The sequence below is a fragment of the Topomyia yanbarensis genome, chromosome 2, assembly GCF_030247195.1.
Source record: "Topomyia yanbarensis strain Yona2022 chromosome 2, ASM3024719v1, whole genome shotgun sequence".
Classification (NCBI taxonomy): domain Eukaryota; kingdom Metazoa; phylum Arthropoda; class Insecta; order Diptera; family Culicidae; genus Topomyia; species Topomyia yanbarensis.
Genome location: NC_080671.1, coordinates 130,057,856 through 130,118,601, shown reverse-complemented (window position 1 = coordinate 130,118,601; position 60,746 = coordinate 130,057,856). Strand labels below are relative to the sequence as shown.

Genomic DNA, 60,746 nt, shown 5'->3' with positions numbered 1-60,746 from the left:
ACCAAATCAAGAAATAAAACTACTACACTTTTTGTCTATTTGCTTGCAGTCAGAGAAATTAGATAATATTAAATTAATTCGATTTCAGTCGTATAGATGAATGAAAATCTATTCCCACAACACCGAATCGACGGGGCTCGCCGGTTTTGAATTATTGCATGCATTGCCATTACAAAGTTCATTCTTGCCACTTACCAGATGTCTTGTGCGCGGATCTTAGATTCGAAACTTAAAAATTACAACTTGATGAAAGTATTTGTCATTTTTAATATATTTCAAAATAAGAACATAAGTCATTATGCATTGTCGATATAACGTTGTAATAACTGATAACTGCAACCTTATTCCAGCTTAAGCATGATCTGAATGTTACCGAAAATTTACATTTATATACTGAGACCCTACAGCTTTCTGCTGTAGCTTCCAAATCAGTTCGGCTCTAACATCCATCGCTGCTTTGTTGTGTGATTTTCGAACTTCTTAGTGTTGTTCTCGATCCGCCAGTTCGTGATGGAGCATATGCCTTCACCATTTCATTCTCAACCGTTATCAGGTAATCCGGACATTCTTTAATGTGGGCGGTCATATCCATCTTGTTGACCAGGTGAGTCGCGTTGAAGGGACACGGCTCGAGCTGTTTGCCGATGTGTTGTTTCTTGCACTTTATGATGTGGTACGGCAATCTGTAGCGGATAATACGGTGATCCTTGTTGTACGGGCAGCTAATCAGTTCCTCATCCATGATGATGATGTTCCGAGGTAGGTAGGTTTTTGTTCACAAATATATAAACCTACAAACCTAACCAAACAAGAAGCTATAAAACATTTGTAACAGATATCTAAAAAGTATGCCAATCGTACCAAAAATCAAATTGCACGCTCCTAGACCTAAATGGTTGAACCAACAGGTTACCGCTCGATTTATAAAATCACAATAATATGATGCGCTTTCAAGTATGAGCTACTAGAAATTACTAATGAGGACCGAATCAGAAATTAGGAGAAAGACGCTCTTCACTTTATAGCTGTACCACGGTGAACTTGACACCATACCGATCAACTTATAAAACAAAGCCGCACCGCAAGCACAAAATTATGTTGTGTTTTTTGTTATGTTCACGAAAAATGGTAAAAAGTACACACATCAAAACTGCGACAAGATGTAGAAATCAAAGGCGGGAACAATTTTATCGTTTTTGTCAAAGACGATTGAATAAAATATATATAGATACGCGGAGAGAATAAAACCAACTCTCACACGGTTTCTTAATTTTGTCTGTTTTTCGACAACCATCAGGAGTTTGATGGTGTATAAACTTCGAGTGGCTTTCAATTTGATTAAAAGTCTTTCGAATGAGCCCTTTCGTTGATCTTTACGTAAATTCAACGCTTTTTCTCGGGGCGATACTAGCAGTGACAGTATTCGAACACTCAAAAAAAAGTAAACGTTATGCCTATTGATTTTACACATAGATGTTTGCAATTAACGGAGGCATTTAGACACTATTTGCTGGCACATAAACCTAATGTGTGTATTTACAAGAAATATTAATCTTACGTTCACAATTCATAACTATTAGGCACATAAAACCCCATTCTATAACAATATGCACATATAACTTATGTGTGTGCATACATAGTTTATAAAGTTGACAGATAGAAGGTGTGCGCGTGATAACAATTGCATTTCTTCTTCATATGAATTTTAAGCGGTTTGAAGCAAATAGAATTAACGTTTGGATTTTTTTCTGTGAAGAAAAGCAAGGCTAATATTTGCGGAATTTCTTTTAATATCTATTCGAAAACTATTTGAACCCAGGGGCAGAGTTTTTTAGTTTGTTTCCTTTTAGGACAATAACACATCCAAATTCATGCGACTTGCACGACTCTATTGGTTGCCTTATCAGATCTACCATAGTTTGCAGATGAAACTTGGGATGCCAGGCTGCTAGCGGATTGCAAAAGTACCAGATCATGCTCGTAGGAACACCCGCCATCAATACATATGAAAAACTGACACAATTTTTCCAAATTAAAGATCCCTATTATTCTGAAGTGGAGTTCCCCTCGCACACACCCGAAAACCCTAGGATGCGAATGTGATTTATTCTGATATTGGCGAGGAGATTTTGGGAGTTGCGCCCCCGCGATCTAGATTCACAGTTGAATAAATGTGATGGAAAAATTTTCACGGTTGCCAAGAGGGAGATGTGATGCATTTTCGAATTGGATTTAAGTGTACACGCAGAATTTTATTTACCATCGATAGCATACTTTTCTATCTGCCTCTCGTTTCTTCTGCTGTAAATTTTATGCATTGGACATATTCGGTCTATCCACTCATTGAATGCTTACTGGAAGTATTTGCATGAAAATGCATACAAATCACAGCAGAAGAAAAGAGACGGGAATAGAAGTATACTAACTATGCATATTTTTGTTTCTCAGTGTACAATTAAATTATTTTTAATGGTCCAATAATTTTGTCTCGGGCTGGATTATTCATGTTATGTATTTGAAATGTTTTGTTGATAAAGTTTCAGTTGGAAGTATAAAATAAATGGTGTCTAAAATATATCGTAGAGAACGTAGTGCCGCTTATATTTTCGTTTAAAACAATCTGTTATGTATATATAAGACCTACGTACACAAAAGCAACTGCACTGTCAATTTAGCTCACGGAATGTTGGAAATATAACAGTAGGGCCTTGAGTAGGGCACGTTGCCATGAAAAAAGTAGTATATGTTTTTGTTTTAGCTTAAAAGCATCTGATCTCGATCTGATTGCCAAAATCTCATGTGAAATTCACTTTGACTAGGTGCTGTGGCCCATCCAATAAATCATGACTGTAACAAAAAACACTCCATTCAAATAATCAGGTTGAAACTTTTTTTTGCTATCGTAGGTTTAGGGACAAAACTTTTTTTTTCGAATTTTTCGACGATTAGTGTAACCAGGGCCGTGATACTAGCGATTAATTTTTGGTTCATCATGGATTCGCCAATAAGTAACTCACTGTCCCTAGAAATGTCAAATCGAACCATCACGTTTCATTGACATCAAAACACGGGCTCTCATGTTTCTTTCGACGAATGGTATCTAAGGAAAAAATAACAAACTAAATTGTATCTATGGAAAAAACAGTTGTTCAGAAATAAACAAACCATAATCAAAAACAGTGGTTTGCGTTGCGCAAAGCTGTAAAATATTAACAAAAATTAATGGTGACGAAAACAACCGGCGTGGAAAAATCTCAATTAAAAAGTATTCTTAAACTGCGGTTAGTGCTGAACAGACGCAGCAAATGACCTGAAATTTTGTTACTAAAAAGTGAACAGTGGAACATGATATAGAACGACAAAAGCCTATAGCTTCATTTACTAAGATCTCTAATTGGAACCGCCTTGAAGCCCGCATTGTTGGTCACCGTTGCTGAAGCGGAGCATATTACGACACTACATTTTTCTGTTTCTGTTTGTCGTCCAGAACCTAATCTGAGCGTAGCTTCGTTCATCTCAATACGATAATAACAGCTAATCCGACAAATTGGCGGTTAATTGCAATAGTACCTGCGGTGTTTCTGAGGAACAGTCAAATATGGGCATGAGTATCATAGAGGAAAGTCGAATAATATTCCACCAACGCAATGCAGAACTACGCACTTGACCGAGTTCGATTTCCAGCGGTGTACCGATTCACAATCGGATTACCCCTTCGGGTCGGACTAAATCCATTTTTGGTTCGGAGGTCACATGGAATATTTTATGGTACCTGCATAAAAAATTACAGAAAAAAACTTCTCGGCACATAAATTAATAAATCCTTAATTGATGTATTTCGAATGACATTTTTTTTAAATTTCCAATCAAATAGTGAACATGGTCAAGCTGGGGGATTTAATTTGACAAGTACTTCGCAGCATACTATCGCGCCTGGATGCCGTACGAACTACGGACGAGTGGAATGCAAGAGAAATTTTCACTATTGCTACATTAAGCGAACGGAAGATTTTGACATCATCAAATAATAAATCAGTGTCGTTATGGGAAACTCCAAGAATTACATGATTTCCAACAGTGTTATTTGACCGCAATTAATGATTGTAAGCTTGAATACGATGAACGAGTGCAACTCGCACAAATGTGACGTCTGCCCTACGTCCAAGTTCGACCTGACAGATTCATATTTTGCTATATTATGATCGAGACACTGATAAAGTGTAACCTGTTGCGCTGATTTGTCGCAGCGGACTAATCGTTTATCAATGAATTCAAATTGACCGAAGAAAACTAAGTCCAAAATAATGAATTACTTCGGGATTTGACAACTGCCCAAGCTGAACGAGAGCGAAGCCAACGATACGATCGAGACCAACGTGTCCTATCGGATCTATTTTGAGAACCAACTAACTCGACGATAGTCCAACGACAACAGCCAAATCAGGAACGATAATGCCTACCCGAACAGAGAGCAATATCGAAACTGGTTGTAGAAACTTTGAATTTACAACAATTTTATTTGTCAACAACGACTTTTACTGTATCATCGATGTATTTAAAGTTTAGCCATTCATGATTTTACCCAAAAATAGGATTCTTCATTTTTTTCGTGCATTGAATTTACTACACACGTCTTTGCAACATGCTGGCTCGTTTGTTTGGTTCGGAAATGTTTTTCGGTTTTGAATACTCGGGTAAGTGATTTTTTTTGGTTATCTGTTTTAGAATAATGAATATTTTTGTTTTGCAGGCTGTTAATTGTACTAGCTAAACTGTTCTGAGTCAGTTACTACACTGCGTGATCATTCACCAGGATTTGTTGGAGTTGGAGATTGTTGAAACTTTGAAACTACCCAAATAAAATCAGGATCTATGTACTGGAAAAGTTTATTATAAATATGTAAGGTGAGATTATATTTCCGGTGACAACAGGAAGATATACTCCAACATTTTATTTTATTATCTTTAGCTTGCTACAAGACATTCCGTAGGGTTGTCTACATGGTTTAACGGGGTTGAAAACTCCTATACATTATGATTGCAACTAGTAGGATTAATGCAACCTTTGAGCACTTCATGTCCATTAGCTGGAAACAAAACCAAATACTCTCTTCGTCAATAGTTTTTGGATGTTTTCTTTAGGATGACAAGTTACGTCAATTTCGAGAAAAAAATGCATGAAAGAAAAAATAAATTGAATTGAGACAAAATAAATGAAAATAAGAAATACAATAGTAAATCCTCTGCAAAAAAACTGAAATTGCAGTGAAAACAATGTAAAACAAAGTTTGGGCCCCCAAAATCTACAACGAAACAACAATGTAAATCGTTTTCGATTTCAAAATGTATGGGAAAAGATCAATTTTTTCATTGTTACATCGCTTAACGACCCCCCTTTTTCAATGTAAAAATTGGGTTTACAATGAAATTGGATGTAGAAACAACAAATGTGATTATATTTTCATTGTAAGTTTTGCAGCATTTCTAATTACTAAACATCGTTTTACGTTGTAATGTAACAATAAAAAATGCCGTAATAGTGCTGTGCATTTCTATTCGGGTAGGAACCGGTGGAATGTGAGTTCAAAATCGAACAACAAAACTGACTAGAGATTATTGTGTTTACAATAATCTTATATTTATTTATATAAAGTCGTTTTAATGCAGATTTAACTACTTTTTATTATCTATGTTACCTGTTTAAAATGTATAAAAAATATGTCTAAAGAAATATTTACTCTGCCCTTGGATGCCAATCTTTATCAATCCATTCATAATTTTAAATTATAAGCTAATTTCATTAATAAATCACGGAGTGTCGTTCCCGTCGAGTGCGTACGGAAACGAAGTGACGTATTTGGCTATGTGTCAAAATCGCTTTACTAGCGCCACACTCGGTGCGATGGTGCATTTTTTCATAATTTAAATCGACCATTTTTTTCTATGCGTGTTACGTATGTTTGTCTGTGGTAAAACGTGAACGTAATTTGCCCGCCTGTTTTGACAGTTAAACGAAGCAACTATTTTCCTCATCGCGTGTCTTTATATTTAAAAGTTGTCTTTGGTTTATTGCCTTGAATTTCATTTACATAATTTTTCATTATTATTTTGTAATTGCAAGGAAATCTTTTCGGTTACGCTTTATACAATTTGTATACATCGAAGCATACGTTTCATAAATTAGCGATTTTATTAGTGTTAACGAGAATCGGGTAGTGAAAACTATTTTTCAGGTCAATAATATTGTACACAACACTTGGAGCAATGGCTTGCGGCATACTGTCCTTGTTACAAGCCGACCAGTCCGTGAAGGTGAGAAACCAAAAAATAAATTATCTAAAATTATACCGAATTCTTTATACAGGAAATTTATCGCGCCTGGCGGAATCGATATCGCGATGATACTGAAGATGGCACTTTAGAAATTCTCCAGTTTTGTGTTGATTTTGCCGGATATGGATATATTTTAAAGCTAGAGGAAATAGAAAATGCTGGGAATATGCGCGACTTTGTGCGGAAAAACATAGTAAAATCTGTAAGTTTTCGAATGACGTAAACGTTTGCGGGCAATGTAACTACTTTTTATATTTTACAGAGTTATCGCGAATTGAATATATTCAGCCAACCTACTATGTTGAAGCGTATATTTCAACTGTTCGAAATGATGATTGCTCACGATCGCCAGGAGCTACTGCAAAACAATATCTGGTTGAACAAAACCATTCGACTGTTGGTAGCTTTCTGCGAGGTGAATGACGACGAGTGTAAAATGGTAGCGGGCTACCTGAGTACAATTATTCTTGTAAACTTGTCGGTAGTTCATGATTATGTACTCCAAGAATTGGGAAAAGTTCAGCACGAAGGCGAACGTGAGCAGATACTGGAAGCAGAAAAACGGGAGCGCTACGTATCCAAAGTCAGTAAATTGTTAGGAAAAAATATTGAGGGAAGCTGCGGGTACGCAATAACACTACCAATGATTTCTGAATGGTTCTGCAAGTTGCTGGAAACTTACCCAGCAATCCACGTTTTGTCAGGTAACTTGCTAGAGGTGCTAGCAACGCTTCTACAACATCGTCATTGTAAGATGTTTTCAACGGTGGCAAACTGTTTCAAAAAATTGCTTAATCCCGATATACAAACGCCGGAAGTAGTAGATGCGGTTGCAGACTTTTTTGTGCAAACTGCTGGAAAGCGATTCGTACAATACATGTTGGATTTCAAGTCAAGCGAAAAGTTGGCGTTGGAGGTTATTGTGTACGTTCAGAGGTAAGTTTAGTGTTGTATTTATGAGGTCAATAAGTGGTTTAATCTATTTTCAACAGACGTAGCTGTGGTCGACCTATTTTCAATGACGATATCAGCACAAAGGTTCGTCAATACATGTTTCACAGTGACGAAACTGTACGGGGATACGCAATCGATTTCCACGTTAGCGCATTGTGCCACCCTGACCAAGAAAACAATAATGTTTCTATTCTATTTGGTATTCTCAAACTGTTCGAACGCTACGAACAAACTTCCAAGTCGTTGGACGATCTGGTAGCCGATCTGTGGCATTTGGAATTTTTTGACGATTGGAGTATGGTCTTTAATCTGCTTGAGGAACAATTGAATCGTAACGAAAATCTTTTTATGGTCATCTCCGTCGTGCATGTCATAAACCAATGTCATGCGCTAATGATGCGTGACCTGGAGAAAGCACAGCAACCGGAGCGTACCACCGTAGACCGTGCACGGCTGCGAATTCTGTTGAAAGATTTCCTGGCCAATTATCCGCAAGCTCTTCGCAAATGTATCCTACATGAGGAGGCTTACATTGCACTATTACAGCCGGCTCAGTCGACTTACCATGGTATTCTGCAGATATGTAACGTAAACGTGGAACAATATTATGAAGCTCTATTTGCTGTGCTCTCCACGGTGGCGTACAGTGCCTCCAGCTTTTATGTATTGCTGCGAAATCTATCGGCGATTCGAAGTTATTGGGGGATCATCATAGACGTGGAACAAATGTGGTCTGAACTTCTGAATCAATATGCGAGTGAATTCGTAGAAACGAGGACTAAATTCACCAGTCGGAATATTGTGAGTACTGATTCGCTACCGTCTATTATAAAAGGCCTTTCATTTGTAACAATACGTGCATAATTTTATCTCGTTTTTTTGTTAACTCGGAATAATCTATGGTTATAGCTAAAACGGAAATTCTATAGTAAAATTCAAACCTAGTGTACATAAATCAATTTGTATTTGTATATTTAAGATTTAATCTAATTAACAAATTTCTTTTCTACAGGGCCGCGACCATACCATAACATCAAAGTATGTGACCGCTCAGACTAAGCTAACCGCGCTACTTGAGCTAGACCAAAATCTAGATATCCATCTGCCGAACATTATGAAAATTCTCATCAATGACATTCGTCTGTTAGACAAGATGAAGCTGAATAATCACCAAACAAGTATTTTTTACCGACTGTACAAATGTGCATTCTACACCATAGTCAACGGGTATAGCAATGGTACAGTCGTTGAGCTGTTGGACAGTTCCAGTCAGTACAACTATACCGGTCAACGATTGAAGAAGCGTGTACTGGAACTGCTGCGTCTAATGTTGAAAAAATTGACCAAGTTTGACGAATCCCTCGAAACAAGCGTACACGTGTTCGCTACTTTGTGCGATTTGCTACTGATGACACAGAGCGGCATCGACGTTGATGTTGGTGAGCGGCAGCATATCGGCTACGCAGTAGAGACCGTCGACCTGGAAAAGATGGCAAAGTATTTGCTAAACTATCTTTTTTCCAAGCAGTATGGTAAGTTGTAGTTGAAATACGATTGTTTATTGTGATTATATAGTAATTGTACTTGTAATTTGTTTATTGAGGATTTCAACCAGATAGTCATTCGCCCGATTGTATAATCCATCTAAAGTTTAAATTGTAACTGATAAAGGTTTGCAGCGATTGTATATTGACGTCATGTACCCTCCTTAGCTTATAGTGAATCTACAAAAGGCTCCAATCAACTGGATTGATCCTTATGGATGCTTCCAAATAATTGCAAAACGTTACTACTTGGTATATGAGATTCAAATCCCATAGCTCGCTTATGCTTGTAATTTATACAATTCAAGAAAACCATCTAAATGTTTCATCGATTTTGAAAATCTGGCTTGAAGCCAGTTTGTAAAGGAAATATTAAGTTAAGAAACTTTATTTACTGATTTATTTTAGATTTATAGTTCTACGCAGATGAGCGTTTTTTTCTTTAAAATATTGAAAACTAAATTTCATTTGCATTAGGCACGAACAGTAGGCCTTTTAAAAAGCGGAAGAAATGGTTTTACCTTCCCGTTCTTACTACAGGGATTGATTTTTACAAAGTTTTAGTAAACGGCATCCGCTTTGTACAAAACTTTGACCGATGGCTTTCGCGATTTCGACAGCTCTGAATATTTGAAAATTCAATTCAGTGAATAAATTGGAATATTTTCTCAATAACCACAGACTTACCAGAACTGACACTCGAGATATCCATAGTATGGTATAAACTTAACCCTCCGGAAGTCGCGCGAATGGCTCACTGAACGAGCATCCGCTGGTGCTCTAAGACAATTTCGCTAGATTTTCAGAGCAGCGTGCACTCAGTGCACTAGCCCAACTGCAGGAAGGTTAAAGACCTTTTCAAAAGTTAATTTATCATGCTCATTACTTGCGGGATTTGTGAGTGAATGGAGAACAGTGAGTCTGAGTCTAGTAAGGTATACAAACTAGGCTGGATGGAACTATTCAAGTCAGTCTTGGATATCACATACATTTGGACCAGCATCAGATGTTGCTTCAAGCTGTTCTCAACTCCTATTCGGCAGTTTTGACGCCGCCACCGGCGTTACGGCTTGGTAATGCCAAACTGGTGTCGAAGGGGGTCAATTGAGGTTGTCTGACGTATTCTTGATGGTCACATCATTACCGTTTCTGCGCTAGAAACGACAGACAGTCGTAGTTGATTTTAAGATTAGGGACTTACATTTAATGTGGTAAATAATGTCTTTTTCGCTTCAGATAGTGGATATTCGAGCCAGTAGAACTCCTTGAGCGTCTGACATACAAGTTCCGACGCAAATTGAGGATCCGGTAGAGATCCTTTCTATGCGACGGTCGACCGACGGCGTCGATATGCCGGAAGAGATAAAGCAGCGGCAAGAGAGTTTAGCATGAGAGAATGAAACTACCATTGAAATGAAATCTGTAAGTAGAATCAACAAAAATTTTAATTTCAGGAAATGTACGAGATGGCGCTGGGCCTGCGGCCTTCGACTGGCATGGTCCATTCTCATTGATTCGGAAGTCCTCTTGGCTGGTTGGTAGATACTAGTTGTCGACTCTTTTGATCGTGGTTATGAGGCTAGTTCAGGAAAGGAATGCAGGACTGGCACCTAAGAGATAGTTAATTATTCAGGACTTGTTCTTATGATTATTAAACTCGACCAAGCGCACCGGCTCTCAGAAATGATAAGCAACCCTTTCGGGTCGGTGTGGTCTATTCGAGTCGAACCAGGCGGACATTCGGTTCGAGCAAACTTTATGTGGATAAATATTACTTACGCCGTTATTGGCAGAGATCCTAAAATCCCTTCACTGGTATAGCTACTCAGGATAATAATAATAATAGAAAAATTAAGGGTTTGCCTGGTCCATAATGTAATGAATACGTATGTTGACTAGAACAGGGATAATCGAATTATGTTATAAAATAGAGATGAAACAGGAAAGTTGCAGGAAAAGTATTCGCAAGTAAGGACAAATGCTGCTAGTATGTTTACCGTTTCAATTAATAATCGATTGATCCGTTCCAGACCTAGGAGACAAAAAGGAGATTGGGAAGAGACAGAAGCGGATTCAATGCGAAATTTGCCAATATGACGTTGACCCCAAGGCGATGGTAGGATGATTTTCCATAGGATGACAGACTAGACGACACGACGTTACACGCTCTAAACTTGTGCCAAATAGTTTGTACGTATGTATGAATGTAAGCCCGTATGTATGCATGGATGTGTGTAGGAGTAATATATCCTTGAGCATCATGGAAGGACAGCCTCTGAGCCGCCAAAACACTCATGGGAAGTCGGGTGCGCGGTCGTAGGTGTGCCCATAAAGCACTGCACACACTGTCAAGTGCAACGAAGAGACGGTAGGTGTACAGTTAATGCACATAGGTTGCAGAAAACGGTTGTTGAGACAGCCCGATTGCACATTGATAAATAACAATAACAATTACTTTTTGGATTTATTACGAGAGGCGCAAAGATGAAGTTGAATAAATAAATTAGGGTCTTGACTTAAAGTCATTTAGCATAACGGGCCTTTGGAATAATTTTGAAAACTGAGGAGGTCATTTCCATTTTTTATCAACAGGGAAATAGACACAATTGTAGGGGGGGAAGGGGAGGAGTTGCTTCTCTAATCTTCCGGTCATCACATCGCATGCTTTGGTATACTTAGTATGTATAACAAACATGAAGATGTGACACAAGGTGCCAAGAGCGCACTAAAATCCTGTCAATCCTATTTCTCATTGGATTGTCTGCTCTAAATATATCACCAGGGGATCATTCATAAATGATGTTGGATATTGACAATAGGGAAGAGCGTCACGTAACGAGATAAAAAAAAAACTAAAAATGAATTTTAGACGTATCAGCGGATCAGGGATAAAAAAACGTACAACATTGTTTATGAATGGCCCCCAAACAAAGAATATTCCATAACGAATATCACGTAACATCGGTGACAGAGCATTGGGATCAAGGCCAAGTCCCCCCTGGGTCGTGCAAAACTGAGAAGCAACATCAATTTAGGCACAGATAGCAGACTTCCATTTATTTTCATTTTGTTTTGTTTTGTCTTTTCATTTGTTTCTCATACTACGATGTGTGCGGGAGAGCGGGACGGCCAAGGAAACGGAAAGCCAGTGGCCCAAACAGATCAGGAACAGGAGAGAGGACTGCGAACAGGGAAACCGACAACAGAGGAGAAATTGTTTATTTATTTATTATAGCTACGATACTAATCACAATTGTTTTGCTTTTCTTGTTTCGTTTCAGCAAACCAAAATCTATACGGACTAGCACATACGAACAGTTAGGCTTTGTAGGTTCTCATCTTGAGAAATGACAATGACACTGTACGAGGTGGCGCTGGGCCTGTAGCCTTCGACTGGCATGGTCCATTCTCATTGATTCGGAAGTCTTCTTGGCTGGTTGGTAGATATGTGCTCCTACTTGCAAGTTGATCAATTCGCTTGGGTGGGGGACATGTGGATCCTACTAGTTGTCGACTCTTTTGATCGTGAGTATGAGGCTAGTTCAGGAAAGGAGTGCAGGACTGGCACCTAAGAGATAGTTAATTATTCAGGACTTGTTCTTATGATTACTAAACTCGACCAAGCACACCGGCTCTCAGAAATGATAAGCAACCCTTTCGGGTCGGTGTGGTCTATTCGAGTCGAACCAGGCGGACATTCGGTTCGAGCAAACTTTATGGTTAATAGTGGATAAATATAAATGGATTCTTTATTGGCAGAGATTCTTTTGCGAAATCCTAAAATACCTTCACTGGTATAGCTACCCAGGATAATAATAATAGAAAAATTCAATAGAAATTCTTCAAAAGGGCTAATGAGACTTTTGTAAACAAACTTATTTCGCTCATTATTCCGCTACCGAGTTAAATTTCATGAAAAATACACATGAATCAACATCTTTATCCTTGGTAGAATCAATTTCAAATGTTTTCTGTGTTGAAATGATAACAAATTAGGAGAAATCAGCAAAACAAAAGTTTGTTTACAAATCTTATTAGCCCTATTCAAATGTTGATATAGAATTAAGGGTTTGCCTGGTCCATAATGTAATGAATATGTATATTGACTAGAACAGGGATAATCGAGTTATGTTATAAGATAGAGAAGAAACAGCACAGTTGAAGGAAAAGTATTCGCGAGTAAGGGCTAATACTGCTAGTATGTTTACCGTTTCAATTATAAGTCGATTGATCTGCTTCGGACCTAGCAGACAAAAAGGAGATTAGGGAGAGACAGAAGCGGATTCAATGCGAAATTTGCCAATATGACGTTGACCCCAAGGCGATGCAAACCAAAATCTCTTTACTATCTCTTCATTTTCTGTCTCCAACTATCCTCTATGTAATGTATCTGAAACTTGTGGGACTGGTTAACAGCCGGCGCCTGCTTGTGGAAGAAACTGGTGTGCTATACGGACTAGCACATACGAACAGTTAGGCTTTGTAGGTCCTCATCTTGACAGAGTCTAGATGGGCGGATGAACGTCTGCCAGGGTGTGGGCTGAGAAATGACAATGACAACAGGGAAATAGACACAATTGTAGACTGTGGGAGAAATAAGGTCGTTCGGCATAATTTTGACCCGTTCTATTGCAGAAGATCCAAAATGATTTTTTATACTCTTTGCAAAATAATAAATAACAAAGCCACGTGTTAATAAGCTTCAAGTGGACGGCGGCCACCTCGCCCGGTGGTTTCTTAGCGGTTTTGCGTCGTTTCGGATCCTTGAACTCGGTTATGCGGCAAATCCGCATTATACTGGGTTCTTCCTGTAGCGTCTTTTGATTCGAACGGATGCCATTTTGCCGTTTCGGGAAATAATAAAAAGGCGTACGTCCTATCCGCAATCAATCACAAGACGGCTCTTACCATCTTATTTCTCTCTCTCTCTCTCTCTCTCTCTCTCTCTCTCTCTCTCTCTATCTGGTACTCTCTTAAATCCTTTTCTCCCCTCCTACTTGCCCCTCTCAATCCCTACATTCCCAAGTGCTAAATCAGTGTAATAAACGATGATTCAATATATGTCAATTCATTCAATAAATCTAGATAAACTTGCGAAAAGGGCCTAAGCGCAAGTGAGTCTCTCTTTGTTTACTTTCTTCCGTCAATAACTCGGCAGCATCCCCGCACATAGGGTTAGAGATTTTTCCAAAAGAGATTTCTCTAACCCGAGGCGAATGACCATAAGGTCAAAACCTCTATAATCAAAATAAAAAAAACGTTGGAAAGTTTTATGAAATACAAAGTAAACACAGAGAGACTGTCATGTGCACTTCTGCTCGTTTCATATTTTTGGCTAGCAATTATCGCTTACAAAACTTGGCAATTTCCTGAAATGATGAAGTAAACTATCGTTTGGATCGAACAGCTCATGAGATAAAGAAGAATAATAAGTATACTTTTAATTGTTGAAACGGTGTCTGGAAAACTAAAACTCACTGGCGATCCTAATGATGACCAAAACAAAACATACGTTCTGGTGGATCGCAGTTCTAGTGCACTACATTAACAACAGCCTGTAAAATCTACGTAACGTAAGTCATACACAAACAATCCATAATTGCAAAAATTAACAAACACAAGAATTTCAAAAATGAAATTCAAAAGATCTGCCCATATTTAAAAGAAGGCAAAATAAGTTATAAAATACTTTCACTCGAAATATAATCAATATTAGGTAATGGAAAAGAACACATTATAATTAATGCTTAGTGCAACTTTATCCTTATGGGTCATTCGCTGATAAACTACAATTTTGTCTGTTATTCCAAATGACCTTTAGTGAGATCACTTAGCAAAATTATGCCAAATGACCGTTTTTCAGAAATTAAAAATAATTATGCCAAATGTTATCCGTTATGTCTAATATCCTGCAGAATGCTCATTTCTCAAAATTATGCCAAATGACCTGCAGGATGATCACTTGATGCCAAATGTCCGTTATTCCAAACCTTCTTTATGCCACATGATCTTATACCGAATGGATTTATGCCAAATGGCCCGCTCCCGTTTTATTAAGGAGTTACATAGCTTACCAAAAATTCGAATTTTTTTATTTATCTTAATGTACAAGTCTTCGAGAATATTTTCCAAAATATTTATAGAGATCCTACAAAAAGATCGAAAGTTACAGCGTTTCCAAGCGCGCAACGTCTACCAAGAGCAGCGGTAACTTGAAATTTCAAACTCGATTTTCTCGAAATGTCGTTTTTCCAAAAATGGGTTTTCCGTGATCACGATGGCAAAAAAAACACTCAACCGATTTTCTTAAAAAAAATTCAATTGATCGTAATTAATTTTTCTCGTACCTTAACGATTCCTTTTTTATGCATTTGTTTGTAGATGAGAATTTTTTAGTACAATTTTTAGAGCTTAAAACAGTGATTTTTTTTTTGGAAAAACTTTCCCAAATGCAGGAAATAAATATTATTTATTCAACTAATCGTTAAGGAACGAGGAATACTCATATCCTAACGGAATTTTTTGAATTTTGAGATTTTAGTTGATCTATTGGTCTTCAATTGTGATCACTGCAAACCTCTTAAATAAAAAAGGATTTCGGGGAAAAAGCCATAACTCCGCCAATTATAAACATATTTTTATAAACTTATGCTTGTTTATTTCACTGGAAAAAGATGGATGGGTAATGTCAGAGACATAACCGGAGTGAAGTAGAATACACATTAGACTGTTAATACAAATGCTACAATTTTGACTATCTTCTGATAGGTTGTATTAAAACCATTATTTCTAATGGAAATACCGAAATATCGGTACACGTGCATCAAAACCTAAAATAATTGACCATATTTATCCTCATATGGTAACCCTGAAAAGTAATCATAATATCAGCATCCAATAAGCCAATACCATTTCCTTTACACAACGAAACAACCAGTGCTTATCTAATCGTTAATCGCAATCGCACTACCGCTTTCCATAGAAAAACATACCAAAGAGCACACGCTAGTTACAACTTCATTGTATACACCACAGCGCACGCTGAAACGCGTGCCGTGGTACATTTATCATTACACGCACCTAACGCCACATATCATTTACAGAGCATGGGAACTCGGTTCTCTCACCAAACCACCCCATCGCCAATCCATTTATTCAGCTCCAAAAGAAAGAGTTTTTTGCTTTTTCTGCGGTATGTCATCATTGTATCTTCTGTGTATGCATGAAACTGGCACTCCCGTGCATCATTAATATGGAATGCTATCAGCAGCGCCTGGCGGCAGTCATGAGATGTATCACCTACCACCGAAGAATGCGAGCTGACATGAAACGCAGCAGCTGCTACGCTTACAACGTCAGAACACAAACTATCGAATTTTTCTTATGTTCCCTTTTTATACGTGTCGCAGCTCATTCGATGAAAAAGAGGCAGTCCTAGCAACGCTTGCTACTTGAGCGAATTGTACCGACCAATTACTACTTTCATAAAATACATTATTTCCGTTATTTTCAGTAATTGTACATCCTACAGAATTGGATACAAAATTGTTGTACAACGTCGCTGCTGTGCCATCTTATGACAAGTGCCATTTTGCTCATTTCGAGAAAAACGAAATTTAAAATTTGAGATTGAATATCTTGAAACTTATTAATGGTATAAACAATCCAAAGAAGACAATTGATGCTTCTATCTATTCTGTATTAATCTCTCAAATATTACGAAGATAGGTTGACTATGTTGCGAGTTTTTACCACAGAGAACAGACGTCCATCTTCAGCATTCAACTTGTGTAAAATTTCTAACGGTTTCGAAGGTAGTTGGAATATCCAAACCAGGTGCGCTACTGTCGTTATGTTTTTTTGTGGCTGAGTTCAACACAATTGACAGCGGTTATTCCTCTACCCAGTCAAACTAATCCGGAACCGGTTCGGACTTTCAGCATGAATCCCAGCTCAAATGCATCAACTGATAGAGTCGGAATCGGTTGTTTTCTTTGAGCAAGATTCCATACTGAATCCATTCAGGATTTCGAACCGGTTCCGGAATGGATTTGACGAATAGTTGGGATAGGTTGGTGTGGCGGCGCTAGTGTTTATCGCATATTAATTCAAATGTTTACACACGTTTTTTAAATATTTTTGTTCGATCATGGATGTCTGTTCTCTGTGTTTTTACTATGAATGTAAACAAAAGTCGCACTCACACGTGTCATAGACGTGCATTGATGACAAAATTTGTATGACGTGTCATCTGCCGCTAGAAGCATAATTGTCCCATGTGTATAGGGATTCCCATAGCACATGGGACAGTTATGCTTCTAGCGGCAGTCATAATAGTTCATGGAAAATTTTCCATAGAAAAAAATAATCAATTTTTAATTTTTATTCATATCTTTGGTTTCATTTGGTCTATAAACAATTGGGGGATGCATTTTGAAGGAAATGAGTCAGGAAATCTAGAAAAAATAGTTATTTTTGGTTACAGTGTTGCCAAATATGCTATATTTCCAGTTTAAAAATTAAACTGTGTTGTTCTCACAACTCGTGTATATTTCTTTTGAAAATTTTTATGCCATTGTGTTCCTCCGACATTTTTACAGCTTACTAGTGCATAAGTCACTGGCGGCATTATCGCAAATGCGACCACCCTCCCAGCTAAAACTATATTTAAAATCGCCGTTATAATAGGCCAAGCATAGTTTTTGAGTGTTATGTCGATTGGTCGGTTATTTCCACAAACACCACGATGTCGGACCCAAGAGTATGCATTGAACCAGGATTCGTCACAAGCCAGCATTGTTATCTTAAAAACATATTTTTATTTCGTAATTTAGAGGAATGAAAAAACCTTGTTTAGATTTGGAAATATTTTAAGTGCATGATGGTTAAAAGAGCGAAAGTGCACTGATAAAATCAAGTACCCATTAATGCGTAGAAAACTACTCATTTTCAATAAAAGTGGAATAACCCATTAAATGGGTAAAGCGTTTGTACCCATAAATGAGTACAGACCTTGTACGTCAACCTGGGTATGTTTCACCCATTATTTTTCGCAGAACTGTTACAACAAAATGCTTAAAAAATACCCATTCATGAAATTCACGCCAGAATGAAAAAATATTGTCAATAGATTTTTTTCTGTATTAAAAAAAAAACATAAAATAACATTGATTTCACATTATTGTTCCCTCATAAAAGAATAGGAATCTAGATAGAAATCCTATTCTAAAACTACTTAACATAATAAAACCGCCAACTGGTTATATTTTTGATGGCTGGATCTTTTGGCTGCTGTAAAAATGCCGAACTGGCGCATATTTTTAACATCCTCAGTAGTCTAAACAGACGTTTTCGGAGCATTGCCGAAATGTTCCGTTTCCGCCACGGACTCCAATGCAGGGCGATAATTTGCAGGTTCCACTACGATCCTTAGTTTGCAGGTTAACTCGCTTGAAGTAATGCTTAAGGATTTTTCACCCATTATCAGGATCAATATACCCATTGACATTACCTCATCGAGTAGTTGTGAAATGGATAAAAAGTACTCATTGTTAGAAACCAAAAAATACCCATTTTTTTGACAGCTCGAATAATTTTCGAAAATGGGCAATTTGAATACATAAAATGGGTAAAGTTTTTTTTACCGTGTGGTTTAATTGAAATGGAAGATACTTCCACTGCAAAAAGTTATGTTTAAAAACCAGCTAAAAATTCCCTACACAGTAAACTGGATGTACCTAGAGAATTGGTACTAGCGCTGTACCCAAACAGAAGGTACGATTTACCCACTAATAGTTGGAAATCTCTATAATATTTATTCTTTTTCATGTACAAGGTATTTATAATTGATTCGTAATCACCTAGTTTAGGTAGAGTGAATATACCCACTTCTAAGTTCGTGCACTTTTCTGGATGCCTAAGTAAATAGTACCTAAATTCCACAAAACTGCACATACTCACCAGTAGGTAACTTGAAACCACCTAATGTGGTTTTTGTTTGAGGCGAAACTGAGTCAGTTCCTAACCCCAACTGCTGTCAAAATGTATGAACTGACAGCGGTTGGGGTTAGAACCTGACTCAGTTTCAGGTTCAAGCGAAATCGCCATAAAATTAGGTAATTGGTAATCAAATCTGAGCGGATATTACCTAGAAATAGGTAAATATTATAGGGATTGGAACCTATTAGCAGGTAATTTGTACCCCTTTTGTGGGTACTACGCCACTACCAATTTTCTAGGTATATCCAGTTTACCGTGTACATGTTGTAAGCTCAAATAATATGATGTGAATTTGATTGGTTTGCTCAACACTCTTAAAAAAAATTTATAAAAAGGCTGGAAAAACCTGGAAAATCAAGGAATTTCATTTGCAGGAATGTGTCGACACCCTGGAAAGCGCTAACTCTAAAAAAATCAAGTTTAGTAGGACAGCACTGGCAATGTCAAGACCGGGCTTGAGAACGGCTCAAATAACTTGTGCAGCGTACCGCACAACTATCAACTATATGTATACTTCGCTGAAATGCTAATGCGATGCACCCACAATGTATCTACAGAGAACACTCCCAGTCGATGAAAAGTCTAGATATTATTTTAATGTATTTTTATTACATTCAAGTTCGTTGTAATCGCCATATGACATGCGAGAAAAATAGTTTCGTCCGCACGCTCCAAGGCAACCTTATTCATTTTCAGTGCACCTCGAAATGGCATATTCTTTCCTTGAAAACACGGAATTGCTCAGAACCGCTTGGGCTCCAACACGCACTGTTATTATAAATGGTTTAATAAATTATGCTCTCTAAAAAATACAATATCAAATATGTCGACAGCTGGTATGTTTCTTCCAAGCCAAGCAACTGTACAATTTGGATTATTGGTGAACCAATATGTTATTAGTGATTCGTTCAATCAACCTGGTATATATCCTTCAAACTGTTAATATAAATATAATTGTTTAGCAAAAAATTTAGCCAGTTCCAACGTGAAGCAATCAACCTAGGCTAGTATACTCATATACATGGCGGAGTAATTCAGTAATTCATACACCTACACTACACTTGTTTATTTTTCCAACAATGCAACGTTCCATGTGGCGCAAAAAAACCGCACTCAATCGCAGTGTGTCATGAAATAAAATTGTATCCTTGACTGCCGATAGAAAATTGAAAATTTTCACATTGATTTTCACCACCGACCAACGCGGACACGGTTGTACTTTTCTCCTCCCAGTAGGAACTGAACGAGCAGCGAAATTTTCGCCGGAAGTCTGAAGATCGGAAGGTTAGAAGATGCGTGAAATAGTTCACATTCAAGCCGGCCAGTGCGGCAATCAGATTGGAGCAAAATTTTGGGAAGTAATATCCGACGAACATGGTATAGATGCCACCGGTGCCTATTGCGGGGATAGTGATTTACAACTGGAACGGATTAACGTATACTACAACGAGGCAACCGGCGGAAAGTATGTTCCTCGTGCTGTACTGGTTGACCTAGAACCGGGCACTATGGATTCCGTAAGGGCTGGCCCATTCGGGCAACTGTTTCGACCGGATAATTTCGTTTTTGGACAGTCTGGAGCAGGAAACAACTGGGCCAAGGGACACTATACAGAAGGCGCTGAGCTAGTGGACTCGGTACTAGATGTGGTCCGTAAGGAATCTGAAGGTTGCGATTGCCTTCAGGGATTCCAACTTACACACTCGCTGGGTGGTGGCACTGGTTCTGGTAAACAGTATTTTTTCTGTTTGATTTTTCAACTTTTTATTTTAGTATTGTATTTGTAGGAATGGGAACGCTTCTGATCTCGAAGATTCGAGAGGAGTACCCAGACCGCATCATGAACACATTTTCGGTTGTTCCTTCACCCAAAGTTTCCGACACGGTTGTTGAGCCGTACAACGCTACCCTCAGCGTGCACCAGCTGGTAGAAAATACAGACGAATCATACTGCATTGACAACGAAGCCTTGTACGATATCTGCTTTCGAACGCTGAAGCTGACCACACCAACATACGGAGATTTGAACCATTTGGTTTCAGCTACCATGTCCGGCGTTACCACGTGCCTTCGCTTCCCCGGGCAGCTAAACGCTGATCTTCGGAAACTGGCCGTAAACATGGTTCCCTTTCCCCGATTACATTTCTTCATGACTGGATTCGCGCCACTGACATCTCGAGGGTCCCAACAGTATCGAGCTCTCACCGTCCCCGAGCTAACTCAGCAGATGTTCGACGCAAAGAACATGATGGCGGCATGTGATCCACGACACGGACGTTATCTCACAGTTGCAGCGATTTTCCGCGGTCGCATGTCGATGAAGGAAGTCGACGAACAAATGCTAAACGTTCAAAGCAAAAACAGTAGCTACTTTGTAGAGTGGATTCCAAACAACGTTAAAACGGCGGTATGTGACATTCCGCCACGTGGACTGAAGATGTCATCGACATTCATCGGTAACTCGACGGCGATTCAGGAGATTTTCAAGCGAATCGCCGAACAGTTTACAGCAATGTTTCGAAGGAAGGCTTTCCTGCACTGGTACACCGGCGAGGGAATGGATGAGATGGAGTTCACGGAAGCGGAAAGCAACATGAATGATTTGGTTTCAGAGTATCAGCAGTATCAGGAGGCAACGGCTGACGAAGAAGGAGAGTTTGACGAGGAAGAAGAAGGTGGTGACGAGTGAAATGGTTGAAATTGTCCGTTTTTTCTTGTAATATGAGTTGAAAATAATTGTTACGCGCTTAAATAGAATTTGGTTACTTTCAAATAGCGTTCTTATTTCAATTGGGTATGCAGTATTTGGTCAATTTAAATCATCAAATCGTGCAACTTACAATTGAGTGCAAATCTTGATTTTGAAAAGAAACGATGACATCGAAAGAACCACCCTCCCCTAGGTTGGCGGATTGGACGGTATTGCAAACATTATTAAGCAGCACCCGACCACTGCTTTAAGTTGGTTATTGCCTCGATAGTGGTGCATCGAGGAGATCGAGAGGGCTTATGGGCCTTTTTTATGTTTTGTGTTTTTTCATACTCCGCATCAGCCCAAACCAACAGTCAGCCAACAGCGTGTGCCCATTGGCGAGGCAGGCTGGTGGATTGGCCTTTTCTGTGGGCTGTGTTTGCAAACATTTGTTCAACAGCTTAATGGTAGTGTCTGTGGGCACAGCTTGCAGTGGGGGTCTTTGCGTGTCGTTTTATTGGTCAGCTTCGTGGGGGGAAAGGGGCAGAGTTGCTTCTCTAATCTTCCGGTCATAACATCACATGCTTTGGTATTCTTAGTATGTATAACAAACATGAAGATGTGACACAAGGCGCCAAGAGCGCACTAAAATCCTGTCAATCCTATTTTTCATTGGATTGTCTGCTCTAAATATATCACCAGGGGACCATTCATAAATGATATCGAATATTGACAATAGTGGAAGAGCGTCACGTAACGAGATAAAAACTAAAGATAAATTTTAGACGTATCAGCGGATTTAGACGTATGAACGAACAACATTGTTTATGAATGGCCCCCAAACAAAGAATATTCCATAACGAATATCACGTAACATCTGCGACAGAGCATTGGGATCAAGGCCAAGTTCCCCCTGGGTCGTGCAAAACTGAAAAGCAACATCAATTTAGGCACAGATAGCAGACGTCCATTTATTTTCATTTTTTTGTCTTTTCATTTGTTTCTCTTGCTACAATACGTGCGGCTCGAGCGTGACGGCCAAGGAAACGGAAAGCCAGTGGCCCAAACAGATCAGGAACAGGAAGGAGGACTACGAACAAGGGAACAAACAACAGATGAGAAATCGTTTACTTATTTATTATAACTACGATACTAATCACAATTATTTTGCTTTTCTTGTTTCGTTTCAGCAAACCAAAATCTATACGGACTAGCACATACGAACAGTTAGGCTTTGTAGGTTCTCATCTTGACAGAGTCTAGATGGGCAGATGAACGTCTGCCAGGGGGTGGGCTGAGAAATGACAATGACACTGTACGAGATGGCGCTGGGCCTGTGGCCTTCGACTGGCATGGTCCATTCTCGTTGATTCGGAAGTCTTCTTGGCTGGTTGGTAGATATGTGCTCCTACTTGCAAGTTGATCAATTCGCTTGGGTGGGGGACATGTGGATCCTACTAGTTGTCGACTCTTTTGATCGTGAGTATGAGGCTAGTTCAGGAAAGGAGTGCAGGACTGGCACCCAAGAGATAGTTAATTATTCAGGAGTTTTACTTATGATTATTAAACTCAACCAAGCACACCGGCTCTCAGAAATGATAAGCAACCCTTTCGGGTCGGTGTGGTCTATTCGAGTCGAACCAGGCGGACATTCGGTTCGAGCAAACTTTATGTGGATAAATATTACTTACGCCGCACAGTGGCGGGTCTTCAAACAAAAGTCGGACAAAACCTCAAATGTTACCTAATTTGGCTGAAAAGCACAATTTAAGCTAATTTTGAGGTGCTGAGCTCATTTTTGATGCCAAAAGTCGTAAAATATTGAATGCATTTTTCCATACAGTGTCATTGAACCTTTCTTATAACTATGATCCCGTTTTCATGATAGATTTTCCGTTACTGTTCACCTATGTCAGCAATATCATAAAAAATGAAGAACACTACTTTAAATCCATTGTGTCGCCGACGCAAAATCACAAACAGCTGTTCGCAGCGAGCACAAAAAAAAACCGTTCGGCAGAATCAAAACAAACCACCGCAACATAGAACAGTTCGTTCTGACCTAAAGAGGCAGAAGGAAAATCAAATTACATTCAAGTGCGCCCAACGATGAGTCAATGCGCGCTCACGCAAGGCTCATATATGCTTCATCGGCATTTTCGGTGCCACTGCCGGTCACAGCGCATTCGAAGACGATAATTATATCGATATTTGACTTCGCGCGGTGGCTTGGATAATAAAACATTTGTGCAGAGTTGACAACAATATTCATTGTTAACATTCTGTACCAAAACAAATCTAAATAAAATCGATTCAAAAATCGATTATTTGTAAATAGCTAGCTTAGGAAAGTAGATATATAAACCAAAAAATTGTATAATAAAATCAAGTTGAAATCGAGCAGTCGAAAGTACCACTTCACTCAGTCGAAAATCCTTTACTTCGTGTCCAGACCCTGGAGTTCTTCGTTGGTTTTCCACCTTGTTAAATCCAAAGTCAAATTACTTCCTTGTTTGTAACGCAAGCGGGGAAGCAAATTGTCTTACGACCAGAATTAGTATTGGTTTGTTACGCAGAACGATACTAACTGGACGAGGAATTCCCGGCTTATTAAGCTATAGCGTGTGGTATTTGTAACGCAGGTGCCACAAACTATACTTAGTCTAGAATTAGAAGTGGCTTGTACCGCAGGACGCTTCTAACTAGACCCAGCACCCCCTTCTGCGGCGAAAGATCGTTCGGCGGAACGATATATGGTGGCTCCAGAGAGGATTTATCCTCACAATTCTCGCCACAGAAGGCACGAAGTAAAGAAAAACTACTAAGTCCTACACTGACCAAGCTACGGTAGTGGAAAAAGGCATAAAACATTAAGCGAACACCTACAAACTGTGGTGGAAAAACGCTAGAAACACAGCGTGTCCGTAGCTTATAACGGACAGTAATACGCATTGCAATACGCGTCACTTACAAAATCGCTAATAAGGCGTATCCGTAGCCAATAGCGGATTCGGTGAAAACAAACAGTGCTTGAATAAGATATCACAATATATATCACACCGTGCGATATATCACTAGTGAACCTAAAACAAGCCGAAAGAGAAAGCGGATCTAAAGGATGGCATCTGGAGGATACGCGCACAACCCGAATGGGAATTGCCGCCTGTGCAAGGATAAGGACAGCGCGGACGAATGGATGGTCGAGTGCTCAAAGTGTTGGAACTGGTTCCACATGACCTGCACCAAACTTGAGAAAAGACCCTCCACTAAGGACCTCTGGCACTGCCCAAAGTGCAAAGAGGAAATAATGGAGCTCCAGCAACTAAGAAAGGAGCTGGAGGATCAAAAGAAGAAGACTACCAGGAGTGTGTCCAAGGAACGCGGACCAGCAGACACTGTAGAGTTGCTAAGACGCCAATTTGAGGCACAAATGGAAAGCCAAAAATTGCGTGATGAGGCATTTCAAAAAGCCATGATTGAGATGGCAACCAAAATGCACCAAGTAAAAATGGACCCCGAAGCGGGACAACAAATGGCTCCGACAATCAAATTGCCGGATGAAATTACAAACTTACTGAGGAGGCAAACAGCAACACCCCTCCCAGTTTTCAACGGAAATTACAAGGATTGGCCAAATTTCAAACGGCTTTACGAACAAAGCAAACGAGAAGGTCAATTCAGCGATACCGACAATATAAACAGACTTATGGCAAGTCTAGGCAAGGCAGCAAAGGTACACGTAAGTGCCTTGCTGATGGATCCAGGAAACGAGAAACATGTAGTAGAAACTCTGGATAGTATTTACGGACAACCGTTGGCTATATACAACGAACTATGGAAGGATTTGGCAAAGTTACGGAACCCACGCATGGAATACCCTCAAAGCATGGTGGACTTCGTAGTGACTCTCGGAAATTTGGTGTCCAACATGTCCATGATACAGTGCGAGGATTATTTAACTAATCCGTTGCAGATGGCTGAACTTGTTTGCCGCTTACCACTGAACTTAAGAGAACAATGGGCGGACAAGGAAGCAGAAGCAATGATTCCGCAAGAAGGACGACCACGGCAAAAACTCACACTAAAGGAATTACACGAGTTTTTGAAACCGCAACAGCAAAGGGCAACACTTCTTATTGCACAAAAGGTGTGTCAATCTGAGAAGGAAAACCCGAAAAATGAGCGCCAATCAAGAGTCAATATGCACGCTGAAACAACATCCAGATCCCAAGCCAAATGTTCCTGTTGTAGTCAACAACACTGGATAGTAGCATGCCCGGTCTTTAAAAAGATGAGTGTGGAAAAAAGACGAGAACTGGCACTAGAGAAACGCATGTGCTTTAACTGTTTACGCCAAGGACACTCCTTTAGAAACTGTCAAATGAGGCCAAACTGCAGAACAGAAGGATGTACAGCACATCATCACACATTTCTTCACGTCAGACCAAAAACAAATGATGAAAAAAGAGCCTCCCAAAAGGAGGAAACAAAACAAAAAATCAAGGAACCTTCAGGACATTCAAAAGACAACAAGAAGAACCAAGATAAGAAGGAAGTGAAAGAAATAGATGCGCAAGCTCCAACATCGTCCACCTCGAAGGAACAAGAAGATGAAGCTGTACGCACTAACATACACGCTACCAAAAGAAATAAGGTCTACTACCAAATACTGCCGGTTACACTTTATGCGCAAGGAAGACAATTAGAAACCTTCGCATTTTTGGATCACGGCTCATCGAACAGTCTAATTCTCGACGACTTGGCCAAAGATTTAGGTTTGCAAGGGCCAGTATCACCATTATGCATAAAATGGACAAATGACTCCGTACACGAAGATAACGAAAGCCAAAGCGTATGTTTCAAAATATCAGGCGACAACAAAATTCGATACCAAATGGAAAGTGTACGTACAGTAAAAAAATTATCCTTACCACGACAGACGCTTGACTACAAGGATCTTCATGAAAACTACAACCATCTTAAAAACCTTCCTATTCAAGGATACGAGAATGCTGAGCCGACATTACTTATTGGACTTGATCATCCCCGACTATTAACAGCAACAAAACAGAGAGCAAGCAAAGTCGGTCCAGTTGCCGCTAAAACACCAATAGGATGGGTCATTTACGGAAGGACCAACTCCCGACATCAAGGAGAAATATATTCCTGTGTAGTAGAGGAGCAAGACTCACTACGAGAAGAAATGAGGAAATACTTCTCAACGGAAGAGTTTGGCGTTAAGGTTAGCACCACTAACCAACAGAGCGAGGAGGATAGACGATCTGAAAAATTGATAAAAGAAACAATGAAGTATGACGGGAGTCAATACGAAATTGGCCTTTTATGGAAACAAGCCAGGCCCATAATGCCAAAATCAGAAAGCTTCAAGGGAGCATTAAAGAGGTTAGAATACACTGAGACTAAGATGAGGAAAAACCCTGAGTTTGCCCAATGGTACACGGACAAAATTAAGGAATACGTTGAAAAGGGATACGCACGAAAATTAACAGCAAACGAGATAACACTAACAACCGATAAAACATACTATTTGCCTCATTTCGCTGTCGTAAACCCTAATAAAACACCTTTAAAACCGCGACTTGTATTTGACGCAGCTGCCAAGGTACAAGGATTATCGCTCAACACTGAATTACTCTCTGGTCCCGATAACTTGACATCGCTCTTTGGAATTTTACTGAGATTTCGAGAAGGAAAGTGCGCAGTAGCAGGAGACATCCAAGAGATGTTCTCACAAATTAAAATACGCAAAGAGGACCAGGAGGCTCAACGATTCTTATGGAGGGACGGTAAGGCTTCAAATACCATGGGACACTACGTAATGCAGGTAATGACGTTTGGAGCAACCTGCTCACCTGCATGTGCCCAAGCAGTAAAGAATGCAAACGCAGAGAACTACCGAGATTGCGATCCGGTGGCAGCGAACGCCATTATAAAACAACACTATGTTGACGATTATCTGGACAGTTTCTCGACAGCGGAGGAAGCCAGTGCAGTTACGTTCGGAGTTATAAAAATTCATGAAGCTGCACACTTCATACTAAGAAACATCATTTCGAACGATGCCGACATGCTGGACGTCCTACCTGAACGCAACGTCGCGAGACAATCCACCCAAAAGGAATTTATTGAAAAAACTGCAACATCAGAGAAAGTCCTCGGAGTATACTGGGACACGACGCAAGACACAATTGAGTATAGAATAGCAGACTTCAAGTCCAACGCCATACCGACCAAAAGAGAAGTCCTCTCAACAATTGCCAGAATCTTCGACCCTCTTGGATTAATAGCGCATATTACGATTGGAGGTAAATTACTAATGCAACAAGCCTGGAAAGAAGGTATAGACTGGGATGAGAAAATATCTACGAAATTAATGGAAGATTGGACGATTTGGACAAATAGACTATCCACAATATCACATCTGAGAATTTCTAGGTGTTTCTCTCCCAACATACCGGACGCAAAATCATTGGAATTGCATATCTTTGTTGATGCATCAGAATCAGCGTTCGCCGCGGCAGCATATATACGAGCAGAAACCTTACATGGATACGACGTAAGCCTAATAGCAGCAAAAACGAGAGTTGCACCAAATAAAGCCATGTCAATTCCAAGGCTAGAACTTCAAGCCGCGGTGTTAGGCACACGATTGAAAACAACCGTTTTAAAGGAACTTCGATTGAATATTACAAACGTAACCATGTGGACAGATAGCACCACTGTACTCTCCTGGATACGAAGTGACCATCGCAGGTATAAAACATTTGTAGCCAACCGAGTAAGCGAAATACTCGACGACACAACGATCTCCCAATGGAGGTGGGTACCATCAGGAATGAATCCGGCAGACGAAGCAACACGGAACATCCAACCTACGGAATCTATATGGTATACAGGAGCGACGTACCTAAATACAAAAGTGGAATCATGGCCAAAGGAGAAAGGTGCAGTCATTGAAACTTCAGAAGAAAAAAGGGTTTGCAGCGTTCAAGAAATACAACCTGCGAACATTATTATGCACACAACTTGGTGCTCGGATTGGGGACGACTAAAGAAGGTAGTTTGTTACTGGCTCAAATACATGGAAAAATTGAGGACGAAAGTATCAAACTCCAGATATGATGAGACAATTACTTCTGATCATTATAAGCGAGCAGAAATCCTATTGTTACAACAAGCACAGCAAGAAGCTTTTCCATCCGAGCTAGTGGCTCTGATCAACGGCGAAGGTATTTACCAGAACAGCTCTGTAGCAGATCACGAGCTTGCATTAGATGAAAACCGTCTCATCCGAATCAGCGGACGAATACAAAACATGACTCCAGTACTATTACCAAACAAGGGACATATAACGAATTTGATCATAAAACAATACCACGAGAAATTTCTACACCGTGAAACGGAAGCAGTTATAGCTCAAATACGACAGCATTTCTGGATAATCAAGATTAGGGCGGCAGTAAAAAGAGTGAATGCAAGATGTCAACTCTGCAGAAACAAGAAGGCAAGCCCTCACCCTCCAAAAATGGGCACATTGCCAAGCTGCCGCACCACTCCAAATTTAAAACCATTTACACACACCGGTATAGACTTCTTTGGACCAATGGAAGTTACTGTAGGAAGAAGATGTGAAAAACGCTGGGGTGCACTCTTCACCTGTATGGCTACTCGAGCTATACACCTGGAACTAGCAGACGACTTAAGTACAGACGCGCTTCTCATCTGCATAAAAAACTTACAAAACAGGCGCGGCAAGGTCTGTGAAATGTACAGCGATAACGGCACCAATATGGTTGGCGCAAGTAATCAGATGAAGGAATTATAAATCAGAACAGCGATCGAAGGAATAAAATGGAATTTTATTCCACCATCAGCTCCACACTTTGGAGGAGCATGGGAACGTATGATACAAGAGGTTAAAAAATTACTAAACGAAAAGCTATGGCCAGTATCAAAACCCAAGGAGAGCGTACTTAGGAATGCTCTAATCGAGATAGAGCATCTCCTGAACAGTCGCCCGTTGACACATATACCATTAAGCTCCAACGATGATGAACCTCTGACACCAAATCATTTTTTGATTGGATGCGCAGGAGGAACGTATCCTTCACTCGACGACACGTCGCGAGCCGAGGCAACAAGAGAACACTGGAAAAAGGCTCAAATGGCAACTACTAAATTTTGGGATCGGTGGAGTACAGAATACCTTCCTAAACTGAACAAACGAGAAAAAATGGAAACAGAACACAGAACCACTCCAGCCTGATGATGTCGTTGTTTTTCCAGACGAACAACGGAAAGGGAAGTTTCATAAAGGAATTATAACCGAAGTAAGGAAGGCGCAGGATGGCCAAACAAGGTCTGCGGTCGTTCGCACTGAAAACTCTAAATTAGTTAGGCCAACTGTAAAATTGGCCAAATTAAACGTAAAGGCAGATACGGTATTCACCGGTCACATACAGGAAATATCACCAAAACGAAAAGACGTCTTCCCGCAAAATAGTAGCTCAAATGCAAAGGCAAATATGACAGATTGGGGTAAGCGACAAAAAATCGACATAGAGCTAGTAAAACAACTAGCAGAAAAGCACAAAGCCGCTCATCCAACCAAACCGAAAAAGAAAACTATTCGAGCTAGGCCAAACATGTGGGCAAAAATGCTCGTCACTACAGCAGCAGTACTATCTTTAAATACAACGTCCAGTATGACCATCAAACCCGTACCAAATGCGGGACTTTTATACAATCACGATACTCTGCAATAAGGAATTGAATTTCACCTCATACAACATAGCGGTTGTAAAATTAGATCCTGGTTGTGAAATACGAACCAAGCACAGCGTAACGTACGCTAGCATCGGCGGAACTTCAAAGCAACAAAAAATATACTTCAAACGCCACGATCAAATACCTCAATGGAAAAACGACAATTTCAATGCGTCAGAAGACACTTGGGAAACAACAGAACTTGATCCGATAGCTGCAACCCATTCATCCTATCACAACGATCCTGAAACAAAGGCGATAAATCATCATGTTCCGGTCATAGTAGCAGCGGTATCATCAGTACTTGTTGTGGCCACGATAATCAGCGCCCTTTACTATAAGAAAGGCAGTCGACGTTACACCATTAGAACATCGAGCAGACCAACTCCACTTCCAAGACGACCACCGAGAATAATTCCACGAACAACAGCTGCAAATAGTGTTACACAAATTTAAAGCAAGTGCATTAATAACTTAAACAAATATTAAAAATAACTTAAAAGATAGGAACGTTATCATTTATCAAATATTAAACTAGGCTCCAAAAACATAAATAAACAAAAGTAAATATTATATGAACCTTTATAATCAGATAGGCATCGAAAATCTCGACAAGCAAGATGACCATCGGCGCGTCGGCTAGTTTTTCGTAAGGTCTGTGGGATAGACTTACGGGGGGCAATATGTCGCCGACGCAAAATCACAAACAGCTGTTCGCAGCGAGCACAAAAAAAACCGTTCGGCAGAATCAAAACAAACCACCGCAACATAGAACAGTTCGTTCTGACCTAAAGAGGCAGAAGGAAAATCAAATTACATTCAAGTGCGCCCAACGATGAGTCAATGCGCGCTCACGCAAGGGTCATATATGCTTCATCGGCATTTTCGGTGCCACTGCCGGTCACAGCGCATTCGAAGACGATAATTATATCGATATTTGACTTCGCGCGGTGGCTTGGATAATAAAACATTTGTGCAGAGTTGACAACAATATTCATTGTTAACATTCTGTACCAAAACAAATCTAAATGAAATCGATTCAAAAATCGATTATTTGTAAATAGCTAGCTTAGGAAAGTAGGTATATAAACCAAAAAATTGTATAATAAAATCAAGTTGAAATCGAGCAGTCGAAAGTACCACTTCACTCAGTCGAAAATCGTGTTACTTCGTGTCCAGACCCTGGAGTTCTTCGTTGGTTTTCCACCTTGTTAAATCCAAAGTCAAATTACTTCCTTGTTTGTAACGCAAGCGGGGAAGCAAATTGTCTTACGACCAGAATTAGTATTGGTTTGTTACGCAGAACGATACTAACTGCAGACTTGTTATAAACACTTCAACACACAATGAGGGCTAATATCCCTCCCTCAGGATGAGGTAGAAAAGAATGATGCAACGGGAGCATCTCTACCGTTGTGTGTGAGGACCCGAAAAATGAGAGAGTTCCTCTCTTGCTCAACGAAATGATGTAGATAAATATTTTATTACGCATGAGATATTTGCTCCGTGGAGGAGAGTGGGCTACACCTCATGATGATTCAAGAGGAGTTTTGTGATGTCCTCACACGCCTTGTGAGGAGGTAATGATTAGTTGCTATGAGGTTTTGTTATATGGGTTTGATGCGTATGCAAAGCTTATTTCTGATGTATATTTTTGTTTTTGAAATGAATGTACACTCAGGTTTTTTTTTACGCGGGGGATACGAGCCGCGTAAATGAAAACCGCGTAAATGAAAACCGCGTAAATGAAAACCGCGTAAATTTCAAAATCCGCGTAAATGAAAACCGCGTAAATTTCAAAATCCGCGTAAATGAAAACCGCGTAAATTTCAAAATCCGCGTAAATGAAAACCGCGTAAATTTCAAAATCCGCGTAAATGAAAACCGCGTAAATTTCAAAATCCGCGTAAATGAAGACCACTTAAATTTAAGAATCCGCGATAAAGGGAACCTCATTGATCGATACCGCGTAAATTTCAAAATCCGCGTAAATGAAAACCGCGTAAATTTCAAAAACCGCGTAAATGAAAACCGCGTAAATTTCAAAAACCGCGTAAATGAAAACCGCGTAAATTTCAAAATCCGCGTAAATGAAAACCGCGTAAATTTCAAAATCCGCGTAAAAAAAAGCCGCGTAAAAAAATACCGCGCAAAAAAAAACCGCGTAAAAAAAAACTTGAGTGTATAGTTAAGCGTTGCATGAAGCAATTCAACTGTTTAAATATATACATAGTTTTCAAATATGTATAGGGTCATGAGCCTCTTTTCGCCCTATTACAATTAGCTCTTAACCCATTTGAAACCATTGGTTAGAGCAGTGTTTGCCATATATTTGTACTATCTTTTGACTTGAATGGTAGTGCGATATTTTGGGCACCCGATTAGAGTTTTCGTTGCCCTCAAACAGAAGTATTCCACTATTCTCGGGCCATTTATTATGTTACTAGTGGTTCTTGGGAACGAAGCAAACGTGTTGATGCCAATTTATAGAAATTTCATCGATTGTAGGCCTCGTAAGTGATAAAATAGTACAGTACCCTCCTTAAGGGGCCAAAATTTGACAAGCGATCTATTATTAAAATATAATACTCGTTTAGGAAGAAGTAGTTAGGTATCAAAAATCGCTACGTTTTTTGACGTATGGCACCCATAGCCAAGCTAAAACGTGACACACATGTTTCTATTGAAGCAAACCGTTTATTCGTTACGCACTGGCCAGGTGGATTAAGAATTTGTTACCAAAACTTCATCATAACTCATTTCACGGTGCTATAGTGATTTTTTAACTTTTCAAGTGAACTAGCATAGGTTATAGTGCAACACAAAGAGTTTTAAAAAATGTTGCATGCCCCCAAATTGATTTATAACAGTATTAAATGCTCTTCCGAATTATTATTAGAACCATGACGTGCCTTTGGAAGAATGTTGAACCATTTGCATATTTGTCATGAAAAAATGCAAAACATGACAATTTTCTTATTATTGTCGCAATTTAGCACAACATTTCATTCATAACGGAATAATACAGCATACCTTTGGAAAGGTGTAGTTTTTCTCTCTAGAACTTTCTAGAAATCGGTTAAGACTGGACAACGTAACTAATGTTTTGGTGCCAAAGGTCCCAGAAAATGTTTTTGCTATAAGTGATGGTGATAAGGAGTAATGAGAGCAGCCTTTATTTTTTCGAATTTTTCATGGCACTTTGAAGGCAATACATTTGTTAAAAAATCGGTTAACATGTTATTTAAAAAATAATAATGATGTTGTAAAGCACTCCCGTAGGTACCTGGGCAATTATGTGTACGATTAGTATAGGAGGTTTTAAGTTAGTGTGTACACCGCATTTTTTCGAGTTTCCTCCTGAAAATTCAATGTCACTCACCTAATTTTTAATACTTTGCAATGAAAATTTAAGAAATTATTGTGCAAATGTTGGATTCTTGTAATGGAATTGATTGAATAGGCGAAAGCTAATGTATATCCTACATATTTCATGAACTCATCATTTCATTATATTTGCTAAACAATCTGTTTAAAACATAATTTCACTTGTAGGGGGATTATTTAGTGAAATCAGTATCAAAATATTTATTTATTTATTTCGTCAATCAAGTGTAGACTACATTATACAAATATTAATTGCTTATATACTATCCTGTAAACTATTTCTATGTACTATGATGCCGTAAAGAGTTGAAAAACTGTTTTAAACTTGTTCGGGGCATGGTAAGGTCAATACTTTCACAATGCTCGTTATACACAGCCATCATCTGGTTTAGTGGTCCGAATTTAGCATAGTCTGTACGGGATGACCTATCGCGAACAAATTTCTATTGCGTAATTGACGAGTGGGAGCATATAAATTTAATTTTGACAATATGTAAGATGAGTCAATACGCTGCATGACGATATCGTTTAGAAACGAGATCATAGCATAGTCCCGACGTTCTTTCAATGTTTGAATATCTATCAACATACAACGTGCTTCATAAGATGGAAGAGGGAATACTGTCCATCATAACTTGCGTAGTGCATATAATAGAAACTGTTTTTGGATTGACTCAATTCTCACTTCATGTTTTTTTTATGAATGGTAACCAAACAATACTACAATATTCTAAAATAGACCGAACATATGCTACGTAAAGAGTTTTAATTGTGTAAGGATCTTGAAAGTGATATCCGAAGCGTTTTATAAAAAACGTGTTTAATCCACCTAACAGTGTGATGAGACATTTCTTATAACTCTTATCACTCTTCGGATATTATATCGTTTGAGAGCATTTAGAACCTGATGCTTCGCGATGTTTTGATAACACATACTACATGGGATAGTGGCAGGACTCAGAGAATCGCTCAAATCAGCATAGGACAACATCAGTGCTAGAAATCTCAAACCAAATCAATGAGAAAGCGAAAAAATGGCCCATAAAATAGACATACCAACGAATTATTGTTAATGCTCTGTTAATAAAATATCTATATTGTGGTGGGAAAACTGAATTTTCCTAAAGGGGTTATATATTGTACTGAAACAAAAAAAAACGATTTTTTTTAATCGATTTGAAGTTTATATTTTACTCAAATTTCCAACGCGACTGAGAACTAAGAAATCAACGCTTTTTCTTGAAAAGGGCGATACTAGCAGTGATACCATTCAAAGAAAATCAACAGTGAATATTTCCAGACTTGGTTTTATTTCCTATTTAAGAACTCTTGTGTTTTTTTACATCCTAGATTGCATGATTCAGTGATCGAAACCCAAAACTTCATAAAGTATTTGAAATTATTAAATTAAAATTTGTTTTTGCTCTTGAAATTGACAAAATGATAGTATCGCCCCTTTGGCGATTGTTTACTTTTTCGGTCCCACCTATCAGCATTGAAGTATCGCCCTTACGTTTTTTTACAATAACTACCGTTCTACACCACCGATTTCGTCCGTGTTTTTTCAATATCGATCATTGTTACTATTTACAGCTGGTATCAGCTTGATAATCCTAAAAAATACGAAAATAACAGTTTCGCCTCTAAACTGCTAGCAAAAAAAGTATCGCCCTGTTTGTTTGCATGGAGCGTGGAGGGCGAAACTTTAAATAAACAAACAAAAATACAGTTTCGCTCGTTGTATTTTTGCTGTAGTTTAAGAAAGCAATATCATAGAATCAAAATTTTTAGGTTAATTTGTTGCGTTTCAAAGCCCTTCGCATGTATGAAAAAAGCCCTATGTTTACATTTGTAAGTATCGCCCTTTTCACAAAAAAGCGTTGAAATGAAATCGCAGCTCCTGATATCACGCTATCTCTGAAGTGCATGCGTGCATAGTTTCAAATATTTTACTTCGACATCGACTTTTTCTAAAGGTGACTTCCCAGTAGTATCCTTGATTTGAATTATTATCGCTAATCCTAATGCCAAAGAACAAATAAAAACCTCACGAAAACGAACCGTTTGGGAAAATCATCATCATTACTGGAATTTTCATTTTCACGAAACTTTTCGATAACCTTCCGTCACTTGCGTTAATGCACTGGGTGCACAGTGCTCTGAAAATCTAGCGAAATCGTCGAAATATTAGTAAAGAATACTAAAAATTAATTTCTATTCCATAATTTTCAGTTCAGAAATTCGAGAAATCGTGCTCACCGCAAGCCATGAAAAATAGACTACGTTGTGAAGCGATGGTCACTATTTATTAAAAAATCACGGTTAATTAAAAAATAAAACTATTAAAAAATTTCAAATAGTTTATAATTGTCACAAACTTATTAGGAAAAATTGTTTAATAAGCTTTCGTAATATTGTGTAGGAAAAAAGCTGAAAATTTTAAAATAAATCTGAGGACTGTGATTGATTACAGAACTCTGAAATTTTCTATTGGAATGTTTTCAGGCAGGAATTTGATATTGATGCTATTAGACAACTGTGAAATCAAGACCAATAGATCAGTTACATATCAGGACCCCATTCCGACAATTTATCAAAAGTCCTCATGATGTTTACAACAGCAGGTTATCCATCTACGGATCAGATAATTGTTATTGTAATATTGAATTAAATCAGTCTGCATCAATAAATTTTCAACTTCAATCCAATTTTTTTTTGGGTGTGGTGGGGGGGGGGGGTTGTATGGTGTTAAACCCCAAAACCTTCTCTTGGCTACGCCGTTGCTTGGAGTTATTTATTTCGCTTTTCATTTTCCGAAAGGTTTCAGATCGATCCGATGGTCATAAGTTAGAAAAATTGCAGTCAGAAGGTTCGCACAAATGAACATTTTTGCACTGATAAGTTATCAAGTTCCTTCCAGACAACTTGAAAGTGTTCGGTGATTATTTCTAGCGGTTGTAGATAGAAAAATGAAATACAAAATTCGATTTATCGAAATAATGTTTGGCTTATTTCAATGGATTATTACTAGGGTAAGGTGGGGCAAATCCGACCGTTGGGTAAACCCGACCCCCCACTGTTACCGAAAATCGGAAGCACTACGCGAACTAATATCAATGGTGTCGTGTAGAGCATCGAAAATAATCATAATGGTGGCATGACAGCATTTTATTAATCTACATTGAGATGCTCAAACGACAAAAAGTGTGTTTTTAAAACTTTTGATTTGACTTTTGTGCATCATTGCCTACAGGATATTTCTGATTGTTACAGTGATTGCATAAAAAATGTAAGTGGATTTAAATTCTTTGATTGAAGTCCTACAAAGTGCGTAGATGAATTTGGTTCAACCTTTTTCATAACTTTTTTTAATTGCGTCGTAATGAAAAATGACGCGGTGGGGCAAATCCGACCTCTAAGTAGTGGGGTAAATCCGACCGCTTTTTTGCTAAGAAAAAGTTTATTTATCAAATTGAAATATATTTTTATTGTCATTTTTTATTATTTTTATGAAAAATGGTTCATAATTACAAACGAAAGACACAAAAACGTGATGATTATAGTATTCGTCAAGCAATTGCTGCGATGAAAATGGAAATATCATTACGTGCTATTGCTCGTGATTTTAGCATTCCAAGATTGACATTGAACTCCATTTTCTTCATGTTACAATTCAATAACACAACATTCATTGATTTATCATTAAAAAACCATAAAATTTGGATAATATCTGCACTAAATCAACCAAAAACATAGGGGGTCGGGTTTACCACACCATTTTTGAAAACAGCAAAAATGAACATTTTTGTAAAACGCTTGTATCTCAAAATATTTTTAAGATCCGAATAAAATGCTATATATAGAAAGGACTTTCACCTTTAATTTGGTATATAAAACGACTTGATTCGATGTAAAATGAGCATTTTACAACCAAAACCATTTACTAGGTCGGATTTACCCCACCTTACCCTATATTGAACAATAAATAGGCGACAAAGAGTAATCCACAAACAACAAGCCATAACTTTTAAAGTATTCAAAATAGATATTTGAAGTCTTCAGTAAAGTTATTCGCAAAAGTAAGAGCTACAAATTTGCTGAAGGCATCATTTCGTTATAATCACTTCCAAGAAAATTTGTGAAAATATCTTACTCATAGGGGGATTAATCAGCAAAAACACAATACCAAAAGAAAGGGCATATTACCTCCATTAAATTCTCAGAAGATACTATTGACCTAAAATAAGCCGTTTCGGCGTTAATAATAGATTACATGTTTTTGGTCATTTTTCTGGCAATGGGAAATGATAAAAATCTTTCGTCCGCATTTAATGTTAAATATCTCTTTTGATAATAGTCCGATTTCAACAATCTATAGCTTGTTCGAAAGGTATTCGTTTAAGCTGTCTAAAAACATATAAATTTTTAATCTATAATTTCAATTTTGGCAGATAATTTAAAAAAACTGCAAAAAACGCCATTTTTACGCATTCAAACATTCATATCTTAAAAACTAAACATCAGAATCAAAAACAAATTAATAGCGTTCATACTGTTTTTTTGTTCTTTCAATTAAAATTGGTTTGGATAAGATCGGTTCAGCCATTGCTGAGAAACACGAATGAGAATTTGTCCGTTACATACACACACACACACACAGACACACACACACACACACACACACACACACACACACACAGACATTGTCCCAAATCGTCGAGCTGAGTCGATTGGTATATAAGACTCGGCCCTCCGGGCCTCGGAAAAAATCTTGAAAGTTTGAGCGAATTCTATACATTTCTTTTATAAGAAATGTAATTAAGCTTATTACTAGCTTTATGAACAATTGTGTTGTAATGTTGCACAAATTTTAATTTTTTATCTAAGATAACTCCTAAATCTCTTATTTTATCGCATTTCTGAACGGTTTGATTACCTAATGTAATTGACACGGAAGCCGTGATTTGTTTTCTGCTAAAAGTCATGAGATTACATTTTCCATCCAGCAAACATTTACAACACTATGTATAAAAGATTTGTGTTTCATTGTGAAAAACATTATAGTCATTATTATTTCTGATTTCTAAAAATAGCTTCATATCATCCGCATATATGAGAATCTTAATGTTTTTTAAAATAAGAGAGATGTCGTTGACATATAAAATAAAAAGAAGAGGTCCTAAGTGTGAACCTTGAGGAACCCCCGAAGTAACTTTAATTATATCAGATTTCATCTCATAGAATTTTACTATTTGCTGACGATCTGTTAAATACGACTTAATCCAATTGAGGAGTCTCATCTCGATTCCCAATTTTTCAAGTTTGAATATTAACATGGGAATGTCCAGCTTATCGAAAGCTTTGCTGAAGTCAGTGTAAAGAGCTTCTATATGATTTCCTTTATCCATGGCATTTAACGAGTAATCAACAAATTCTAAAAGGTTTGTACTAGTGGAACGGCCTTTAAAAAACCCATGTTGTGAATTTGTTATTTTATGTTTGACTTGGTTGAAAATGGTTTTATTTATGATGGATTCGAAAAGTTTGGGAAAGCAAAACAGAATGGCAATTCCACGATAATTGCGAATATCAGATTTTTTACCCGATTTATAAATAGGTATTAAGAAAGATTTTTTCCAATCTTTTGGGAAAAAGAAGCTTCGTCTTCTGCTCCGAATATAGGGTAATGAGGTTAACCTCTTACATAAAATAAACCCTATCATGGTGAGTGTATCACTAATTTCTAGGTCTACAATTGATCCGTAGTGGAGAAAAATTTTAATTAAAAACTATTTTCCTTCACTAACGAGAAAATGGTTTGAAACCACCTTTGCGCGTAAAGGGCACAAAACCTATAACTAAACTATTTATGGAAATGCGTTCCGAGTTCGAAAACAAAAAATTTATGCATCTGATTGAATTGGTATGAAAGCTGAAAAATGCTCGTATTTAGGCGCAACGAAAACTCGAATCGAGTGTTCCAATTATTGCCTTACCTTTTTAACCAATGCGTTGAACAAAGATGGGAAAAGCTGCTCTAACCAGCGGCTAGAAAATTAGTAGGGTGATAATAGAAACAAAATGAAAATAGGCTCATTACCCTTGCGTTGAAAGTAGATAATCAGGATAGTATAAAATTTTCGACTATGTTTAATTTTAAATATTGCTGTCGATAATTATCTCATTTTAAAAATGTATTTCCCATTGGAAATTTAACCGCATAAACTTTCTATTTTGACATTTAGTAACAAATAAACACAAACAATTATTTTTTTAAAACTTCCTTATCCATATCTTGGAAACTAACCAGCCAAAACAATCTATAATAGAGATAAAAACAAAACTATTTGATAAAAACATTTTTTTCAAATTTTATTGAAAAAGAACGCAAGAATAGAATCGAATATTATGCACCCATGTTGTATTAGATTTCAAAATCAAAATATTTATCTTCTATTATGGTGTTATTGAGTTTAACGAATAGGATTGATTTTAAATTTTCCGAGCTTAGTTTTGTCTGATCGTTAGTTAGTATTTTCCCAAGGCCACTGAACCCTCGCTCAATTGAAACCTGTGTACAAAAAGTGCTCAAGGCCGTTTGCCACAGTAGAGTCAAGTGTGGGTCCTCCAGCCTCTTGCATTCCCACCGCATGATGATATCCGTATTCCACGAAGCACTGATCTATCATCTACACCACGAAAATTATACTTATATCCCCATTCTACGCAGCAGACAAAATTCCATTAAAACAAGAGAGGGAAACAATCACTCTCGCGCTCCACACTCTCAGCATTTTGGAAGAGGGATTCCAACCCATCTTCAATCAGTTTTGCGCTCTCGCCTTTCCTGTGTGATGCACATAACATCCTCTAATCATTGAACAAGTCATCACCTCTGATGATGAGTTTGCTTGTTGAGTGGGAGAAGAGTTTTTTTCTGCTATTGGAGAGGTGTGTGAAGTCCTCCTCAGAATGTTTATACCTCACCTCATTTTGGCATCATGAGTGATGCTCCAGCAAGCCTGACTAACTGGACGAGGAATTCCCGGCTTATTAAGCTATAGCGTGTGGTATTTGTAACGCAGGTGCCACAAACTATACTTAGTCTAGAATTAGAAGTGGCTTGTACCGCAGGACGCTTCTAACTAGACCCAGCACCCCCTTCTGCGGCGAAAGATCGTTCGGCGGAACGATACATTGTATAACGTGTTGGTTTACTGTAGATTGTCTAACTATTTTACACAAAACACCATGTGCCTCCATATCAGCAACAAATCTTCAAAATCTCCTTAAACCTTTTTGCGCACCTAGGCGCAGAACGAGACCATGATATTCGAAAAATAGAGATTATTTGCTATAGAATGTATACTATGTGACCGTTCCGAAATGATTCCGAAATTTGTACGGAATACATTAGTGAAAAAAGTATTTTTGATCTGATCACCACAAACATATTTAAACGAAAAAGTCATAGTTCCAAGCAAATTTACCAAATGTATTTTATTCACTAACCAAGTTCTTTCGTTCTTCTACACAATGAAACTAGTTGTGCTAAAATCGGACGAAAATCAGAAGAGCAACATGCATTTGAAGTGAACAGAGCAATGGTGGTTTTGGAAATGAAAATCATTAAAAAGTCCGGACTTTGCTACGTTTAAACTCATGTTAAAAATCGTGTTCTTATCCAATAATCATAAAATTTTGAATATACATCATTCAATACATGAGAAATTTAGGAAAAAATTAAAATATCAATATTTCAAAAATAAATTTTTGAGGTTTTGGCCAGCCTTCAGCCACTGTGCGCCGTTATTGGCAGAGATCCTAAAATCCCTTCACTGGTATAGCTACTCAGGATAATAATAATAGAAAAATTAAGGGTTTGCCTGATCCATAATGTAATGAATATGTATATTGACTAGAACAGGGATAATCGAGTTATGTTATAAGATAGAGAAGAAACAGCACAGTTGTAGGAAAAATATTCGCGAGTAAAGACTAATACTGCTAGTATGTTTACCGTTTCAATTAATAGTCGATTGATCCGCTTCGGACCTAGGAGACAAAAAGGAGATTAGGAAGAGACAGAATCTGATTCAATGCGAAACAGGCCAATATGACGTTGACCCCAAGGCGATGGTAGGATGATTTTCCATAGGATGACAGACTAGATTACACGACGTTACACGCTCTAAACTTGCGCCAAATAGTTTGTATGTATGCCTGTATGCATGGATGTGTATAGGACCAATGTATCCCTGAGCAACATGGAAGGACATAACTTCGCGATAACACAAACCTGGCCACAAACTCGAACATGCAATTGCAATCATTTACACATATTCAAGCAAATCCACCGCCAGCGCGATCATGAATTGGTCACGTCCGGAAGTCTACCCTCGGTTTTAGAAGCCTAGACTCATACCTTCAGTCGGACCAATTAAACAATGACGCTCATACTCACTAGACAAAACGTTCCACGGCGACATGACTGGGAACTCTAGTGATATGGGGAAACTGACTCTTCTAGCATCTAGCACTAAAAATTAAGCATCAGACTCACGTTCCGTGCGCAATCATTCAAGAATACATCCGAATATGCGAATGGCCACACGATTATAACATCGAATTTATGCACGCGAAGTTACACACACGCTAGCGCAGGCGACAAACACGTTAACATACAAACGCTCGAGCCCTTCGCGATCGCACTATCTAAGCCAACAGACAGATATGCACCCCTGGACTCGAACGCTAAAACTCACACCTTCAACGAACACACCACCACAGGACTCATTAGACTTTACATACAATGTCACACGCAATAATTACAGATTTTCGTCTGGCAACCGAGGGAAGTACATCTCAAACGTAGAACTTATCATTTCAATGATGGCCTTGGATCTGCGTTGCCTGTGTTCAAGGCACCATAGCTTCGTCCGTCAGGTCAAGGATGTATGAAACCCGCTAGCCAGCACCCTCGGCCCTAGTTGGCCATAAAAGGATAAAAAAACGATGACATGGAAAGAACCGCGAATGCGTCCAAGCTAGTTCAATAGAATCTACGTCTTGATCGCGTCAACTGATGGTAGAAAAGGAGGGAAACGATGGTGAATGTGGCAAAATACCATGGAAAGTACCTGCTCGCAAACGCGTCACTTTCCACGTCAACTTTTTTATATAGTTCGTTTATTTGACCCCGCTCAATGCGTGAGTTTAAAGGAGCCGTGTGTGAACATGAACTTTATTCATCATGAGTTCATTGGTGTCGTCATCTCGCAGAACTCAATAATTTACAACAAATAATAATAAAAGTTAACACTACCATTCTACGCATGCAATCGCCCTTTGGGTGCGAAGATTTTTCTTTCCCTAAATGTGCAAAGTTGTTGTAAAACAATATTGCGGTAAATGTCGCGAAATTATCGTAGTGGTGTATTAAAACTGAGATAATTTTCACCAATAAAAAACGATTCGCACCTGGGATATTGATGCACAGTGGACAGAAATTGAAAACATAATAACACATTATTAAATCCTCGTGGGGCAACGTTATAAAAGTATAGTGTCTTCAGCATAGTTGATGTTTAGTAAGTAGCTTTTCATGTGGTTGTATCAAATTAGTTCGGAACTCGGCCGCTAAGGTGGCGCTTCATCCAACTTTCGAACGAGGCATTATAGAAAGATGGTGTCCAACAATTTTTGAACAATGTTATTCCGAAGAACTATTCTGAAGGTCTTAGCTGGGTAGGTCCTAAAAGTTTTGAGATAATGCTCATTTTTTGAAAAATTATCTCAATAGTGTTTTTCATCCAAAACATATTTAGTTTCAGTTTAATAGTAAGTTTTATTCTACATTTTTCATCAGTCTATGCTAGAGAACAGTTTATTGCAACTAGTTCAAAAACGTATTTTCTAAAAAATGTATAAGATATTTTTACTCCAGCTTAATCCTGCCCAATTTTTGTTTCGAGTAGCATCTTTGAGCATAATTTGTTCCACTTTTGAAGTAGAATACTTCTAACGTTTCAATATAGGGGTCCCGTTTCAAAATTTTCTGCCAGAATTTTACCCGATTTTTTAAATGTGAATATCTGCCTTTGTACTGAATGAAAAAATAAGATTATTACGCTATCTGATTGGAAATATGTACAACAATTTTGTATCCAATTCTGTACTATGTACAATTACTAAAAATAGCGGAAATAATGGATTTTATGAAAGTAGTAATTATCTGATCCATGATTGGTTGGTACAATTCTCCTCTTTTTGATCGAACGAACTGCGACGCATATAAAAAGAGAACACAAGAAAAATTCTTTAGTTTGTGTTCTGACGTTGTAAGCGTAGCAGCTGCTACGTTTCATGTCAGCTCACATTCATCGATGGTAGGTAATAGATACCATGACTGCCGCCAGGCGCTGATGATTCTAATCATGAAATGACGTGACAATTTTTGTATTTCAATACCACACTATTGAAAAACAAGCAAAAATGAACAGATCTCGAAAACGTGAAAACTCCCATACATCAGTCAATCTATCCCCGGAAGAGCCAGGTTAGTAATTCAAACGAACATGAAAAGTTATAAATAAATGTGCCGCGTGCCTGTTTGAATCAGTTGTTGCTCTTTTGCCAGACAAGTAACATCGTGCCTATAGCGTCTCGTACGACAGATTTGAGCACCCAGCACACTACGCTTCTATGAATGACGTCATCATCGACTATTTAAAGAATATCATGCCTCGAGCGACTTCATTCTCCCGTCAAACGTCGGGCCGTAAAGAACAGCAGTAGAAATCATGCATGTTGACAATGCGCTGCGATGAGTGCTGCATTTGATCACTGTACCGCTGGGGGTGATCCGATGTAAATAGCGCGCGGCTGGAAGAGTTGGCAAACCTCAGTTAAAGCTGACTAATTGTTCCATTCTGCATGTTATTATTGTTAAATTAAAAACCCTTTTAAGGGCTATAACAATAAAAAACAATAAAGAACAAATTGGAATATTTCCAATCATTGACAGCGATAATCCAATTGCGCAGTTTATATTCGTTGTTTGTTGCTTGCGCGTATATTGACAATCTGAAATTTGCAACAATCTGTTATTTGTTTAAATTTATCCTTCCGAATCAATACAAAAATGTGCAGCTACTTAAAGTACATTTCCAGGTTGCAATTAGCGAAAACCTGTGATTTATTAAAAATAGTCTTTCGGAAACATAATCCAAAATTCTGCAATGTTTCAGAAACTTGGAGGATGTGGCAACACTGCCAGCTAACGAAAGCCGTACCAAAAAGAATCCGCAAATATTTTTTCGTTATTCTGCATGAAGGCAGTCCTTCCATCATCAGTGCGAAAGTAATAAAAGCCGATGTCATTATTTCATATTAGATGCTGAAGGGAAAGGTTGTTTCTTTTCATTTCGAAATATTTATCTGATGTAAGTAACGTGCGGCTGGAAGAGATGGCAAACCTTTTTTGCAGCTGACTAATTGTTCCATTCTGCATGTTATTTTTGTTAAACCAAAAGCCCTTAGTTAGTTTAGTACTTTTCATTCCATAGCACGCGTGTTTGTGGATCCCACAAATAGTCCAGTTCTGGATTCCACCAATGGTCCTTTTCAGGACCCCACATACAAGACAGTTAATTTGAATGATTCCCTTAAAATGGTTCCTTTTAGGACCCCAAATATAGAACATTTCAGAGTTAATGTTAATTAAACCACCGAATATATAAAGGCACATATGTTGAACTTTCTTCGTTTACGAATAATTGATTTATGACCAGTTATTTTTCTATCGCGCTTGCAAACATTTGATTTTATAGCAGGTATTTAAAGATAGATGTAAGGTTTTGTTTGTGAGCATCATTAATTTATGTTCCCATTTCATGGATTTGAATAAAACTTTTTTAAAACTTGAATTTATCACACTATAGGCTATCGATTTTAATTTAAAAATTCAACAATTATCTCTAGTGAAGAATAGCATGCCTGTGTGAAGTTCTGAAACAGTCGATGGCAATAACGGGTTTTAATTTGGCCAGCGCGAAAACCGCGCTCTCTTGTTCTTTAAATTATATGTGGCGTCAGGTGCTTGTACAGATAAATTCACCACGGCGCGCGTTCCAGTGTGCACCGTGGTGAATTTATCTGTGTGTTTGTTTCCTCCGGCAAGCCGTAATGTGTACTGGTTGTTTCGTTGTGTAAAGGAGATGGTGTTGGCTTATTGGATACTGATAATAAGATTTTCTGTTCATGATTTGATACGAGTTACTTCGGAAAGTTTATTTACGAGTTTATAGAGCATTTTTGCACTACCAGGGTAAATTTAAAATACTTGGTCCTCGGAGCAAACTGAGAAAAAGTTTTACGCATCATCATGTTATAAACTCAGTTAAATAACGGTCCGTAAAACAGATCAATTGTATCCTAATTAAGCCCGGCTTATTTTGTGTGCGGCTAAATGACGCAATGTGCTTTTTACTTATTTTGTTTGCGAATATCGCGGCTACATAAATGAAAAGCTCCACTCTAAGTTACCTGCTTGGTAAAGGTTCATGCATATTATTGTTTGTGAAAACATGGGGTAACTCGCGCTTCCTAAGGAAATATGATCATAGTAGCTATAGAACATTAATTGGGAGAATTTAATAAATATCATTCAATCAACATTTCCCCCTGTAATCGCAATCATAACGCTTTGAAAAATGTTCAAAATTTTAATGGTTCTTAACAACAACGGGACATAAAATTCGTTGGACTAACGCGTAATTTTGTTTTCTGTTGAGATTTCACAAAAGTGTAGCTTTAAATCGTCTTAGGTTATGCAATTATTAGGTTTTCAAAACAATTGTTCTGTTTTAGATTAGAAAGATGGGTAGATAATGTTAACGACATTACCGAAATGAAGTAGCATACATTTGAAGTTGTTAATATGAATACTGCAATTTTTACTAATTTCTGAAAGGTTTTATTAAAATAAGTTATTTCGGCATTTCTAATGGAAATAGCGAAATAACGGTACAAGTATATACGATTCTCTACTGTTGCCAAATGAACTGATTCACTCTCATTTAATGCTCTTTTCAGGGTTACCATATGAGGATAAATATGTTGGAATATTATAGGTTTCCATTAGAAATAACGAAATGGCTGGTTTTAATATAACCTATCAGAATATAGTCAAAATTGTAGCATTCGCATTAACAGCCTAAAGTGTATTCTACTTCACTCCGGTTATGTCTCTGACATTACCCACCCATCTTTTTTATCTGACCACTGCGTTGTGAGACGGAGACATTGACTTTAACGTTATTATATTCAACAAAGTTATTCATGTTGTTTTTGTAGATGAAGTCATCTACTTGAATTCGATTGTCGAATCCAGAATCACATTCCGTACATGTTGGAACTAAATAAGTCGGACTTTGTAGTTGGCAATTTTTACTTTTATTAATTTTTCTGTATCATTTCATTATCAGTACACATTTTCTCTATCAACAAGTGCTCGACTCTCTTCTTCTAGAGGTTTTGAAGCCAATGACCACTTTAAAGCAACGCTTTGAGCTTAATCCATTGCACTCAGTCTGAGACATCTCAGACACAATACACAATTTTTTCAAACGAGTGGAAATTATATTCAATTTCGTAACATTGAACTAAATAAACTATTTTCAGACTGGCACGAGACGCCCATCGCGAAGCAAAAGGAGATGCTAGCTAAATACATCGATCTGTACAAGCTGCACAAGTCCTTGCCACGAATCACCGATACGCATTACATCGTGGCAAACTTTTCGGTCGATACGCAACTGGAGAAACAGCTCATCCAACTGATGGTAGTCCTACATCAGGTCGATCTGACACAGTTCTGTGAAGTTATTTCCCAGGCGGCCTTTCAATTGTTGATGGTGTACCGATCGGAACACAGCGTTAAGGTATGTGTGCGGTCGGTCAATAACTACATTCCAGTCTGCCATAATTACTTCAACCGTTTTTATATAGCAATTTTTCAAAAAATTTCAATCATTCGCTCTGGCCAAACTAACTGTCGTCGACAAGGAGGAATGTGCAAACGTAATTGGGAAAGTGGTGGAGAAAATGTTGAACCACATGATGAATATAGTTAACGACGAGGAAAGTGCCGGAGTTGCAACACGTATGCTCAAACTGGTTGAACCGATGCTACCGCAGATCCCGGTCGAGGAACGATTATCGATGTATGTCTTAAAATGTCATACCTGCATGTGTGAATGTTTTAATTCTGATCAAATTTTCATATATTACTTGCAGGGAACATCTACTTCTGAGACATTCTGAATACGAAAAGCTACCGGAAGCTGATCGTAAAGCGGTCAATCGTTTTGTTAAACATTTGAAAAAATGAAGGTTCGCATACTGAGGTATTTAGTTCTGTTCTTCGTATTGATTTACTAATATTTCTTGGACCGTTTTTTTTGTTATTACTTTGACATTATTTTTGTTATATTTTGAATTTTTTAATAGTAGTTAGTAACAGTCATCCCTTTTCTGTTCAATTCAGTTTACGTCTATTACTAATTAGTTGGACTATTTTTGATATCTGTATTTCATTACATATGATAGGTTGGACGGAATTCTAATTTACAGGTATAATAAATATTATACCATTTCTTAATCAGAATGAATGAATAAATTCATGTCAAAATTGATTTTGTTGATTTTTATATGGAGAACATGAAAGAGTAAGTTTACTCAAACCTTTATAGTGTTTTGTCGAGATATTGAAGAAAAATATCTGATTCTACTTTTTGGTTTCCACAATTTAAGGGGGTTACCATGGATAACGCTTCATATATCCAAAACGCTCCTATAAATTAAGTTTCGCAACACTCTTCGTTGTGGAACAAAATAGACCAGAAAACCAATAAACCCTGAATCATTTCAGCAAATGTTCGCGGTGGAAAAAAGAGATTTAGTTAAATGAACAGAATTTTATGTAGCGGGATTCTGATTTTATATGTTTCGGATTCTCCTCGTCATTACCTGTTACTAAGCCGCTAGGTAGGCATTGAATTTTTAGTTGATCAGACTTTCGGTTCCGGAGTGCGGTCACACAGCAAATTCGCATATAAACTGGTAACACCATGCTGTCCGAATGATGTAATACATATTAAAATGGGTGCAACATTACTCAGATTTGCAGGTTTCGATCACCTATGATCAACCAAAGTAGCTTTGTCCACATTGGCCACCTATGACAGATCATGATGTCCCCGAGGAACTCGCCTAGTTTCTAAGCTAATGTCACACCTATTTCCCAGCGAATTCTTCACCGATTTTTACAAATTTAATTTCAAATGAAAGGTATACTAATCCCCTTTATTACTATTACTTTACTTAATTTCATTCGGTTCTTTGGTTCGGAAGTTACAGTTTGGTTTGTAAGGTCACACTGGAATTTCCCATATAACCATAGAGGCTAAAAACTATTGAAATGGTCACCTAACTACTTCGATTCGCAGGTCTAGATCACTGAATGCCAATCAAGCATTCTTTGAATATATTGTCCACTATCAACAATTCCGAAAGTCCATTTCGGGCATATTCCACAAATCAAATCGGTTTTTCGGTGATAACTGAACCGATATTCTCAAACCAAGTCTCAAATGGATCGCCAACTAATCAAATAATCAAATATCTTTTTTGTTTAAAGTGAGTCGGCGTCGACTTTCGTGGTAGTCGAGGGATACGTACTAAGTGTAATAAGAAAGTAATATACACATAAAGTCGTTTGGCATAATGCCCATATGGCATAAGAACTAATTTAATAGTTGTCATTTGGCATAATGGCCATTTGGCATAAAATGTACAGCATTGAATGCTATTAAGGCCGTTTGGCATAATGGTCTTTTAGCATAAAGGTCGTTTGGCATAAAGGTCGTTTGGCATAAAGGTCGTTGGCATAATGGTCTTTTGGCATAAAAGTCGTTCGGCATAAGAGCCATTCCGTATAAAGCATGAAAATACTCGTTCAAATTTTTAGGGGTTTTGATTCAGTGAAATAACATGTTGTTAATAAAATTATCTTTCAAAAAATCTTTTATCGTTGATCAATTTAATGTTTAATAATTTAATAGTTTATCAATATTATCATCACTGAGCTCTCGATCCCAGATGGTTTGCTTTGGGCAGTCATCGCGAGAGGTTCGTTTTGCACAGCACTCTCGCGATTGCTTACTTCTGTGAGAAATTTTAGGGGCTACGCCATCCGGATGAATTTTGATGACCTTCCAGTTAATAGTAAATTGAATGTTGTAAAATAGTTCAAGTGTGGCGTTTTATTGCTGGAGTACCCAAGGAGGGAGGAAGGAAGTGAATAGTGATGGTTCGAAAATTAGATTCAAATAGAGAAAATAAACATGCACCTAAAAACGTTCGGTAGTGAAGTGAGAGAGTGTAAATATACGATTGAATATAGATGTGTTTTAAGGCAGCAGGGATGTGAATGTAATGCTTTGCTTAGGGAACGCTTACTCTCGTTGGAATCGAGATAAGTTCATTTTTTTCATATTTTACCTACAATGCTCTTCATATGCTATATACCAGCGGGGCAAGCTAGAATGTTTTAATATGTGATTGCAGCGGTTGATGCAACTATCCTTTGTGTATACTACTATACACAAGTATAATTAACCGCCCATGTAAAATACTACGCAGTTTGTTTCACACACACTATTTATTTGGGGTCGATTTTCTCCTGTAGATTCGACGAAATGGTTTTGTTTGCTTGTTGTTTCTGATGGACGTCCGACAGCCGACGTGCTGTAATTTTAATTGGAAGAGTGTGTGTGCAGTGCAGTAGTGCAATCATCTAACAAAGAGAGAGTGGATCATATGCCCTCTTCCTTTGCACTGGATCTCTCACACTTTGCCTTGCAAGCATGTGTGGTCTATACTGAGAAACGGGAATGTGCAGAGTTTGTATGTGTTCTGTTTTCGTATCTTTTGATCTGCTGCGATTTTGTGTATTTTACTGCATGTGCTTCTGGTGGATGTTTGGTGAGTGGATGGGCCAGTGCGTGGAATATGTAGCGGGTTAGACGAGAGGCGGATGGAGGGATATGTTATTGATCACCGGATCGAGTTATCCCTGTAGTGTCGGTGTTGAATATACAATTGGCGCTGACATTTTGATTCTGTTTGCTGGCACATTACTCTGATGTGTGCAATTGCAAGAAAGATTGATCTTGTATTCGCATTTCATAACACGTGGATATCGATTATATATCGGTGCTCACATGTGTGTGCAGTTGGCACGTGTAACGTATGTGTGCGCTTGGTGGCTTCCCCTAGTAATAATTAAGGTTTTGTGGCACTCTTCAATACTTGTGTTGTGGTGTGCAATAAAACTAGAAATGCTTCTTGCATCAATATTTGTTTTTATTCATATAGGGTTACTGCGCCCTAATTCATCTTAGCACCCCTATTCACCCACCCATTTGAACACATTAATTAGAGCAGTGTCTGCTATCTCTATTCAACGCATTATCTCCAATGGTAGGATGAATAAGGGTGCGTTGTACTTGACTTTTCGCTTCGCTTTAACGCGAATATTTCACATTTTCCAAGGCAGATTTTGTATTGATCTGCTTCTTAAGACCGAAGCAAAGATGTTGATACCTATTTAAGCGCAATCCAAGAATTGTAAGCCGAGTTATCAGCGAAATAGTGTGACATCGTGAGTAATGAGATGAATAAGGGCGCGTTAACACTAGATTTGGAGTGTGTGAAACGTATGATATTTGCAGTTAATGTTTTGTCAGTGTAGTTAAGTGTGGACACTGAGAGTCGATATTCGAACATGACGAAATTCGACAGTATCAGTCGAGTATGATGTTACATAATGTATGCTTTATAGATCCCTGTGGAAAAGGTATTACAATTGCAGGGACAATTGGTCATACCGGACTGAGTCGCAAAACATAAAAAAATGAGATAATGACAACACTGGATAAAGAATCTCTTCAGCTACATTCAACTTTTGCCAGATTTGAAATATGTAACCATAAACAAGAATTATGGCAAAACATAATTTCCAATTATAACGTAGAGGATGCTGCGATTCAAACTTTAAACCCGTTTTTCTCGAAATCAATATTTTGTCACTTAGTCCGGTCTGACTTAACACCGACCAATTATTGTTCTCATTATGAGTGTTTCTTTGGTATAATTGATCAGTATAGTATTTCCTGTCTCGCTTATAGTTCACTGATATTATATAACATTTTTCGAAAATTTTTGCACTGTTTTATATATGTAACAGAAAAATTAAAATTTTTATATTATAAGTTTGTTGAACGGGAAAAAAGTGTTTATTTTAGTTTATTCTTTTCGGAAATGTTTGCTGGACGATTACGGGGCGTTTGCCCAGTTATACACTAATGCAGTCTTTGCTTCACCCCGGGGTTAAGTTGGAGTTCCAGCTTCAGTCACTGTCTGACCATACATTTTTATGGCTGGTGGTGATTAGAGCCTGACTCAAGTCCGGTTCGAACGAAGTCCGAACACATGACTTTGTTTCGCCTTACGGAGTAATGTTAACTTTATTTTTTCATGCTAACTATGTCCGTTTTCTGCGGTCATGCTCTCTTTGTTTAGCATAGCTTGACGTGGAACGGTTTGCACTGTGATTGATAGCTCATGATTTTGGGGTCTTCGAATGAGATGGCGGCGATGGGGGTGAATCGATGTATAGGTGTGGTTTTAGTGTTTTGAAGACTTGACAGACTCTCTTGCTTTTAGTTTTATTGGAGGGTAGTGTCATTAGGATGTATTATCCGCTCAACGACACGTGGTTGAATCTTTCTGTCGGAAACATCAGGCTATTCAAAGTAAACGACTTCCAAAGAATGTGACAAAATGCATTTGTAAATTGGATAGAGTATAAAGAGCGTATCACCAAGTCGGGACCCTGGAGTAAGTTTACTATGAGGCTTGGGAGGCAGTTGAAATTGTAATCTTTTGGGAAGATATTTCTTTTCGATTTTTAGTTCATATTCGATTTTTGTTTCTATTTCCAAGATACGTTCCAGACCATCGAATCGTAACAAACACTTGAACCGCGCGCGGAAACAAAGGCCTATAACCTCGATTTTAGAAGGTTAAAATGTTACGTGCGGAACGATGTTCGTCGCCGTTATGACGCATAAAAAAATAAAGAAAAATATCTAGTAATTAGCGTGAAAACTGTAAGCGAGCGTCATCGATTGTATGTCCGACACACAAACTTGGTCGTTTTAGGTACTTAGGTAGGGCTTATTTTATACCGTTTAAAGTGAAATTCAGTCAGCATAATAACTCTATTAAATTCTCGGTAGCCGGCTGCCCAGAGCAACAAACAAACGATAATACTTCTGAAAGTTGCATAGATCGTATCACTTATCAAGGTGAATCCAGATTTATGTAAGATTTTACCCCACCCCACTAACAAAAACTCCTTCCCGTGACAAACGTGGAGATGCAGAGGTATACACGGTCTCCATAACAACGTTTGCTACACTAACATTCATTTCCTTCCCCGATGACTGCAAGGACGTGGTCGGCGCCGTTATTGGCATTTGAAAGTATCGAACTCTCGAAACTTGCACATTGAGGATGGATAGCTACTCCCAGGCCCCATTCGTTGATTCTCTGTGCAATTTCGCTTGTTCTGGCCAATCACGGAGTAGCAAATACGAATTGTACGGTCATCATGCTCATGCTCATTATCATCACTGAGCTCTCGATCCCAAGTTCGCCGCTATTGATTCTAGATATTCTGGAACATTATTTTAGGAACTCATATTGTCCACTATCTTTTTGATGTTCAGGTTAATTTTCTGACTAGTAACTTTACGTTTTTTACTAGTGTTACAAGAGAGGTAGCTACTAATCTGTCCTGCTGTATATGTCTCCTCTACACGCAATTCTTTTATTATATGGTATATACCAATACGACGCCCCACTGCAGTATTCCATCGGCTATGCCAACTTTCAACTTGATTGAAGGTACGGGGAATGTTGCTGAGAATATTGTCATATATCGACCACAACTGAGGCGGGTAAAGTGGTTCCGTTCGAATTTCGCGTCCCTCAAATGTAACACGCCGAGCTCTGCCTTTCGCGTAGTTTTTTTTCTACGTATCGGAAATTTAACTCGTTGGGTCAATTCATCGAAAGCTCTTACGATTTTTGCCGCTTGCAAAAAGGCGAGAGAATGCACCCGTTTAAAATACTCAAAAAATAAAGTACTACTATTCGCCAGTCGGCAGTCACGGAGTGGCATCAATTAGTCGGCAGTACACACAGTTTGTGTATTGGTCACAGGTATACAGTATACAGACCCACCACTCGAATCACTCCCGACGCGTCTGGTTGAACATGAACTACACGGGCTAGTTCCCATTGTGCCGGTGGGGCGTTTTCATTTTTAACCAACTCCAGTTGATCGACGTCGACGATTGAATTAACTGAACGCCACTTGCTACGAGGTTGAAGGCTTGCCAGATACTCGGCTTTCCATCGATCCCAAACTCGTTCAGTCTGCTGCTGCCAATGATCTAGATGGTTTGCCGGTTCGTACCGAGCTCAGAAATCAGATTCATGGATTGTCCTATCAAAAAATGAGCCGTAGTTAAGGTTTCGGCACTGTCGGGATCGCTGGACAAGCGACACAAAGGTCGCGAGTTAAGACACGACTGAATTTGGCACAACAGGGTTGACAAATACTCAAACGTGATTGCCGACTCCCCAAGCTCAGCTATCAGATGCTTCTTGACGCTTCGCACGGCGGCCTCCCAGATGCCGCGCATGTGCAGTGCTGACGGGGGGTTAAAGATCCCAGTTGATCCCTAATTTGGAAAGATAGCGACTAGCGTCCTTGCTGTGTGATATGATCTTATCCAAATATTCTCGCAACTTACGGTCGGCACCAACGAAGTTGGTTCCGTTGTCCGACTGAATTTCGACAGGGTAACCACGGCGAGAAATAAATCGTGCACTGCTCGGGTTGATAGGCATACAAACACCACGAGGTATCCCTTGGTGATTTCCACTCCTCGCACAGACGCTGCCTCCAGCTTAACAGGGCCAGCGTAATCCACGCCGACATATGAGAACGCTCTTGTAGCTAACACCCTCGCTGGTGGTAGGCTGCCCATCAACTGGCTAGCTGTTTTCCCTTTGAGACGCACACATCTTGTACAGCCCTGTACCACCTTACGTACTACCGTCTGATATCCTACTTTCCAGTATTGCTGATAAATGGTGGCTGTTAGCAGTGACGGTCCTACGTGAAAATTACGCAAGTGTAATTCACGCACAAGTAGCACAGTTGCTTCGTGATTATGTGGCAATATTATCGGATGCTTCATATCGTTTGCAAGAGAAGAGCTCTGAAGACGGCCACCCAAGTGCATAATGCCTTGAACATCGAGGAAAGGGTGAAGAGGAGAAAGCACATGCTTTTGAAACGCAACGATTTGCGCTTCCGCAGTAACTCCAACTCTGGTGCATATACTGTGTACTGAACAGCTCGAATTAACTGTGATTTAGCATGACGCAGTTCTATTGGGACCAACTCCCCACTTCGGCGATCCGCTACTATCGATCGGAGGTTGTAGATGAACCGATTGACCCAGGCCAATGTGCGGATGATCAACGAAAAACTGGAACGACTTTTCAAAAGCTGCAATTCAATTCCATAGATGGAATGTATCGATGTCGCTACCAGATGGTGCGATCTTACAGGTCTGGATTCCAACAGATCATCGTCTTGAACGTCTGGAGCAGGACACAGCTTCCACTTGCATTGATCGGCCTTCAACCACGGTATTCCCATGGACCACGATGGATTTCCAACAAGTTCGGGCGGTGAGAGACCGCGGGATGCGAGATCTGTTGGGTTGTCATTACTGATGACGTGATTCCAGCAACTGCGGGGCAAATATTCCAGCATGGCAGAGGTTCTGTTTGCCACGTAAGTTTGCATTTCCGTGGATGGGCAGACAGCCAGTTTAAAACGATGGTTGAGTCTGTCCACACCCAATGCTCAATTGCTAGATGAGATAGTGCTTTAGTGATACGCTGCATCAGCTCCGTTAGCAAAAATGCACCATCCAACTCCAGTCGGGGTAGCGACACCTGCTTGATCGGTGCTACTCGTGTTTTGGCAGCAACCAAAACCACGGACACGTTGCCTTGTTCATTGATTGTCCTTGCGTACACATAATCGAAATCAAAAATATTTTCGAAGAATTGACAATATTCAGAAGAATGTAAACGCTTAGAAATTCTTAGTTGTATTTAAAATCAATGAAATTCAGAAAAATGTTAAAAAACAAAAACTAAAAAAGATGTTGGCTGCATAATAGGTCTTTTCAAAAAGTCCAATGTGCAATGGCAGTACTGCCCATGATCGCATATTTGTCCGATTTCAATGGGATTTCCTATCTTTATAGGACTGATTTGCGATCATGGGCATGACAGTTTTATTGAATTTGCGAAAAATTCGGATAATTGGTATAGTTCATTTCGGGCAATAGTATTTCGGGAAACTGCATTCCAGAATATTGCCGATCTGGTAACCTATTATTTCAGTTATTGACCTACAGGTCTACACCTGAGTAATTTGGTTTAATTTCCATTATGCCAAATGGTTATAATGCCAAATGGCTTTATGCCAAATGGTCATTACGCCAAACGATCATTATGCTAAATGGGCATTATGCCAAATGGCAATCTATCTTCGGTTTTGTTTTAGTCGATTATGCTAAATGACCTTTAAGCCAAACGACCACTCGACTCTCGCTATGGTTATGTCAAGTGGCTTTATGCCCCAGGGGCCATTTTTAGTTTAAAGTAGAGCCTTTTGGATTATGTACGGTAAGTCAGGTCCTAGCTAGACTAATGGCGCATATATTTGCGGACACGGAGCCAAATGTCTTCCATTTCCTTGATGACATCATCATCGGCTCAGAGAGTTTTGAAGAGCATATAGCTTTACTCGATGAAGCAGCAAACTACTAACGGATCTCACGCGAGCGAAGACCAAATTCCGATGGACTCCAGAAGCGGAAGTAGCCTTTCTTAAACTAAAAGCAACTTTGGCGTTCGCTCCGGTTTTAGCACTGCCGGACTACGAGATGCCTTTCGCGATTGTATGCGATGCCAGTGGCACAGCAGTCCCAACGCAGGACAGTGACGGTGAAGGACATTCGGTCAGTTACTTCTCGCATAAGCTATCGACGTCGGAGCGAAAGTGCTCGGTTACGGAACGCGGTGATTCGAGCGATCGAGCAATTTAGGGCGTATGTCGAAGGAGTAAAGTTCGTCGTGCACTGCGATCACGTAGCTCTCAGCTACTTGAGGTCGTTGAAAAACACGACCCTTGATGAGCCGATGGATAATACGGCTGAATGCGTTTGACTTCGAGATCTGATACTGAAAGGGCTCAAACGTCATTCCAGATGCTCTCTCGAGAATGGTGGCTGAAACAGTCTTCACTCTTAATACTTGACCATAGTTTTATCAACCTGGATATGTGATATCTCAATGTAAAATGTCATGACTTGTCTGATGAGAGATCGAATTCCGCTGTCTCTTCTAATTTCACGAAAATCTAGTAGGTTTGATTTATTTTCTTCAAATATAAAATAATGACAAACTTAAAATAACTGGTAAATACTCTTCCACTGCTATTTCACATCACTAAACATATGATTTTTGTGTTAATTTCATACATGGGAACAAAGATTCACAATAGTACAGAAACGAACCTACAACATAATGTTAACAGTGACTGTTTTTGGTGACTGCACTTGTTCTAAGAGGTAACTAAACTTCTTCCATTTGAAGCTCGATATCGTCGCGATCATTCCTGATCAGAGCCATTCGGCTCTCGTCCTTAGGTTTCGGTTGTCCTCCACTGGAACTGCTCACACCAGACTTGTTGGCAAGATTGACCACCGGGTTGAGTGAATACAAGTAGATTGCGTACGACACAACCACGATTGCGAGAGCGGTGTTCAAATACACCGGTATGGAGAAAAGCAGATAGCACAAAATTGCAGTGAACATAAGCTCCAACGCACTGGCGAATGTCTTCAGGATTGAGTTCAGGTACTTCAGGAAAAAACTTGTTATTATCCCGATCGCGGCATTGTTGATCATTATCACTAGAACCTCAAAGCGAAACACCTCAGTTAGATGCTTCTGGGTAACGACGGCGGAAAGTTCTCCGCGGAACATTAGTATCAACAGGTTGCAGACAATCGAATCAACGTACATGAATACATTTTGAATGTAAATGTTGATATCGGAACCTTTACGTTTTAGCAGGTACTCGTTGTAGACACCGGCCAAACAGGAACATATCGTTTGCACTAAAATCAAAATCGCACTAAAGCTGAGATCGAAACCGGAAATGTTTTTCCCGTGAAAGGTGCTTTTATCGTCAGCAATTGCCGTTTCTTTAGTTAATTCATCTGACGACGGCAGAGAGAAGTTCCATTGTTTTAACATACAACCCAAGGTTAGAAGACACAACGAGAACCATTGCTTTCGGCTGAGAGATTTCTTGAAGATTACCTGGAAGCAATGTTTTAGAGATGTTCACTTCGATAGCAATTATAGATTGAAAATACTACCTGGAAGAGCACTCCAGTGATGACAACACGAAGCTGTAGCAGTAAATAGTAAGTTGTCGGATCGAACGTGGAAAGATTCACGAAGGCAAGATTATTGTACAGACAGTACATGAACGCAGGCACAAAGTACAGTAGTAATACTTCGCTTTCCTCGACTACTTTGGCGACAAGTGATTTAAAAGTATTCCTAGAAAAACACCGTAAAGAGTAATTTAATTTGAATCAAATATAAACCTACTCACTCTCGGCAATACAATGTAGTTGAAATGGCCAACTTCAGTACTTCCGTTAGTAATACGACAAGCACAGTGTTGTAACTGTAACTGTTATCGGCACGTTGTGATGCTGTTACTAAAATTCCTGTAACATGTGTGTAAATAATAGAAATGGCTCTTTCAGTTAACTCGATGCGGTATAATTTGCTGTGGTTGATATAACCTATTCCGTGACGAAACCCCGTCGAGTGCTTTTATCGTTCTCCATACAAATTTGAAAGGTTCTCGACCTGATTGACGGTTCTAATATCAAATAGTCGTGATCAATAACGTTACAAAAACAATGCAGAACATGATATATCGCTCACTCGACGGACCCTTCACATTAGCTAATGCCATAGAACACTTACCTTGGCTCACAAATAGAGACATGTAACCGATGAAAATAAAGATACTCTTTTTGCTCGGAAACAATTCTCCCCAGTTTATCCGAGGATTCGTCATTGTGGGGCTTTTTGTTTTGATTTTATGTTAATACAAAGCGGCCTTCGCTAGATAAATACCTACCTAGTTCTTAACTAATTTTGATTTTGATGAAATCGAGCTTATTAGATACGACAAGTGATATTCGAGATTTCTTTAGGCTTGTAGAGTGCTCGTATTTGCGACATATTTTAGTTTGATTCGTGATGCTGAACTGCGGGTTCTAAAGGCTCTTTTAAAGCAAAATTTGATTCTTTGGTAGCAGATTTTTCCGTTAATTCATCATTGCATTTTCGCAGTAACTTATCAAGTAAGGATCAACTATATTTTGGTTTCGACACGAAATAATTTCTGAACTTCTTTATTTGCCAACGAATCAAAACAAACAGTTTCGGTCTCTTTGCAGTACAAGTCAGGGTAGCCAGATTACATTTCTAAATGTTGAAAGACTCGCGTCTGAAAAGTTTATCGGTACACTGTAAATAATATGCACTTTTTGGAAGAGATTCGACACGAAATTTAAGTTGCAGGAGAATAATTAAAATGTCTATAAAAGTCTGTAGATGGTTGTGTAAATCCTAGTTACACTAAAATATTACTTTAAAAATAGTTTGGAAATAGAATACTAGTGTGAACGAATCACTCGTATTCAGTTATTCTATTGCTTTTTTTTGCTAAACACTATTACTTTTTTTAAAGTCTATAAATCGACACAGATCTTTCATTAGGGCCTAAGTCGCAATGTGCTCAAATGGAGAAAAATCAGTTTCAATATTCGGCGATGCTTTTCTAAATGTAATGTTTTTATTGTAGGTATAAATTACTTTATGGCCATGTTTTTCCTAAAGCATCTTTGGTTGAACCTTATGACAATATAACAAAGAATTTAATTCCTATGTGCTTTTGGTGGGTGGAAACTAAAAAAATGCTTACGCCCAATTTGCATTCCAGTCGTGATTTCGCCCTTCAGCAACCACCATTTGCGAAAGGGCTAAACCATAAAATTAATTTTCAGAAGGGCGCGGTAAATGGGCTAAACTGACTCTGTCTTGCTGGGTAGGGCTGGGTAAATGGGCGAGCTTGACAGTATACTTTTTAATAGGGCTCAGCAAATGGGCGTATAGAAACCCAATGTAAATGAAAGGGCGCGTGCATCTTTTCTTCAAATTTCATGAAAATATCGAAATATTCGAATGTTTATGTGCAACAACTATCGAGTAGACATGATCATAGTAGATATTGCTTATCATCTATATAATAGAACAGCCGTTTCAGGAATCATTTTATGAATAATAGCCGTACGCCCCGGTTCTGTCTAAAAATGTAAGTTTAGCCTTTATATTCCATATGAGAAGAAGGGCCTAAGTCGAAATCTCGAAGAAAATGCATGTTTTGCCATTTTGTTTTCTTTAATTATAAATCGAACTAAACACCATTTTAACTAATTTTCACCTCAATCTTGTAGTATTTTTATCACATAACGTCATAATAGCGAAAACGCAGTTTGTTTACATTTGCGATTTAAGCCCTAATGGAAGATCTATGTCGAAATGTCTGGCTACGTCTGTAGGAGACTATTAAAAGTCTGTAAAATGACATATCTGTAAATCTGGCAACGCTGTTACCAACAGCTATCCATGTCGAAAAAATGCGGACGAACATGGTCAGGCGAATAAAACAG

The 60,746-nt window shown here is 38.6% G+C and overlaps 4 protein-coding genes across 4 annotated transcripts; 2 read left to right on the top strand and 2 right to left on the bottom strand.

Moving 5' to 3' along the window:
- Positions 1–6,084: 6,084 nt before the first annotated feature.
- On the top strand, positions 6,085–48,265 carry LOC131681298 (uncharacterized). The gene is made up of 8 exons (XM_058962029.1): positions 6,085–6,312; positions 6,365–6,535; positions 6,596–7,269; positions 7,326–8,088; positions 8,300–8,819; positions 47,380–47,639; positions 47,707–47,921; positions 47,995–48,265. Exons 1-8 carry the CDS (start codon positions 6,265–6,267, stop codon positions 48,086–48,088), a joined length of 2,745 nt encoding a protein of 914 aa, XP_058818012.1. The 5' UTR covers positions 6,085–6,264; the 3' UTR covers positions 48,089–48,265.
- On the top strand, positions 19,097–21,603 carry LOC131681299 (tubulin beta chain-like). The gene is made up of 2 exons (XM_058962030.1): positions 19,097–20,558; positions 20,618–21,603. The coding sequence occupies exons 1-2, from the start codon at positions 20,123–20,125 to the stop codon at positions 21,517–21,519; spliced, it is 1,338 nt and encodes a 445-aa protein (XP_058818013.1). The 5' UTR covers positions 19,097–20,122; the 3' UTR covers positions 21,520–21,603.
- Positions 48,266–54,281: 6,016 nt separating the features above from the next.
- Positions 54,282–55,711, bottom strand: LOC131679751 (uncharacterized). The gene is made up of 3 exons (XM_058960496.1): positions 55,186–55,711; positions 54,645–55,144; positions 54,282–54,572 (listed from the first exon to the last, which is right to left on the bottom strand). Exons 1-3 carry the CDS (start codon positions 55,709–55,711, stop codon positions 54,282–54,284), a joined length of 1,317 nt encoding a protein of 438 aa, XP_058816479.1.
- Positions 55,712–57,290: 1,579 nt separating this feature from the next.
- LOC131681297 (UDP-galactose transporter senju) lies at positions 57,291–59,475 on the bottom strand. Its single transcript, XM_058962028.1, has 5 exons — positions 59,150–59,475; positions 58,993–59,093; positions 58,610–58,727; positions 58,368–58,554; positions 57,291–58,308 (listed from the first exon to the last, which is right to left on the bottom strand). The coding sequence occupies exons 2-5, from the start codon at positions 59,084–59,086 to the stop codon at positions 57,556–57,558; spliced, it is 1,152 nt and encodes a 383-aa protein (XP_058818011.1). The 5' UTR covers positions 59,087–59,093; positions 59,150–59,475; the 3' UTR covers positions 57,291–57,555.
- Between the last annotated feature and the right edge of the window lie 1,271 nt (positions 59,476–60,746).

Excerpts from the sequence above, each read along its gene's own strand:
- LOC131681299 (XM_058962030.1), top strand. The coding sequence starts at position 20,123 with ATGCGTGAAATAGTTCACATTCAAGCCGGCCAGTGCGGCAATCAGATT. Across the intron at positions 20,559-20,617 it reads GGGTGGTGGCACTGGTTCTG|GAATGGGAACGCTTCTGATC; the intron begins GTAAACAGTATT and ends TTGTATTTGTAG.
- LOC131681298 (XM_058962029.1), top strand. The coding sequence starts at position 6,265 with ATGGCTTGCGGCATACTGTCCTTGTTACAAGCCGACCAGTCCGTGAAG. Across the intron at positions 8,820-47,379 it reads TCTTTTTTCCAAGCAGTATG|ACTGGCACGAGACGCCCATC; the intron begins GTAAGTTGTAGT and ends AACTATTTTCAG. Across the intron at positions 47,640-47,706 it reads GATCGGAACACAGCGTTAAG|CAATTTTTCAAAAAATTTCA; the intron begins GTATGTGTGCGG and ends GTTTTTATATAG.
- LOC131681297 (XM_058962028.1), bottom strand. The coding sequence starts at position 59,086 with ATGACGAATCCTCGGATAAACTGGGGAGAATTGTTTCCGAGCAAAAAG. Across the intron at positions 58,728-58,992 it reads GTCTCTATTTGTGAGCCAAG|GAATTTTAGTAACAGCATCA; the intron begins GTAAGTGTTCTA and ends CACATGTTACAG. Across the intron at positions 58,555-58,609 it reads ACTACATTGTATTGCCGAGA|GAATACTTTTAAATCACTTG; the intron begins GTGAGTAGGTTT and ends GTGTTTTTCTAG.
- LOC131679751 (XM_058960496.1), bottom strand. The coding sequence starts at position 55,711 with ATGCAAACTTACGTGGCAAACAGAACCTCTGCCATGCTGGAATATTTG. Across the intron at positions 55,145-55,185 it reads CAAATCGTTGCGTTTCAAAA|GCATTATGCACTTGGGTGGC; the intron begins GCATGTGCTTTC and ends TCGATGTTCAAG. Across the intron at positions 54,573-54,644 it reads CAACTTCGTTGGTGCCGACC|GGATCAACTGGGATCTTTAA; the intron begins GTAAGTTGCGAG and ends TTTCCAAATTAG.